Source organism: Adiantum capillus-veneris, chromosome 10 (genome assembly GCF_014529385.1).
Source record: "Adiantum capillus-veneris isolate H3 chromosome 10, ASM1452938v2, whole genome shotgun sequence".
NCBI lineage: Eukaryota > Viridiplantae > Streptophyta > Polypodiopsida > Polypodiales > Pteridaceae > Adiantum > Adiantum capillus-veneris.
The window spans coordinates 24,702,618-24,763,565 of NC_140940.1; the positions used below are offsets into that span (position 1 = coordinate 24,702,618).

The window sequence follows — 60,948 nt, forward strand, 5'->3', positions numbered from 1 at the left end:
TTTAAGCCATAAAGACTCTTTAACAACTGGCATTCCAAATCTTCCTTGCCTTTCTCAACAAACCCTTATGGCTGTTGCATGTAAATTTCCACATCTAAATCACCATGCAAGAACGTTGTCTTGACATCCATTTGGTGCAACACCTAATATGGCAACCAATGCAAGAAAGCATCTCAATGTAGTCATCTTGACCACCGGAGAGAAGACTTCATCAAAGTCAATGCCTTGTTCTTCCTTAAAGCCCTTGGCAACAAGCCTTGCTTTGTACTTTGGCTGACTATCATGAGCGGTGATCTTATACCTGTAAACCCATTTACAAGGTAGAGCCTTTTTGCCCTGTGGTAATTTAACTAGCTTCCATGTCTTGTTTTTATGCAGAGTTGTCATCTCTGACTGCATGGCCAATTGCCAATTCCCGGAGTCCTTCATTTGCACTGCTTCCTTGTAACATGAAGGCTCATTGCAATCAGTCAACATGACATAGTTCATAGATGGAACAAACCTATCAGGAGGTCGCATGACACGTCCAGATCTACGCACAATAGGTGGCTCAGGCTCAGCCACAACCTGTGGTTCCACTCTATCCTGTCCTTGCTCCTCTTGAGCCCTAACATTTTGTCTTGCACGTGCAGGTCCATCTTCTTGGAAGACAACTCTTCTAATCTCCTCAACCCTCTCTAGTTTAGAATGATATTTGGCTTCATTAAAGTGAACATCATTGCTGCGGGTAACCTTTTTGGATTCGGGATCCCAAAGTCTGTACCCCATCTCACCAGAATTACCATAGCCTAGAAAGATGCACTTTCTACTCTTTGGCTCAAGTTTGTTCATAAATTCCTTTGCAACGTGAGTATATGCCTCACAGCCAAAGAATCTGAGATGCTTGTATGAGGGCACCTTGCCTGACCATACCATCTCTGCCACTAAATCCTTCTGCAAAACCTTGCTAGGAGATCTATTTATAAGATGAACAGCTGTTGATACAGCTTCAGCCCAAAACCCATTTGGCAGCTGTGCATTAGACAACATACTTATGACCTTCTCTTGTATGGTCCTATTCATCCTCTCAGCAACACCATTTTGAGGAGGATTGTAAGGAGCAGTAAGCTCACGTTTTATACCTTTTGACTCACAAAAGTCCTGAAAGGCCTTTGAAACATACTCTCCACCATTGTCAGTGCGTAAGCATTTAAGCTTCTTGCCACTCTGATTCTCCACAAGTGTCACAAACGTTTTGAAAACACTAAACGCTTCATCCTTGTGCTTGAGAAAGTAAACCCATACTTTCCTCGAGTAATCATCTATAAATGTCATAAAGTAAGAAGCTCCCCCTAGAGATAGGTTAGGCATAGGTCCACACAAATCACTATGAACAAGTGCCAACTGTGTATCTCTTCTACTGCTTCTATGCTTATGTGGCTACTGTGTTTGCTTACCATACAGACAATGTTCACAGAATTCAAAATCATTAAATGACAAGCCAGGCAAATAACCAGAACGAGACAAGATTTCCATTCCCTTCTTGGACATATGTCCTAACCGGCTATGCCACAAAGAAACGTTCGGCTGCTCGGTTACATTGATTACATTTTTAGAGACATTTGATACATAAATCATGTAAACTCCTCCAGACTTTACTCCATGTGCTACTGTCATAGAACCCTTGGATATCTTCCACATGTTCTGTCCAAAAGTGGTGATGTAGCCAGCATCATCAAGTAAACCTGTGCTGATCAAGCTCTTTGTAATTGCGGGAACATGTCTCACATTCTTCAGCGTGAAAGAAGAGCCATTCTGAAACTTCAATTGAACATCTCCAACACCTAAGATCTCACATGTCTGCCCATTGCCTAGCCGAACATGATCTTTAGTGGTCACATAAGAGGTAAACCACTCCTTGTTTGGAGACACATGAAGTGATGCCCCTGAGTCTATAATCCAGTCACTCGGTGCAGTTCCATCAGATGTTGTAAGAAGAGCTGAGTCCATTGTATTCTTCAAAAAGTAGATGTCTCCTGACACTAGACTGTCATCCTCTGCAACAGTGTTTGTCACATGTATTTCTTGAATCTTCACTGAGGACTTGTTCTTCTCACCATGGTCTTCAGCTTTCTCTTTGCCTTTTTCTGATTTCCATTCTCTGCAGTCTCTTTTCATGTGACCCTTCTTGCCACAATGGTAGCATTCTATGTCACTCTTGCCTTTAGCACTGCGGGACTTGCTACGAGATTGATTCCTTTTTCCACCTTTGTCCTTTTCTTTGGTCCTTCCCCTGACAACTAAGGCTATTCCTTTGCCTTTGTCCATTGTCTTTCTATTGGTTTCTTCAGTAAGCAGACTTCCTTCTACACCTGCTATGTTCAAACCATCTGGAGGTGCAGAATTACTCAAAGTTGTGCGAAAAGTGTCCCAACTTTTCGGCAATGTGATCAACAGGAACATAGCTCTAACAAGTTCATCAAACTTGACACCTTGAGCTGACAACTGACTATAGATTGTGTTGAATTCATTCAGATGATTGGACATAGGTGTCCCTTCTTTCATCTTCAAGTCAACAAGCTTCTTAAGCCAGTATACCTGTGAAGCTGCACTCTGCTTCTCATAAAGATCACTCAGCTTTAACCATGCTTGATAAGCTGACATCTCGTCTGCTACATTGAAGTAAACGCTTTCTACCAAAGTCAGCATAATGGTAGAAAGTGTCAATTCATCCATTTCGCTCATCTTCGTCCATATCTTCTAGTTTTATCCCCTTGAGCTTTATAGGTTTTATCTGCTTCTTTTGTACCAACACGTGCCAAATCTGCTTCTTCCACAATGGGAAATTGGTTCCATCCAGCGTCTTGATATTGTAAAGAGCAGTGTCTTGTGATCCAGCCATAGCTACGCTTCACAGTAGTTTACTTTCCTTGGAAAAATTCGGCAGAGTTTCCCCTGTAAACTGGCCTCTGAACCAAGAAAGCTTCAGATTCTGCAGAAATTTTGGCAAAGTCTCCTTTGTAAAATGGCTCTGGTGCACTCAAAAACAGACCAAAAACGGCTCAAAAAACCACTGTCTCTCTAACACTGTAAGCTGTGGGTAAACCTGTCCTGCACCTGTACTGTCTCTCAGTGTTCTGCACTGTCCTGTAAGCATAGACTGCGACAATGCCTCAACGGCAGTAAAGCAAAGATGCAATCCCAACTGTCTAACTCACAGTCAATACATCCTAGCTGCCTATCTAAGGGTGCTCGAGGGATCGCTCCAAGACCTGTATCATCGAAAGGATCTCAACATTCGAGAATCCCCCAGCTCAATAAAACCTCACTCGACCCTCAACAAAGGCTGCAGTAAATGTGACAGTACATAGACTTCCCACAAAGTCATACATCCACAAATTTCCCACTGTATGTTGTAACCGCTGCGGCGGTTGTTTGCTGCATGACTCACAACCAGCAAACCCTCAACAGACATACATCATCTCTGACAATACATCCCATGTGGAAGTACCTGCAATTTCACGATGAAATCTGGAATATCAAGCAGCAAACACAAGCTACCTGATGAACTAGTGGATGTCGCCTACAGTCTGTGTGTAGATGCGCCCGTGTCGTATGTGACACGCCTCCAAGAACTGTGAGCCGTCCTTCGATGTGTAGACAGCCACAAATCAACACTCTGGGAGTGTCGATATCCTCAGCACCTGCAGTCGTAGGCCAAAAACCCCAAATTTGCAGAGTCGGATCTGCACCCGCTGAGACCACGTAGTCAAAAATGGCCTGCGCAGAACTTTGTCGAAGCCGAACGGTGCCCGAGATGACCTCAGAATGAAATTCTGAGAACACCAAGTCCTTCGGGCTGTCACATAGGATTTGGGGCCGTGTCTTCGCCTGTCGAATCTCACTCCAATCTGAGCAGGTGACTTTGGCTACCTGCAAATGCTGCCGCGAGCGTCGATCTGAGCTCTGATACCAGTTGAAGGAGTACGAGCGGAAGTGCGACGCGAGAGAGAGTGCGAGAAGAAGAGCACGACGATATGGTGAACTCGCTCTACTGTAATGTGTAGAGCATAGTGAGTTCTTATTAGGTTTTTACAAAAGAATATGTGTACATACATGGCGGCCCGCCCACTTACCTGGGTGACCACATTGGGCTTTATACCCCAACAAGTCATACGACAAGTGGGAGCAAAAATCTCTTCATAATCTATGCCTTTTTGCTGTGCATAACCCTTTGCAACAAGTCGAGCCTTATGGCGATCGATCTCACCATCCAGCTTGCGTTTCAACTTGTAAACCCACTTCGTACCAATGGCCTTTTTGCCAAGAGGCAAATCACATAAAGTCCATGTGCCATTTTCTATAAGTGCATCATATTCTAATTGCATGGCAGCCATCCAATTTTCTGAATTCTTTGCTTCATCAAAAGACAAAGGCTCCTCAACATCATGTAAGCTAGACATAGCCAAAGCATAACAATCTGATGCATAAGATGTATGGCGAGAGCCTGAACGAGTACGACTAGACACAGGTGCATCCAATTTACTATCACGCAAAGTGTGCACCATTTTGGCATACCTCTAGCCTGCTCATTTTTAGCCCTTTCCTCATCAAGTACATCATGTACATCTGCATCAGTAATAATAGGTTGATTTGTAACATTTTCAGAAACCCCCATAGGCTGTACATTTGCCTTATTAGAATTTACATTCGAACTTCCACCACTAAAAAGAGGCAACGAAGTGTCATAAATGTCCTGTGAGCTTACATTACTGTCTCTAGTACATGACAGCAAGGCTTTCAACACTATAACCAACAAAAATACATTTGACAGCCTTATCATCCAATTTTCTGCACTGTGTTTGTGGCACCAAAGCATATGCCAAACAGCCAAAAACACGCATGTGCTTAATAGAAGGCTTTCTATCATGCCATGCTTCATATGGAGTAATAGACTGCAAAGCTTTCAAAGGACACCTGTTAAAAGTACATAAGTGGCACACATGATGGCCTCAAGCCAAAATGAATGTGGAAAAGCTTGACTTTTGACCATACATCGTGCCATTCTTGTAAGTGACCTGTTTTTCCTCTCAACAACACCATTTTGTTGAGGCATATATGATATTGTACATTGGTGTTTTATCCCACGACTAGCCAAAAATGCATTAAACTGATGAGACATATACTTCCCCCCTCGATCGGAACGAAGGGTGCCCATAGTACATTTCGAGACATTTTCAGCCATAGCTAGAAATTGTTTGAAGCACATAAAAACTTCGGACTTCGCTTTAAGCGAAAAAACCCACGCATGCCTGGAGTAATCATCAATGAAATTCACGAAGTATAGGTAATTGCCGAAGGACGGAGTTTGCATGGGCCCACAAACATCACTATGCACAAGCTGCAACTACATGTGGCCCTAACTGAACCATCCTTTGGAAACTTAGAAAGCTGCATTTTACCCAAAATACAGCCTTCACAAACATGTTTGACAGGTGCTTCAAGAGGCGGCAAAGAAGCAACCATATCAGATTTCTGCAAACGCAGCAAACTAGCAAAATTTAGATGACCAAAATGTGCATGCCAAAGTTTTGTATATGAAATAGCCCTTGAATCTGCAATAGCATTTGCAAAATTTTGTCCACACTTGTCATACAAAGTGAGCTTATACAGCCCACGGCACAAAAGGCCAGATGCAACAATTTCATCACCAAAACTGAGATCATGAACTGTACATCTGTCATCCACAAATTTGACTACAAGTCCAAGTCTAGCAAGTGCGGATACAGACAAGAGATTCTTCTTGATCCTAGGTACATAAAGTGCATCAACAAGTGTGAAGGAACTGCCATTTGCAGCAGTAAGCACAATCTTTCCAACTCCCTGAACCGGATAAGAGGGATTGTTGGCACAAGTGACTGAATTCCCACTCGAGAGAGGTGAACAATTGTTGGCACAAGTGACTGAATTCCCACAAAGGACAGACTCGAGAGAGGTGAACAATTCACGATGTGAGGTAATGTGCTTTGTAGCACCACTGTCGAAATACCACACATGTGAATCTGCAGCAACTGACAAGCATACATCATGGACAACAGGATTGTAAGTGCACTCTACGCTAAAATCCCATTCTGCATCAACATCAGCAACACAGTCTCCTTTCACAGAAGACTCAACAATGGCTGCATTTGTAGTGGAACCAGCATTTGCAGTGGAACCACCCTCTTTCTTCTTAGCCTCTTTGGCCTTCAACTTAGGACATGACTTGATCAAGTGATCATTAGCTTTACAATAATGGCAATGCATCTTCTTTTTTCCCTTATCACCAGAATTTCCAGACGAATTGCTGCCAGCAGAAGCATTAGGAACAGAAGTTTTGCCACTCGCAGCAGAACCATAAGAAGCTATTACCACCCTTTCTTTGAGAAGCAATAAAAGCCTGTTCAACTGCACGCTGCCTAGTTCTGTTTTTTCTGGAAAGTGACTCTTGCAACAGCAATGTGCATAATGCATCAAACTTGACAACTTCAGGATTTCCTTGGGTCATCAATCTCCAAGTACTAGCAAAAGTCTGGTAGGAATCTGGTAAGGCATCAAGAATAGTCTACAAAAGGGAACTGTCTGAAATGACTTCACCTGCAGAAATAAGTTGCTCATTGATTTGCTTGACAACAGCAAGGAAAGTGTCCATATCATCTTCCTCATAATCTTCGACTCCAGCTCTTTACGCAGCAAAGCAATTTTAGCCTCGTTGCGGCTTGCATAAAGACCTGCTAGAATATCCCAAGCCTGTTTTGCAGATTTTGCTGAACGAATGTGAGGAACAATGGTGCGCTTCACATACAACGCAATCAATGCATGAGCCTGCGCATCCTTTACATCCCAACGAGCTTGTTCTGTCGTAGGCAAAACAACTCTAATAGCAGCAATCCTTGTTGCAAGACCTGCAACATCCTCAACATCGCCTACATCCTCAGAACATGGACGTACATCAATGCCCTGCACAATGTTCTAGACGCCCTTTGACACAAGAACATGTTGCATCATATAAGCCCACATGGGGTAGTTGTCCCCATCCAACCTGTCCTCAGCATCAAACATCTTGAACATATCTGTGTTGTTGTCAGCCATGGTAAATGTTGCACCTGATGTGAAAACTACCCGAAAATAGGAGAAATGGAGTGGGAACAACACGGGCTATATAGCACAAACCGTAGAAGACTATGAGGCACCTGTTATGCAGAAAACGGCACTGATAAAAATTCTACACAAAATGACAAAATAGCATGTGCTGTACTGCCTGTAGTGGAAGTGGAGGCCGAAATTAGGCTGAATCAAAAATCTGAGCAGACTATGCTCTATGAGCTCTCCTGAAATATTTGTTGACTTGCGAACGCTCGCCAAACCTCACTGTAATCGGAGAAAGTGAGCAGGCGTGTGCTGGAGCAGCTGGCGACTAAGCCCGGGAGGACGTAACCTGCTCTGATATCAATTGTTGGAATTAGGGTTGCAGAGAAACACACACAGCTTGTAGAAGACGAAGGAAGCTCAAGGCACACAAACAAAGAGTGTTTTACTTAGTGTGCTATGGAAAGATAGATAGCCCTAGAGTGATGGGCGTATATACAATGCTCAGGGGAAAAAACCTCTTAAAGAGGGAAAAAATGCCCCGGCGGTCCTAGTGTGTTCACACACATCACTATCACATGTATATGGTAACATAGACAAAACGCCTAATATTTGAGTATTTTATCTATGAGCACCTTATGATATTTGAAGCCAATAAAAGACTCATGATAAATTTTCTCCCCTCCCCAAGTACACCCAAGGATTCTCTATTCTAGGCCGACAATGGGATGCCTCTACCATAGCTCATGTCTACATACAAAGCCCATGAGCAATCATTTAAATGGATTACATGTGGAACATTGCTTCTCAACTTATTACTATTGTTGTCTTGTGTGCTCAAAAATTGCATCCCTATCATCAAGTAGAGAGCTCATATCCTCAATCAAGAAGCCCTACTATGCCATCATATTAGGCTTCAATTGTGGTGGGTGGTTGATTCTATTTATGATACGGTTCTAAATTTATGTAAAGAGGTATTCTCAATCCTCTTGGCTCACGTAGAAATTTCCATGAGAACATACGTAGGGAAGAGACACTAACCACAACTTGAGCCTCAAGAAAGCACGTTTGAAGCTCCACCCAACCACCCTTACGTAGACAACCCTATTCTATATTAAGGACCCCTAAACTTAGTGTGCATTCTTGGAATAGGGAACTCCCTAGTCCCTGTTCTCTTAGGCTCATAGCTGCTAGGACAATTGTACTAACATTACGCCCCTCTTGAAGAAGAACTTTTGTCCTCACAAATATCACAAAAGGAAATCAAGGCTTTTCGAATAAACCTATGTTAGGTGGAACTATATGCTCATAGCAAAAGGTGAACAAAATTGCAATCACACTAACAATTAGATTCTATAAAGAGACTATCCCTTTGGCCAAAATGAATTTCAATGTCACCAATTATGCTTTTTATGATAAATGTGTTTAAAATTTAATTTAGAAGTCATTTTTCTCGTTAAAAATAAGTGCTTTCCAAAAAGCAAAAAGTGTTTTGGAATGAAGTGTGTTTTTTTATGATCTCTTGAAGAGGAAAGCTTCACAATTAAGAATCTATCATTGGGGATGTGAAATTTGTGAAGGTTAAGTGCTTGCTTTCTAAAGTTAAATATTTTGCACCTTTTTTACCCAATTATAGCATGTGGGTTAAGTTTGTTGAAAGATGAGAGGAGGCCTATTAAAAGTAGCCAAAAGCTCTAAATGGAGGAGCCAATGGCACTTTTGCATGCAAAAGATTCTATCCCTTTAAGTAAGTTGTCACATGTGCAAAACATCCCTTCATAAAAAATGGCCATAACTTGAGCTTCAATTGTCATAATTGTGCAACTCAAGACTCAAGTAAAATCTGTCTTTGAGCTCTATGCATCTAAAGTATCAATTTTATCTTTTACTAATGTTTATGTTTTTAAGAACAACATCTTTGCTTGCCAACTATTCTCACTAGTTCTAGAAGAGGACGATGAAGAAGTTATGTGTCATACGTGAACCATGAATGGACCTATGTAAGTAAAACTCTTCTAAAGAGAAACATGCACATGTTTCTAAGAGAATTGTATGTTTTTTTGATGCTTCTATAAGAGATCGAAGAGATGATGATGAAAAGAACAAGTTGATGCTTCTTCAATGAGATGACTCTATGAGTCTATGTTTGTGATCTGAGAAGGTCAAAACTAATGGATGTATCAAACTAGGCCATTATGTTGGTACAATTAAAGGCCACCTTCTTGGCAAGATAATGTATCACAATTGCATTAAGCTTCATCAAATACAAAAAGCCATATGGGGGGATCAAACATTCCAATCCTCAATATTGTGTTGTTTCAATACAATGTCGTCTCTTTCTCTAAGTTTCTACTTATGGTTATGTGATTGCCTTCGTGTTTAGGTTTGATTATATAAAAAACATGATGCTATAAATCTTTTTCCCATGTATGTGAGTGATGATGGACGTCTATTTCTCTCAAGTTCCATTACATTGGTATCAAATAATGGGTTGGCTTCTTTTTCTATGGAGCTCCCCGATCTAAAAGACTCAACCATCACAAGGTGAGATTTAGAAATGTCAAAGGTTTCTCTCTTTTTGAATTATTCAAAGAGTACAGATAGTTCTTGTCATATGTTATTCAATAACTAAATCTTAATGTTTCTAATTAGAGAAGGGGAGCTCTAACTTTTAGATTTGTGAAGTAATCTAGATAACATGAGTAGCTCAAATCTTGAACAAAATTGGGTTTCTCTCAAAGAGGGAAAGGAAGAAGTCTTGTTTAGGTTCCCAAAAGTCATTATGAAGTAGGGAAAGAGATTCAAACCATGCATGTCATCCTCGATGTTGTCATCAATCTCTTCCCAAAAGACCATCCACTTCGTCTTCAAATTTTGCGGCTAAGCAATCAAAAGATGAGATTAACAACATAAACACCCAGAGAAAGCAAAGCAAATCATCCATATGTTGGGGTAAAGGCCAATTGGCCGCTCGCCCATGACTTACACACTAACTCACTAACTTTATTACTCTTCAAGTATGTACACAAAATAGGTAACACACACATACTTCTTCTTTGTGGTGCTTCCCCCAAAGCAAGCTCTCCCTCTCTTCTTCTTCCTCTTTTTGCATGCACGTGCACATTGCCCCCCTTTGATTGGTATCGGAGATCGGCTTCCCACCCTGTGCCCCTCCCCTTGCGTGCCATGACAGTCATAGCAAGGGAGCTTTGAGAAATGAGAGGTTTTGGTAGATTTGCAAAAATTGTTAGCATGAAAATTGCAAAGCTTTCAAAAATATAGCTTGCAATAGGTCTTTTAAGCATCAAGAAGCTTGGTAGCTCACATGAGAAAACAATGGACAGTGTAAATCTGAAAAATCAAGCCAATTGCAAAGGCAACATTGGAGCTTAGAGTCCTAAATTTTATTAGATTTAACACATTGTGAAAGAAGAGAATTTCAATAAAACTAGAATTGAAAAACTAGCATAGAATTTTTGCTTTGGAACAGCATGTGCACGTCTTGGAGACCTTCAAGGGTAAATTTTTGTGGAAGTCGTAGTAGCACTAGAGCATTGAAAGCCCACACACACTTTCGAGAAGAGGGAAAGAAGGGAAATGCTCTCAAATTTTGAACAAATCGACTAAGTTTTATTCGTTGTATGTGCACACCCGCATAAAGCTCTAGGCAAGAGGGAGCACAAGATTTGGAGGTTGTGGAGTAGTGCAAGTGAAGGAAGAGAAGGGTGTGAAAGTTGTGTGTGTCCAACACACACACACGCATATATATATTAAATCAATGAGTATTTTTTGTGGACGTGAGCTTTGCATCAACATTTTTGGCATTGGATTTGACTCTTCTCGGGAGCTCTAGCTTCCACTCCAACTTTATTCTACCTGGCCCTCACGAGTAGAGAGATTGAGAAAGAGTAGGAGTGCTACACTCTAACTTTGGTAGCTTCCTCAACTTCATCATTGACCTCCTCGACATCCATCTACAAACTTTGGCACACTCAACCGGATATCTTTTATTACACACACTCTGACACAACCGCTCTTTGAACTAGCATGAGAGTGTGATAGGGAGCGAGTAGGAAATTGTAATGAAAATTCTTGTAGTAGGAGCACCTTTTTTGCGCTAACTAAGTTTCTTGAGCGCATCGCTCAAAGGCAAAGTTATTTGCATTGATGATATAGCTAGTGAGCGTTGGAGTTTTGACTGAGGGCTATATTCTGATCGAGGTGTAGTTTTTTGTGTAGATATTGCAGGTGAATTCTACATTCTGACAGGGATACTCATTTTATGCAATTTATTGCATTGTTGTGAACACATAGGTGTATTTATGTTCGCTATATACTCTTAGAGTAGATTTGTATCACCATATATGTAACTTGGCTAGATATATACACTTATGATTTACTCTCTCTCTCTCTCTCTCTCTCTCTCTCTCTCTCTCTCTCTCTCTCTCTCTCTCTCTCTCTCTCTCTCTCTCTCTCTCTCTCAACCCTAATCTCTCAGCCCCTGCATCCCTTTCTTATTGGAGCGAAGGCCTTGCATAGTTGCAACATTGTGATGAATGTGGTGAAGTAAAATCTTCAGCTTTGTTTTGCAACATAAATATGAACGAGTAAAAAGGTGATTTTGAGCTTGGTTCTCACTACCCTTACCCAAAGTGTCGTGGTCTACAACTTTCCAATTTGACGTCTTTCAATTTTGCACTAATTTTTTTGTATTTTTTATAAACTGCCTACAAGTTGTGTGGACAGCTACATATTTTTATAGATCTATTTTGACTTGGAAAAACACCTTGTTTCATGTCCATTCCTAGAATTCCTAATCATTTTTTATGCTTTATAACTTTGCAGAAGGAAGTTTTTGCAAATTCTATACGGTTTGAGAGATTATGTTGCAGGGTGTTCTGGAAGTTGCAGATGCTTTTGTGAAGAGCAATACACACTCTCTGTTGTGTGCCTTGAGCTTTCTTCGTCTTCTCCAAGCTGTGCATTTTTCCCTATCGTTGATCATCTCTCCAAGATTGTACGTCTTCTTCCACTACAAAGGCTGAGTATGTTGCTACGTCAAATGCCAGTTAGGAAGCTATACGATTGGCATGATTACTGGGAGATTTAGACATTTAACAAGTTCTAGTTTTGCATTTTGTAGTCGAAATGCCATTGTTTTGGCAAGGAATCGCGTGTTTCATTCCAAGTCAAAACACATTGAGGTGAGTTATCATCTCATTGGGGATGCATTGACGGGTAAGTGCTTGGAGTTAATCAAGGTCCATGCTGATGACAACCCAATTGGTGCTCTTACAAAGAGCCTAGCTATGGAGCGGTTTGCACATTGCATCGAGTTAATGGGTATAAGGTGAACACACTTGTACAAGGATGAAGCTATCATGCTTCACGGCTGTACATTATTTATGGCCACATTGGTCTTCAAGTGGAATATTTTTTGGGTTAAGGCTAGTTGGCTACCCCGCTCATGACTAACCGTACATACTAACTCACTAATTTTATTACCCTTTAAGTATACACAACAAAGATAGCACACACATACTTCTTCTTTGTGGTGTTTCCCACAAAGCAAGAGCTCTGTTGCTTCTTCTTCCCCTTCTCGCACGCACACATGCATGAGCACACTACCCTCTTTCATCATACTCGCAAGATGGAATCCAAAGAAGAGGACTATAAGCATAAACTTGAGCATCTCATCAATGAATTTCTCACAAGGAGCTGGATGTTCTCTATCCATGAATATTAAATATAAAGGAGACAAGTCAACCAATCATACTTGCTCAATTTTTTAAGAAGAAAGAAGGGGAGATAATTGCTTCCACCAAATAAAATACGCTCATTTTTATTATGTATTTGTGTTTTCATATTGCTTACATTTTGGGCAAGCCAATCTATGGAAACTTTGCTTTCTCATAATGCACAAGGGTTCAAATTATTTTCGTAGCATATCTCAATGGCTACCTAGCATGGTAAATATTGCACAAGGGCTCAAATTATTTTAGTAGCATATCTCAATGGCTACCTAGCATGGTAAATATTGCACAAGGGCTCAAATTATTTTAGTAGCATATCTCAATGGCTACCTAGCATGGTAAATATTGCAAATGCTATTACTCTAATTGATACTCCAACTTTTCGTCAAATGATGAGAGAGACAATTGTGCTTAAAGCCTATGACTTTCTTGTTAAAGGGCACTATGGAATTTAAGTTACATTTAAAGTTATGATAGCAAAGTTTTAATTGTAATACTTGAGAACAAGTAAATATTTTATTCATTTATGTGAGTACTATGGCAAACTATTTCTCAAATTACTTTACCTTCAAAATCCTGAAGGGAAAAATCAAAACAGAGAGAAGAAGATTATGGCTCTTTGTGCTTGATTGCAAGTTTCACCTATTTAGGAGAAGGCTGACTGGTGAACTAACGTGTTTTTTTTTTTGGTGTTATTTTAGGTCCAAGCGTGAAGCAAACAACGGTGGTGCAAATTAGCCTTTTAAGGTTGGGTTCGCTTATGTGAATCATACATTCATGCAAAAATTTAATGGTTGTGTGCACATATTGACCCTTTTTTTTTCTTTTGCGATGTAGGTAGAATGGACCCCAACAAAACTCAAATTTTTTATCTCCAATGGAAGGATGAAGACCCTATTCTCTCCCAATCTCCTTTCTATCCATACCCCATCCTTCCTTCCACATGCCACCTCATGGCTACCAAGCCATGTTGAACTCTCCCTCCATCCCTCCTAAGTCTCCCTTCATGTTTAGACCCCCAAATTATGGCTCTCAAATTCCACCACCTCATCCCTCACCTCCTCTAAATGCTCATAGCCCACATTCTCCTATGGCTACACACCCTTCTCATTCCTCAACCCCTCTTAAGTGTCATTACTCCTAGCTCCAACATGGATGCCCCCCCCCAATCATGTGGCATCCACTCCATCACCCAACCCTACCCCTAATCCCATGTGAGCTTCTCAACCCAAGGCAAGCCGTGCCAAATCATCGAAGAGGAAAGAAGCCCCCAACGAGGAGGTTGTGCTACAAAACCAAGCCATAACAAAGAATCCCAAAGCCTCGAAGAAGAAGGCACCATCGACTTGGGAGATGATGACGATGGTGACAACAAGAAAAGCAAGTGGAAATATTGGTGGGTGGACCAAATCATTCGTTGGGGGGGGGGGGGGGGGGGGGGGGGGGGGCATGAATGAGGAGTTCAATATTCTTGGGAAGCACTGGGCAAATGTGATAAAGACAGTGAAAGTTGCCACAAAAGATGGCAAGCAGTGTTACAATAGTACAAGCAGGATAAAGCCCATAACTCAATTCCTGGCAATGACAAGAGGCATATAAGCAAATGGTTTGACATGGTAGATGACTACTACCATGCTAGAGCCACCGTTACTCCTGTCAGCCATGCTTTTTCCTCGACAATGGAGGATGTCACCCTACTAATTGGTGGGCAAAGGTGATAAAGACAGTGAAAGTTGCCACAAAAATGGCAAGCAGTGTTACAATAGTACAAGCAGGACAATGCCCATAACTCAACTCTTGGCAATGACAGGAGGCATATAAGCAAATGGTTTGACGTGGTAGATGACTACTACCATGTTAGAGCCACCGTTACACCTGTCAGCCATGCTTCTTCCTCAACAATGGAGGATGTCACCCTACCAATTGGGGACAAGATGGAAGAGATAGCACCCTCACATCAAGAGAAGACCCAACCCACTCTGTCCTCAAGGCATAGAGCCACTCCAAAGTAAGAAGAGTCCTTGGTCAAGATGGTCGGTACTGGGAAACTTCTCTTGGAGCATCTCAAGGAGACCTCTAGCCAGAATATTGCTTTGAGAAGGAGCGGCTCAACATACTTGCATGACAATGAGTGATTTTTTGAAGGAGTCTAGGGAGTGTGACAAGTAGCCCTAAGCTTTCCATGATTTAAAGCTTTTGAGTCTTTCAAAGTTTTGTTGTAAATTTTTAAATCTTTCCATGTTCCGGAGCTTTCAAATTTTATTGGCACACTTCCAAAGTGTATTGTAATTTCCCAACGTTTTAAAGTATGATAAAACTGCTATAACTTTAAGTAGACCATCACTGAATATGTTGTAGTTTGTCAACCATTGCAAGATTCAATGGCCATATCCAAGGAAATGGATCTCTATTGTGCATGGTTGTGTTCTTTATCCATCTATGAAGGATCCCCACTTTCCAACTTGGTTGCATGTTACCAAGTGCATGGCACAATCTGTAAGCCTTAAGAAGATTGCCAACCGAAGGAGGGGTCATGAACGATGGTGAGTGTGGGCATACCCATGTACACAAGGCTTTGTTCAATGCTATATCCTAAGTGCTTATAGTGCTAGCATGCTCAAGCGGCATCTAAGGGTCAACAAAAAAACATTTAATTATCTTTGAGGGAAGCTTGCACCATTCATGCAAAAGAGATCCACAAACTTTTGCAAGGTTGTGCCCATTGAAGATAGAGTAGCCATTGCTCTTAGCATGCTTGCTACAGGAGATGGACTCTTGGGCCTTGGTGACACTTATGGATGTGCCAAAAGTATATCTTGTGGAATTGTGCTTGATTTTTTCAAGGAAATTGAGAAATCTGGTCTTAGGATACGTACATTAGATGGCCTTCACACTCTCGGTTTGCGGCACTGGTATGCAAGTTTGAGGTTGCACGAGGAACGCCTTGCTTGATGGTGGACAATAGGTCCTTGATAGGGGTCTAGGGCCCTATCAATGAAACCTCTCTCACCTGGTGCATGTTCGGATGGAGTGTGGCACACGCGACAAATTAATTGCAAGAGAACATGGGAACACTCCCTACTTTTTAAATACAATATATTCCATGGCTTGAATAGTCTACCTCCCTTGATTCCTTAGGATGGTAATTTTCTTATCCTAAACTCCTCTTTCACATGCTTCCACTATTCCACAAAAAGTGATGATGTGCATGTGCGGGGATTTTAACCCTCTGCTCATCAAGGTGGGTAAGACCACTCCTCTCTTGTTGGTCTCCTCATCTCCCCACTACTCTCACCTATACATGCCACATTTAGCATGGACCTCTTCTCAGGTGGTAATTAGTGATGCACTTTTTGCACAAAGGAAATAGACAATATTGATAAGAAGTGCCTAGGGAAGATGACGCATGCAATGCATGTTTCAATTGTTAATTATTTTGCTACATGATAGATGCAACTACCATTCTCGAGACTTTTCATGTGTTTTGATAATAAAATGCATAGTCCTCTTCTTCCCTACATATTTTTTGCATCTCTAAATTATATGTACCTTGGTTTCCAATGGAAAAAGTTTTCCCACCGTTCTTTGCTAAAAGTCTCTTTTTTTACATTTTGCTAGATTATGTTGAGTGTAGTGTTAGGAAAAATGACGTAGCTAAGTAGATAATTGAGTAGATTACTTAATGGAGAGAGATAATATTCACAAACAAGAGATTATAGAGTAGAGAGAGAGAGAGAGAGAGAGAGAGAGTACACACGATATACGTGGTTCACCAAATGTGGGCTACATCCATGAGAAAGCAGCCACTTAATGGATTTAGTACTTCAAACAAGAAGTAGGTTACGAAGGGATTATACCCTTAATAGAGCTCCTGCCTTGCTTCACTCTCACCACCTCACACCCACCTTGCATCAATTTCACACTATGAAATGTGTAGAAATGGCCTCCTTTTATAGGTCAAAAGGGCTGCCCTCTCTCATGAGAGGCAGTCATGTGTAGCCGCCCTTGTGTAGATAAGTCCAAATCGGAACCTCCAATCCGCCCATGTGTGGCCGCCCTTGAGAAGACAAATCCGCTTTTGAATTCGGCGGCCGGCCATTATATTCGGCCAACCGGCCAACCGGCCAACCGACCGGTTGTTTTTTAACCACTTTTCGATCGCCGTCCGGCCATAATATTTCGGTGAAAAAAGGAATATTCCGGTGAAAATTTTGGTTTCCGGCGAGTGATTTTTCTTACGATGATGGCTTCTCCTCATAATGGGGGCCTTACAAATGTGCGTTTTTACCACATAAAATTACAAGGGGTAAATCAGGCTCCATACTTAACATGTAGGATTTCTAATGAAACAACCTACACTCAACTATGGAAATGAATTTTGCAACCAAATGATAACTAGCTTTCACTACTTAAGCATACCAACCACTCATTGAAACATAAAGAAAAGTATTTATGACATGAGTATGAGTTGGATATAGGCAAGAGTGATTAACAGTCTTATCAAGGAGCAATTAGAACTAAACTACTCCATAAACATAAAAGCAATTAGAACTAATCTACTCCATAAACATAAAAGGAAGGTGAGAAAGACAATGATTGAGAAAATATGAAAAGTTAGATTATTGATCCAAGAGGTTACTTGAGTATGGAAAGCTTGATGAAGATAAGCTAGAGTGATCAAGACTATAATCAAGGATCAATTAGAACTAATCTACTCCTTAAACTTCAAAGGAAAGTGAGAAAGACAATGATTGAGACAATTTGGAGAGCTAGATCAATGATCCATCATCCAAGATGCTACATGTGTTAGCTCTACGAGATACATGTCTAGCCCAACTTTTTCCATCGAACATAGTTCATTAGGTCACTATACATTGACATAGTCAACGATGTTACCTGCATAGCATTCAGGCTATATATGCCATCACTTATGTATTTTTCATGGTTCACTAGTTTCATTCTCATTGAGCATTGTTTCTTGCCTTGTGTCAAATTCTCATTCTCTCTCTCTCTCTCTCTCTCTCTCTCTCTCTCTCTCTCTCTCTCTCTCTCTCTCTCTCTCCCCCCTAGCGCTAGCCCTATAGAAGCGTCCCATCCACCTCCCACAATGCCCCTATGCAAGGGGCAGCCTTGTGGGGGGCGTCATATTTCTACCATGTCCCATCCAAAATCAATCTCCAACTCTCTCTTCAAGCCACTGTACAGGTCGTGCTCGCGTAGTAACAAACTAGAACTATTAGCCTCTGCAAAGTTCTTGAGCACAAGCTTCTTCTACAAACCTGTTCTTGTGCAGCAACAATCCATGCCTCTCCCAAGCCACGCTACAAGTCGTGTTCGTGTAGCAGCAGCCCTAAGCTTTTCGCCTCTGCAAACCCACCTCCTCGAGCCCAAGCTTCTTCTACAACTCGTACGATAGCCCCTCCAACAGCCTCTGTTGATAGTAGTTGACAACTCCCCATTTAAGAAAAGCCCTACATAGGGTCAAATGGCCAAAAACAATGAGGTCAAAATCTCTAAATGGACTTTTGATAGTAGCCCCACTAACCGCCTCTGTTGACAGTACCCCCACCCAAGAAAACCTTGCACATGGTCAAATGGCCAAACAAACTGCTGACGCACCCTCAACACCAAGAAGGACCCTTTCATGTGTGGTTACCCCAAGGGTGGACCTATTCGATAGCCTCCAAGTCCAAGTCAAGGAGTTGAAGAATGAGAACGACGAACTCAAAACATGCCTTTGCTAGAATGCGGTCGGTATCCGCTATCTTTTGAGATGAGCGATTGGAGGTGCACCTTGCATTGACCATACGCATCGATGGCTTACCCCCCACTTGGTGGGAGAATGATGATTTTCTCACCACCCTAACCAAGCTCACCGAGGCTATCCAACCCGTCAACCTCGACATTCCCACCATCAAATTCATAGATCGAGGTTCTTGCACAAACCAAGGGAGCCTTGTTTTCAAGACCAAAGAGGACCGCATGGCACTCATAAAGCAAACACATCTTCTCAAAGGCACGACCATATGGATTAGCTAGGCTCTAACGCCCGCCCAACTCAAGATAAAGAAGCAAGAGTTGTAGAAGGTACAAGATGCATGGGCCGCATGCAAGTACGCCGTCTATCGTGGTGGAGCCATCATTGAGGAGTTTCAAGCAAAGAAATCCACCCATCATCCCCCTCATCCTCCTCCCTTATCACCCCCCTCCTCCTCCTCCTCCTCCCTTATCCACCCCTACCCCATTTGTTGCCAATTTGTTGCATCACCCCCTCCCCTCCCCCCCTCCCTACACATGTGCTATTGTAGACATTGTACCCTCTTAGATAGAGGAGCCTCAAATTGTACACTATTTGGAGGGGGAAGGGGGGGGGGGGGGATGGTGATAGGAGGAGATTAGATGCCTGCTACACTAGAAGAAGGTGAAGCCTAAGAGGGCCTTGACTGTGTGCCAGCAACCAAGATTAAGGGAAAATATTTTGATGACTATGTGAGCTATGTTCAAAGTGGTGAGTCAACCAAGATTCTAGGATTACATGCTAAAGAACGAGCGATGCAGGCAACTTGTTATTATTATGCGGCTATCTTCCTTGTAAGGTTAGCATGTGAAGAGTGACCTTCTTTGCTAGACTTAATGCAATGTGATAGGACCTTCAACATGAGGCTTTGAAACAAGAGGAATAACATAGAAGCAAGGAGTGGTGATGGTAGACATAATAGTGGGAGTAAATGTGGTAGTCGCCACATGAGTAGAAGTCAGAGAAGAGATGACGATGCTCATTGTGGTTGACATGAGAGAAGGTATGGAAGATGAACATACCATGATAGAGAGGATGAACATAGAAGGGATCATAGCCATAGGGATGCAATGATCCAAGGACTCACAAAGAGCATGATGATAGTAGAGATAGATAGAACGGATATGTTGACAATGATGACAAGGATGAATGCAAAGAGTTGAGCAAGAAGGATCAGATAGTAGAAACCTTCGCTCTTCAAAAGGGAATCAACCACATGAACTTGAGCTATTTAAAGCTTTCAATGTATAATGCCAAAGGAAACAAGTAGCGATGATGGTAGATGTGAAAGTAGAAGTAAACGTGGGATACAATCGGAGAAGAGATGATGATGGAGATCGGGGTAGACATGATTGGCATGAGAGACGATATGAAAGACGAGGAGACCATCATGAGAAAGAGGGTGAATATAGAAGGGATTGCAGCCACAAGGATGCAACGATCGAAGGACTTATAGAGAGCATGATGTTTGTAGGGATATATGCAATGGATTTGTTGACAGTGATGATATGATGAACGTGAAGGTTAGAGCAGGAGAGATCGAGGTGATATAAATGCTAGCTCTTCAAAAGGGTATCAACGACATGAAGCCGATATACTCAATATTTATCAAGGTAGGGTTTTATGTGTTATGGAACAATTGCTTTGTGCACCTTGTGTCATAAATCTAATATCTAGCTTACCCAAATGATTTCTCATATTAAACCGATCATTTAATGTGGGAGAATAAACGAGAACAAGAGTTAGAATAGAGACATGTGCTTCTAGACCTATCTCAACAAGGGACCAAAAGGAGAGATGGTTGCATCTCAATAGGGGTCCAAAAGGAGACGGTCTACCAAAGAGCAATGTGCAATAAGTGCTTCTAGACTTATCTCGATAGGGGACCAAGAGATGAGATGTTACATCTCAATACGGGTCCAAAAGGAGATAGTCTATCAAAGAGCAACGTGCATCTAATGGAACTTAAAACACCTTAGGGTTAGCTTCATTAAAGACCTCCAATAAGTGTTAAAAGTCCTTTGACCTTAGGCAAGCTAGGGTTGAGCTTGAGGTGGGAACCCAACCTAAGCTTGAGGTGCTTGTCGTGCTTGTTAACTAAGGTGCTTGAGGTGCTTGTCGTGCTTGTTGACTAAGGTGCTTGAGGTGCTTGTCCTGCTTGATGTCTAAGGTGCTTGAGGTGCTTGTCATGCTTGATAAGGAAGGTGCTTGAGAAGCTTCCCATGCATGGGGGGTAAGGTGCTTGAGTCAAAAAGAGACCCTACAAACTTAATGAGGAAGGTGCTTGAGAAGCTTCCCATGCATTGGGGGGTAAGGTGCTTCAGTAAAAAAGAGACCCTACAAAGGAGGGGGAAAGTCCCAAAGTTAAGGGAGTCTTTGACTTAACCTCCCACTCACCCAAAGGGCACCCCTTTTCCCAAGGGGCATTGGGACACATGTCAGACTCTCCCTATGCTTAACCACATGGTGTGCTTGAATGCTATGGGTTGGGCTAAAGAGGGGTCCAATGAGCTTCTAGTTCTATCCAACAAATATCTAGATATTTTCAAGCTCTCTCTCTCTCTCTAAGGGGTAAGGAGGACACTTGTCCAAAGACTACCCATGTACTTGAATGCATGTTGCATGTGATTGGCTAGGGGGAGAGGGGTCCAATGAGCTTGAAGCATGTCAAAAGGTTAGAACTCGCCCCAAGCAAGCAAGGGGTGTGTTGGGGGGGGGGGGGGGGGGGGGGTGTACACCACACACACACACACTCATTTTGTGGATTCATTCTCACTTGGTGAAAGTAGAGGAACTCCACCTCCTTCTCCAAGTTTGTGAGAAGTGAGAGCCTACACCAACACTCTTGGCTATGGAATGCAAATCCAACCAAGAGCCATGCTTCAATGCTTAAGCTTTCCATCTTCTCCATCTTCATTAATATGCTATTATGTATGCTAGCAAAAAGAGTGATGATAAGTGAGGAACTATTTCTTTCTCCTATGGAATGTTTCTTCTTCCTCTTCCCTACCCTCATTCCCCGCTAGCTCTCTCCACCTTCGAAGGTGTTTGAGGTCTTGGGACTGAGGTTTGGGATAGTTAATGCTTTCTACAAAGTTTATGTTATGCTTGTGATGCATGAAGCTTTCCATCTTCATTGCATCACCAAGGTCACAAAGAACACAAAGATTGTATTGTACCAAGTCTCTCTTGATGGGAGAAACTATTAAACAAATGCCTATTGGAGGGGGGACCGGCTCCGTATGAATCCGGTCCTCAAATATTGTCATGTTCTCTAAACTCTCTCTCTTGCAAAAGTATTGTTCATACCAAGTTAACTAAGTACCATGTTTATGTTGCTACCATCAATTAAGTTCACCCGCTATGCTCACAAAGTGATCTCACAAAAGTGCTTCATCTAATTCCGCTACTCTCAAATTCATAGGCCATTTTCATTACATTGGTATCCGAGCATTTGGTTTCTCTTTTCTTGCTTAAGGAGAGAGGTCCTTAAGTAGCCTATTAATGGTTTTTGTTAATTATATTAGGGTAAGTGGACCGGGATCTATTATCGGTTTTGTTGAGCCCACTATGTGAGATATGGTGCACACCTCGGGAGCTTTGGTCTTAATAATAGAGTCTTTTTAGACTTGCCTACGGCTTTACCATTATTGAGACATAAGAAGTCCGAAAGGAGCTATCCCTCGGCAACTTCGCTATGTTAGACTCACTCCACTACTCTCTATAATTAACCAACTCAAACCGTGGGTGTAGATACTTAAGTGCCTATTTTCAAAGGCTAAGAGGAGTAGCAACTAAGGTTTTGAATTGCCAAAGCATGCACTAAGTAAACACATAAGTTGAATTTAAAAACCAAGAGAGTAGAATGAACATTGACAACTTTGATTTTGCACATGAAGGTGCTAATGATGATGCCCCCATGTTTGTAATTATCTTGTTACTAGGTCGCAACAAGCTATAGGCAACTCCGCTTTGCAAGCCGAAGTTACTCAACAACTTCGTGCTTATGGGATTTCCTTTCCTCTCCAAGAAGAGAGAGAGCTTAGGAGGCCTCTTGATGAGACTCCCAAAACAAGACTCTCTCCCATAGGAGAGGAGGAATCCAAAGAACGCGAAAGTGATGAATCCCTAAGTTCCTCCAAAGATGTGGCTCCACAAAGACGGCGGTCTAAACGATCGCCAACTCCTCCCAAGAGGAAATGGTTAACCTATAGTCCTTCTCCTTGTCACTCCAAAAGGGAAGAGAGGAAACAAAGGAAGAAAAGGGCAAGAAAGAGGTCACCCTCTTCTCCTTCTTCTTCACCTTCCTCCTCTTCCGACAAAGCAATAGCTATTCTCCTAAAGAATACAAGAGGGGAGGATATCACAAATCTTACTCTGCATGGTGAAGGTCCCAAAAGCTCAAGAAGTTCAAAGAGGGAGGAAAGGGTATCTCTTTCCTTACCTATGATGGCACCTTTGGTGCTACCAACAAAGTATTGGATTTCACCCAACAATTTGATGCGGCCTTTGGAGACGAGGGCTTCACGGAGTCCTCCAAGCTACACCATGTAGCTATGCACTTCCAAAAATCGGCTCGTCAATGGTGGGCTAGACTTTGTGGCAACGGTGAAGTCCCAAAGACATGGAAAGCTCTACTAGTTTCCATCATGAAGCAATTCCTTCTTGCAAGCGATGCAAAGGACAAAGTGCTCACCGAATGGCGGAGTTTGAGGTTCTCTCTCATGAGTCTATCCACAAATATATGGACAAGTTTTGGGATTTATATTTCAAGGCTATTGTCCTTCAAAAGATAGACTTTGCCAAGCAAAAGCAACAATTTTGTGCGGAATTACCCAAAGAGATGACTGAGTATGTCAACTCTCAACGGCTTGGTTCTATCACTGAAGTAATCCACCACACCATGGTTGCTTTGTGTATCAATTTCCAACAAGGGGCTAGATGGAATGTCAAGCCTGTGGAAAATAAAGACAAAAGTGATGCCAAGAGGAAAACCAATGCCCAAAATTCTTACCAAGGCTATTCAAACAACAACAACAATCAGTCCAAGGAGAAGGGAGTTTACAAAGGTAAATATAAACTCTTTCCTAAAGAGCTAGAAGCTTTTTGTAAGGACCGCAAATGTTTTAAGTGCGGGGAGCAAGGCCATGGTTATCATCCTTGCCCCAAGAGAATCGCCCGCAATGAGACTCCTAGAGCCTCTATGTTTGTAGCTCCAAAAGAGGATGCTCATTGCCAAGGATTTCTCATTTCCTATGCTTGGGGAAAGATGCAAGAGCACGATGCCTTTATTTTGTTTGACCCTGGTTCAACTCACAACTTCATATCCACTGAGTTCACCACCAAGCTAGGCATACAAGCCCACGAGATGGGAGACGCCGATGGATCTATCAAGGGACAAGACATCTCAGTTACTCCCTTAATTGGAAAATTTGAGGCTTCATGTCCAAAGCTATGTGGACAAAAAGGATTTCTTCATCTCCCCTCTCAACGCTGAAAATATTATCATTGGGGCACCATGGTTTAACCTCATGGCTTCCAACATGAAGTTCCTTGAAAGGAGAATCTACTTCACCTACAAGGAAAATAGCATGTACATAGATGCTAATGAGTTGGGGAACACCATATCCCTACAATAAAGGGAATCAAGAGCAATTAGAGTGTTTAACTTCCTAAATGGATTCCAAGATGTTTTCATTGATGACATCCCTAGTGAGCTACCTCTAAATGAGGGATGATGACCATGCAATTGAGCTCCTACTAAGAAGCTCACCACCTAACAAGCCTCCTTAGCGAGTTTCACAAGCTCAACAAGAGGAGATCATGAGGCAAGTGCATGAATTGGTGGAAAAAGGGATGGTGAGGTCTAGCTCCTCTCCATTTTGTTCACCATTGCTTTTAGTGCAAAAGAAAGACGACACATATCACATGTGTGTCAACTCTAGAGCACTAAATAAGATTACTATCAAAAATAGATTTTCTGTGTCGTGGGTAGAAGATCTATTTGAAAATTTACAAGTTTTGGCTTGACAAATGCTCCAGATGCATTCAAACTCATGATGGACAAAAATCTTCAGGCCATTCAAATTCTCTTGAGGAGTACAAGCGACACCTCCAGGTAATCTTTCAAGTTGTGAGAGAGAATAATCTTTTCATTAATAACAAGAAAAGTGAATTTTTCCTACAAGAGATTCAATATTTAGGTCACACTATCTCTAAAGATGGCACCCGTATGGATACGACAAAGTTATAGATAATAAAAGAATGGGCCTAATCCAAGGAATCTACAGAAGGTACGAAGCTTCGTAGGTATGTGTGCAGACTATAGATGCTTCATAAAAAAATTATCGCTAATACCAAGCCCATTACATGACTTAACAAAAAAGAACGTTAAGTATTCATAGACTGCAAAAGTGCAAGAAGCTTTTGAAGAAGCTTAAGGAGAATCTTATCTCTCAATGTGTGCTCACACTAGTAGATCTCTCAAAGCCATTTGAGGTCCAATGTGATGCTTGTGGTAATTGCTTGGAGCTATTTTGCTTCAAGAAGGGCATGCCATAGCATATGAGAGTCAAAGACTCAACTTCAATAAGTGAGTATTGGGCAAATACGAAAAAGAGCTACTAGCTATTCTATATGCCCTAAACACTTGGAAACACTATCTCTTGGGGACTCCATTCATCCTACAAATGGATCAGAAAGCCTCAAGAACTTCATGCGCAAACCAAGCTCTTCGGCAAACAAATGAGGTGGGCAAATTTTCTTTTGCAATTTAAATTTCACATTGCTCACATTGTTGGCAAGCACAATCAAGTGGTTGATGCACTTTCACAACAACCAAGGGTAAATATGGTGTCTAGCCTTTGCATTAGGGAAGAGAAAAGAACCATTCACCTTGAAGGATGGTTATCTTCAAAACGACAACAGGCTATGTGTTACTCACCCATACAATAAGAAAGTCATGTATGAATCCCATACTTCTCCTCATGTGGGGCAAAGAGGGAATCCATACTCTACTCTTCAAGGAGTAGAAATGTATTTCTGTTGGTCTACCATGAAAAGTAAACATACAAGAGTATGTTTCAAAATGCGTGGTATACCAAAAGTTGAAATTTGATCGAGGGAAGCAACTTGGATTGTTTCAGTCATCGACAGGCTTAACAAGAAAACACACTCTATGCCTGCCAAAAAGACTATTAAGGCACATCAAATGGCAACCCTCTTTAGATCTCAAATTTTCAAGCATCATGGCTTTCCAACATCCATAGTGTCGGACAAAGATCCAAGAATGACCAGTAATTTCTAGAAGGGTCTCTTTGAGAATCTAGGAAGTAGATTAAATTTCTCTTTTGGCCTATCATCCACAAACGGATGACCAAAGTGAAATAACTAATCTAACAATTCTTGATCTACTAAAAGCCTATGTCATGGAAGTAGATTAACGTTCTCAATGAGAGAAAAACCTACCTCTTATAGAGTATGCATACATTGACATTGTACATACTTCTATGGAAAAAGCACCTTTCAAAGTTAAAGACGAAAGATCCAAAAGTCCCTTACTACTTAAAGTACATGGGAAGATCTTCGCTACTAATGAATATAGGTGAGACTCACAAGAATCTTTTCCAAAGATTAAAGAGGTTATATCCATCTCAAAGCAAAGGCGAAAAGGGGTGCTGCTAATAAGCACATAAGAGCCTTAGCTTGTAAGTAAAATGATTGGGTCTTGCTAAAGTTTCTCAAAGCTCATCTAAGACATACTACGGGCAAAACTCCTATGGGCCACAAAGAGTATTATGCTAAACTAGCAAAAAGATATTGTGTTCCTTTTTAAATTCTTAAGCCAATCACCGAGATGGCTTATCAATTAAATTTGCCCCAACCATTGGCTCATGCACCATGTTTTCCATGCGAGCCTACGTAAGCCTTACAAAGGAGCACCACCAAAAGAAGCAATAGTTGCAGACCCTCCACAAATCGAAGATCAAGAAGAAGTACTTCAATCTGAGTCCATCCTATGACATGAAGACAAGGTATTAAGAAACGGTAAGATTATCTGACGATATCTTATTAAGCTAAAGAATTATCTTTTTAAAGATGCTAAATGGATGGAAAGAACCTAGCTTAAGGATAATATGAACCTTGTCAATGCTGATGCCTTAAAATAAGCATATGAAAATGCATTTTAAATGAACAATGTTTTTGTCTTATAAGACTAGTTCTCTTTTTATTGTGCACAAATTTAAGAAGTATGCATGCTTAGAATCATGTTTGTGGTGACGACGTCTCCCAAACACCAAGTAGAACTTATCACTCTACTTTGGAAGTATGATATGGACTAAAGAGCAAACATGCTTGCGCAGCTACGTCTCCCAAGCACCAAATGGATTAGTCCTCCATCTTGGAATGATGTCGTAGGGTAAAAGGGGATCCTCTACCCGCTAAGAAACATGGACTAATGACTAGGCTTTATCTTCTCTAACTCATAGTCAAGGACGACTATGATTTCAAGAGAGAGGTAATGTCATAAAATCTAATATCTAGCTTACCCAAATGATTTTCTCATATTCAACCGATCATTTAATGTGGGAGAATAAATGGGAACAAGAGTTAGAATAGAGACATGTGCTTCTAGACCTATCTCAACAGGGGACCAAAAGGAGAGATGGTTGCATCTCAATAGGGGTCCAAAAGGAAACGATTTACCAAAGAGCAATGTGCAATAAGTGCTTCTAGACTTATCTCAACAGGGGACCAAGAGGAGAGATGGTTACATCTCAATACGGGTCCAATGGAGCTTAAAAGACCTTAGGGTTAGCTTCATTAAAGACCTCCAATAAGTGTTAAAAGTCCTTTGATCTTAGGCAAGCTAGGGCCGAGCTTGAGGTAGGAACCCGACCTACGCTCGAGGTGCTTGTCGTGCTTGCTGACTAAGGTGCTTGAGGTGCTTGTCGTGCTTGTTGACTAAGGTGCTTGAGGTGCTTGTTGTGCTTGATGACTAAGGTCTTGAGGTCCTTGTCGTGCTTGATGACTAAGATGCTTGAGGTGCTTGTCATGCTTGATGAGGAAGGTGCTTGAGAAGCTTCCCATGCATGGGGGGCAAGGTGCTTGAGTCAAAAAGAGACCCTACAAACTTAATGAGGAAGGTGCTTGAGAAGCTTCCCATGCATGGGGGGGTAAGGTGCTTCAGTCAAAAAGAGACCCTACAAAGGAGGGGGAAAGTCCCAAAGTTGGGGGAATCTTTGACTTAACCTCCCACTCACCCAAAGGGCACCCCTTTTTCCAAGGGACACAAGGAACACATGTCAGACTCTCCCTATGCTTAACCACATGGTGTGCTTGAATGCTATGGGTTGGGCTAAAGAGGGGTCCAATGAGCTTCTAGTTCTATCCAACAAATATCTAGATATTTTCAAGCTCTCTCTCTCTCTCTAAGGGGTAAGGAGGACACTTGTCCAAAGACTACCCATGTACTTGAATGCATGTTGCATGTGATTGGCTAGGGGGAGAGGGGTCCAATGAGCTTGAAGCATGTCAAAAGGTTAGAACTCGCCCCAAGCAAGCAAGGGGTGTGCTAGGGGGGATATACACCACACACACACACACACACACACACACACACTCATTTTGTGGATTCATTCTCACTTGGTGAAAGTAGAGGAACTCCACCTCCTTCTCCAAGTTTGTGAGAAGTGAGAGCTTACACCAATACTCTTGGCTATGGAATGCAAATCCAACCAAGAGCCATGCTTCAATGCTTAAGCTTTCCATCTTCTCCATCTTCATTACTATGCTAATATTTATGCTAGCAAAAAGAGTGATGATAAGTGAGGAACTATTTCTTTCTCCTATGGAATGTTTCTTCTTCCTCTTCCCTACCCTCATTCCCCGCTAGCTCTCTCCACCTTCGAAGGTGTTTGAGGTCTTGGGACTGAGGCTTGGGATAGTTAATGCTTTCTACAAAGTTTAGCTTGTGATGCGTGAAGCTTTCCATATTCATTGCATCACCGAGGTCACAAGGAACACAAAGATTGTATTGTACCAAGTCTCTCTTGATGGGAGAAACTATTAAACAAATGCCTATTGGAGGGGGGACCGGCTCCGTATGAATCCGGTCCTCAAATGTTGTCATGTTCTCTAAACTCTCTCTTTTGCAAAAGTATTGTTCATGCCAAGTTAACTAAGTACCATGTTTATGTTGCTACCATCAATTAAGTTCACCCGCTATGCTCACAAAGTAATCTCACAAAAGTGCTTCATCTAATTCTACTACTCTCAATGTTCATAGGCCATTTCCATTACACCTTGTGGGCTTTCGTCATCAAAAGGAAGGGATTGAGCATGTGTCACAATTTGCCACATGCATGATTTTTAATACAAAAGATGTTTTCAAGAGAGATTAAGAGGTATGGGTTAAGGTTATGGTGTTGAGCTTCCTGAGTACTTCATCATCAACATCGTTTCATGCTATTGTTCCGCCTAAAAGCAAGACCGTAGACAAGTAGAAACACGTGCTTTCTATCTTTAATGATAGAGAGAGAATCAAAGATTTGTAGAAGGAGTTTGAACATAAGATGAAAGAAGAGGAACAACACAAAACGGTGATTGTGGTAGACATGATAGCAAAAGTGAAGCGACTATTGACACAAGGGCAAAAATTGCAGAAGAGACGATGATAGGGATCACAATATAGACACGATCTACATGATAATGGAGATCAAGGTAAACGTGATTGTCATGAGAGAAGTATGAAAGACGAGGAGACCATGACAAATAATATGAAGTTTGATATAGAGGTGATTGTAGCCACATGGATGCAGTGGAAACATGACTCACAAAGAGCACAATAATTGTAAGGATAGAAGTGGATATGCTAGCAGTGACAATGATGGTGAATGCAAAGATGGAAGCATGAGGGGTTGAGACGATAGAAACCCTAGCTCTTCAAAATGGCATCAACCATACAAAGTAAAGTTGGTTCAATGTTTACTAAAGTTCTTAATGAGCTTCTATCCAAATGTAGTCTCTCATAATATGTTGATTACAAAAATTGCCTAATATTTATATGAGAAGGACTTGAATAGGAAATTATAAGAGACAAAATCACATGGCCGTGGCACGAACTTGAATATCAAATTATTAGAGAGAATTTCAGGTTAGTTACCTTGTTCTCGAATACCATGATGATGTCGTAGGAAATGGACTACAGGGCATGGCACGACTTTCGTTTCTTATAAATTTTGGAGAGACATAGTGCCACCTCTCCACCATACTTCTATATGGCACTCATGTAGACCGTGCACTATCAAGTTTTTTGGTAATTTAAAATTTTCATAATATGGAAAGTTTAATTATTACTATTCTACTGTTGTTTGTAGTTCACCAAGGCAAGCTGTTTGAACTTGTTCAGGTGAAACCACTACAAAATTGGGTTTGTGCTCTATCTGGACGTATACATTGCACTAGAGCTTTACACAAAAAAAGAGTATTTGATTGTAACATAACGATTACAATCTGATTTTCACATAAAAAAAGTGTTGTTTAAAACCTTTACTTGGTGAGCCAAAGGTCCTTTTATGGCTCTTTGAGTCCACAAGAGGCCACATGGAATCATCAAGGCCACTACCCTCAAGCGTAATTAGAAACTTGAAGCTTGCTTTAAAATAATACCTCATGCAATCTTTTAATATTATCCCCGACAATGAGCTACATGTCGATACGTAACGAGCTACGTATCACCAAAAAAAGAAAGAGAGATGACGTCGCTCGTTTGGAAGGTCTACAGTGAGGCAAAAGCCAACGTCATCATCAACCTCATATAAAAAATCCTCGTTTTGAAGGTTTACACAAAGGCGAAAGCCAACGTCATAATGAAAAGTCCTACTCGGAGGCTACAAGGCAGCTCACCATAGAGGGATTCATTAAATTCTAAAAAAAGCCGGCAAAGCAAACCATACAATATCATATTAATTGAGCTATGGCAATTTTAGCCTCTAGTTTGCTGTTGTGCGTCTTTCTCCATTGACACGAGGTGATATAAGTTTGAATATTGATTTGTTTCTGTGGACAACGATGGCCAGTTACTTGAAGAGCCTTCAGGGAAAGGCGAAGAACGTTCACATAAAGGCCTCCCAGTTGATTAGCACTCATGGATTTTCTTCTTACAATAATTTGTTGGAGTCCAACAAACAATACTATTGACAAATGTCTAAAGCTATCTAAATAGCTTTCCAACACTCGGCTTGCAAGGTTCTTATGGAGAAACTCTTTCATCATAGGTTTTTGTTTAAAGGATCTCATTATTTTACTTGGTGAGTTTCATTGTTTGTTAATTAGGCGTTTCTCTGCTTGCCCTTATTGTCTTTAGTAACCAATGTTCCATTGATAAAGTATACGAGACATTTTATACAACTAGAGGAACTGAATGGATTTTTCTAGTTACAGAAAATGTTCTTTGCTAATGAACATAACATGACATATGCATATGGTTATCGCATTGATTACTTGCTTAGTTGGTTGTGTTTGCTATCACATAGACTTGAACATGAGCAGATGAGTAGAACCAATTGATAAGCAACAACTATAGTTCTGATATATAAATATGGTGATTGAGATTGAGCATGTACTAGTGAGGAAAACATGAAGCTAAACTAAACTTAAGGAAGCATTGACAAAATCAAAAAATACAAAAAGCATCAATAGTTTATAAAATTAAATTACACTATTGACCTGCTAATCGTGTATGGGTGTCGTCCAATTGTCAAAGTCAGAGGACAATGTTTGTGTCAAGCTACATAAAATCAATGTGAATAGTTAAACATTTTGACTTGCAATGACATGTCACATAATAAAAATGTTAATTATATAGTGTACGTCATGTAGAAGTGCCATGCAAAAGTATGGTGGAGAGTTGGCACTGTGATCTCTCCAAAAATTATAAAAAACGAAAGCCGTGCCCTGCCCCATAGCATTTATGTGTTGGACCAAGCAAGTCCATAGGATGAAAAAGTGGATAAAGATAACGTACCTTGTAGTGTTGTCGAGTTGAAGTCATAGTTGCATCTCAATCACTCTTACTTCGATCTTTGTGCAACAAACCTTTATGTTCATCTTGATACATTATTTGCTAGAAAAATTTTCCAATAGAATTTTACCATATCTTGAGAAAATAAATTGTGAACATCAAGCTTACTAACTTTTGCAAAAGCGTTTCTTGCCTTACGGGAAGAAGTCGGAAAGTGGGATTGTAGGTTCTGCATAACCCTAGAGGCCTGCGGAGCTACGTCGCGAAGAAAAATTTCGACGCGGCCATGGTGCGCTCGCCAGAGAATTTTTCTATCCACGAGAGAGACTCCTCTGATCGTAAAGAGGAAGATGTTTCTAAGCATCACAAACATCGTGTTGAAGAGAAAGAGAAACATCGATCGTCTGAAAGTAAGTCTTCTAAACACAAGCATAAACATCACAGGCACAAGCACCGCAGGAAGCATAAGAAAGGAAATTTGGAGGCCAGCGCTGATGAAGTAGCCAGTGATGTCGGCGATGGTGGCTCAGTAGATCCTGCACACGGGGATGATCCAAAATCAGAGCTGGAACTGACCTATTCAGGGGTCAAGCATACTTGTGAGGATTCTGGCAGAGTGAGAGATACACTGGTCATAGAGAGCGAGCAGGCAGAGGTGTATAGGGAGGCTGGTGCCGTGAATGAGACTCAGCAAATTCTTGAATGCAGATTGCCAGGGTATGCTAGCAGACATGAATTGGACGAAGAAGTGGAGGAGGGAGAAATTTTGGATGAGGATATTGAATTTGGTGGTATTCAAGGAGGATCTCTTCCACCAGATTCTCTTCTAATTCATGGTTTGGAGCAATCAGATGATGACGTAATGATGAAAATCAAAGGTGATTTTCCATCAGAGGGTGTTTCAGCAAAGGAATCAGGAAGTGTCAAAACAGATTCGAAACATGGTGCTCTTAGCGAATCAAGGTCTATGAGTATGGGTGCAGATAAGGAAGACAGTATCAAATCCGAATCTCCCAGAAAAGAGAGTATTGAGCCAGAGCCGATAAAGGAATTATCTTTGTCTCCTGAAAAAACTGGAAATTCACTTTCTTCTCAATTGAGCGCTGAGAGAGTACCTGAAAGATCCAGGTGTTCCAGGTCCAAATCGCGGGAATCTGAACACTATTCTAGGTACTCAAAGGATAGTTGCAGACGGTATGAGCGTGATACACGGGCCATGTCAAGGGATATAGCCAGTGATTCCAGGTATGCCAGAAGTAACCATGATAGAACTGAGCGAGGTCAACGATCCAGGTCTAGAGAAGTTCAGCATAGGTCTACATTTGCAGATGATTCCTGGAAATGGAGAGAGTCTGCCTATGATAGGCGAGATAGCCGCCCTAGGAATGAGGAGAGACGTTCAAGGTCTAGGGATCGTGGCAGACATGAGTTTGTGGATAGGAGGAGGTCTGCTTCTAGAAGTGTCAGGGATTATCCAGACAGAAGAAGGTCTAGGTCTAGAGGACCATATGGGGAGCATATTGACAGAAGAAGGCGCTCTAGATCCATAGAGAGCCACCGGGATCGAGACAAGAGGAGGAGATCTGTATCTAGAAGTGGCAGAGATAATATGAACAGGAAAAGATCAAGGTCTAGAGGAGGTTACGGGGAGCACACAGACAAAAGAAGGCGGTCTAGGTCTAAAGAGAGCTCTCGTGATCAAAGAGTTAATGAGCCTCTGTCTTACAGAAGTGGCAGACAGTCACAGGGTGGCTACAGGGTTTCAGGAGAGCTTAGACGCAAATCAGAAGACCAAAATCTGAAGGAGGTGGACACAACAATGAGGTAGTCTTAATTGTTTTTTGAATTGAGATGGTCTTTACTATTTGAAGTTAGATGGTCCTGAATGTATCAATCACCAGTAGCTGAGCCCTTTTTCATCTGCATGTAAATTCAGGGAGGAAGAGGCAGATTTTCAGGACAGTGCCTCATTGCACTCGGAAGATGAGGATGTAGATAAAGAAGTAGAAAGGATTCGATTGCGTCGCCAAGCGATTCTTGAAAAGCACAAGAAGCAAGAGCAGCTAGAGAGTATGTTCATGTTCAGGAAATTGAATGTCTGATTCGTTACTTTTACTTTATGAATAGCTTACATTAAGTTTCTTTGGCAGGCATGAGGAATTTTGATCTAAATGTGGAGCTCGATGCTAGTGACTCAACTCTGAATGCTAAGCTTTTAGTGGCTGAGAATGGATCTCTTGTTTCTGATATCTCCAAGAAGGCCTTCAACTTGGATAAAGGCTCCTTGCAAAATGGGCTACCAGACAGGCCATCAGGGCCGAGGGGTCTTGGTGAAGGTACACCCAAGGTAGGATTTTGCAGCTCACTTATTTAAGGACTGGGATGCATAATCACTTTGTTCGCAGGTAAGAGTTAGTGAAGTATGTTAATGTCCACGTCTCTTCTTTTCAGAGTGAAGAAAAGTCAAATGACGTTTTCAATGACTACATTTTTGGGGATTCACCTGCCGGAGGGCGAAAGCAGGTGAGGCATTGTAGCCAACGCAACATTTTGCAATGCAATATGAATCTTGTTGTTTAGCTGGTGTTTGCATTTTTGTTCAGGTAAAAGGGGATGGCTTGGCTTTGGAGACCAGTGGACTAACAGATAATTGGGATGATGCAGAGGGATACTACTGTAAGCATTCGCTGCTGCATGCTATAGCTAGTCACTAAATAACTCACATTTAAGGGAATATAATCTAAATCAAAATTGTGCAGTTAAGAGTGTGAAGATTGTGACTTTAGCTTTTATCTTTGATGGTAATGGTTTTACTGGCTTCTGTTGCTAAGGTCATCGCATCGGTGAGGTTTTGGATGGCCGTTATGAGATTGCTGCATCTCATGGCAGAGGAGTCTTTTCGAGTGTAGTAAGAGCAAGGGATTTGAAAGCTAGTAGGAAGGATGTGGAAGAGGTTGCCATCAAAATAATTCGAAATAATGATGTAATGTATGTATTCTTATGTAATGCCTTACTTCGCAAAGTTTTGATTGACTTCTTACAGTGCTTGTTTTAACTCAATAGGCTCAAGTCTGGGCAGCAAGAGCTGAGCATTCTTAGGAAACTCGACGGAGCAGACCCAGAGAACAGGCGGCATTGCGTCCGCTTTCTGACCAATTTTGATTATCGGAAGCATCTATGCTTAGTTTTTGAGTCTATGCACATGAATCTTCGAGAAGTTTTGAAGAAGTTTGGGAGAAACATTGGTCTTAACTTGGGGGCTGTCCGGGCCTATGCAAAACAACTTTTTATTGCTTTGAAACATCTAAGAAACTGTGGAGTTCTGCACTGCGACATCAAGCCTGACAACATGCTAGTGAGTTCTGGACTTGATTGTTTTCTTGCTGTTCAGAAATTTGAGCTTTTCTAATGTCATTTGTCTGCTGCAGGTCAACGAAGCCAAGAACGTGTTAAAACTTTGCGATTTTGGCTCTGCCATGTTTGCAGGCGAGAATGAGATCACTCCCTACCTTGTGAGTCGCTTTTACAGAGCTCCCGAGATAAGTAAGTGGTAATTTTTCTTTAACACCCTTTCTGGGATCATTGCGCTAAGTGGCTAAAGGCCTTCAATAATCTTCAGTTGATTCATACATATGGTTTGAACTTTTGTGCAGTTTTGGGATTGCCTTATGATCACCCTCTGGATATGTGGTCTGTTGGATGCTGTCTGTATGAGTTCTTTACTGGCAAGGTACTCTTTCCAGGCCCAACCAATAATGATATGTTAAGATTACACATGGAGCTGAAGGGACCATTTCCCAAGAAGATGCTGAAAAAGGTAAGAGATAGTCGCTCTGGTCTGTTTTGATTGTTTGTACAAATCATGTTGACTTTTTGTGGACCGCAATGGACAGGTGAAGAGCTAAGATCTCAGTGATGACGAGACAGCTTAGTTCATGGATTCACCTTCTAATTATGTTTGGTGAGATGTGCAGTTTTGAATCTTAAAGAGCTTGTGGGAGTGAGTCATTCTCCGTGTTTATGTGCGCATTACAAGGGGAGCGTATCTAATGTGCTCGTTACAAGGGGAAATGTCAAATAGCTTCTCATTGGCCGCACAATGTCGGAGTATACAGGAATTGTTAGTAATCTTGAATTTTGCAAAAGGGCTGTTTTCAAGGGAAGCATATTTAGTGGAAGAATATGTAGACTGCCAGCCAAGTGATTAGCGTGAAACTTTGGCCATCTTATGCAGAGCTCAACTCATGTATAAATCCCTGGGTCCGTAATCATTACAATATAAATTTTTTTTATCGGCTGCAGAATGTTGGCTTATAGGACGACAGGGGAGGGCCATGAAGCGTCAGTAGTAATGATATTTTTTTAGATCAGGATCCGATACTTCGGCTAGAGGGGGAAGTTTTAATGACCTTTAGGTTGAATGCGGTATCAGGGTCAGTGTTTTCGTAGGTTGTGGTGATATTTGTTTTGGGCAGGTCTCAGTTTTTTGCTGATGATAACTGACATTTTTTCTCTTTAACTGAAGAGTGACTTGATTATTGTATTTTCATGCTTTCAAAAGTTTAACTTGAAGCTTAGTTGAGAAAACTTGTTCTGGCTTTTGCAGGCAGGTTTTGTGTCCAAGCATTTTGATCAGGATTACAATTTTTGTGCAGTGGAGGAAGATCCAGTCACTAAAGCGGTATGTTTTCTGCTCTACATAAATAATAAATCTGCTTCGATAAGGGTTTTCTGTACTGTTACGAAGACATTAGGCCAGGTGAAAAGGTTGTGTTTTTGATGCTTGTAGTAATAATGTGGAAGTATATGCACATCAAGATTGTGGTAGATCATGTATGTGTGGGTTATTTTGCTCTTGGTTAAGAGTGGCTGCAGGCTAGTCAGTTAAACAAGTCTTCTTTTGTTGTTGTTTTTGCTATTGTGGGTTGGAAGTCCAGTTGCTCTTTCCACAGATTAGCTTCATGATGATTTTGACTTTTTTGTGTGTGACTCTACTCATGTTCATGCTGCTGTTAGTGAATGTTTTATATCCCTACTTGTATAATTTTTCTTTATGCATATGCTTTTTTGTAATTTGCAGAGCATCAAGCGTGTTCTGGTGAATGTCAAACCGAAGGATATTGCATCTCTAGTGACAGGCCAGGGGCCAGCAGATGAAAATGGAAAAATGCTGAACAATTTCAGAGATTTGCTTGACAAAATATTCATGCTTGACCCTGAAAAGCGGTTAACTGTGTCTCAAGCTCTTAGTCATCCATTCATCACTGGCAAGTAAAGAGTGAAAACATTGCTACGCAGTCGTCGTGGTACTCTTTGAAGACTCAGCAGCTGGATATATGTTGATTAGTATGCACTTGGCAAAGTACAGGTCAGGATGTGTACAAACTTTTTTTTGGTGAGCATGTTGGCACACTTTGGTGTTTTGCCAAAATCATTCACCTGACAATGTGACATTCCTTTTTGATGGTACGGCTGCTATGCCCTGCTCTTTGTGCCAAGCACAACTATTAGTTCGGTGGGGAGGATGACCATCTGCTGTTGGTCTCGAGGCCAGTTTTGCTGGGCGGTTGCTTCAAGGATCTAATTCGGTTTCTATTGTAAGACAACCTGCCAATGGCGTTTTCTTTCCTATCTGTACAATTGCTTCAGAAAACACACTGTGAATACAAATATTCATTTTGATCTATCAAGCTTGTGTGTGCTAATTGGAGTTCTGCAATATATACTCAGTTCTGCTGTAACTTCTTGATTGTCTCTTTCTGTTTGCCAGTTGTCAATTTCTATTTGTCACATGGTCTTTTGATTGCCTGTTGTGGACCGTGACAGTAGTATTTAAGCAGTGTTTTGGGTCATTGAATAACTTATTGATTTTCTGATGGGAATGCATATATTCAGGAACATGGTGTCTGATACATCTTTTTCTTCAGGGATGCTGCCAGATATCATAGTGCCAGCTTTTTCAGTGCTTTAGGAGCTAGGTAAGTACTCAAGAGCATAAGCTTTCAAGCAAGAAATTCCAATTACCTGGGAGTCTCAAAATATCTTGCTAAATGCCAAGGAGACGCAGTATGTGCAAAAGTAGTTAAGAAAAATAAATTAGTCCTGGAGGTCTGTCATCAAGATGACTGTGAGGAGGAAATCAGAGATACCCAGGTCCTCATGTCTTGAGGAAAGCAGAGCTACCCAGGTTCTATTTTCCTGCTTTGCTTTTAGAAACTAAAGATCTCAGCTTTCACTTAATTATTAAGCAGAGTGTGCATATTCTCTCTGCAGAGTAAGATGCTGGAGGGCTTGTATCAAGCTTTTCTTATGTGCATGGTGCAAAAGGTAAGCTCTCCTTCATTTTCAGGGCTTGGATACATGTTAGGCTCTTTTCTTCCTTCTAACGATTGGGCATTACCTTCTCGTGAATTCTTGGATAAAAATCACTGTTTCGTGGCGGTGTTCTGCTTATTTTTGGAAGCCCAATTCTTCTTTGATGAGCACTATGCATGGTCATCCTTTTTTGAAGAACTTGGTGACTTATCTGAAGAGTACGATAATGTAGCTTGGTTGTTTAGATGGACATCACGATTAATTATGGATTCTGTATGGAGGCTAGAGAGGTGACCAGGAAAAAAACACAAAAGATTCATCTCATAGCATGATATGATTGTCCTCCACATGTTGATTTTGTATTTTAGAGGATTTTACAATAATGAGCAGTCTGAGTTGCATTAATTTACACCTTAGGATATGTGTATTTTTAGGGAGTTGGCTGGAGAGATTGATATGAAACATTTTTCTAGCTTTTACAAAAGGCGAAAGACCGAAAGCTACAATTGATGAAAGATATCTCGTATTGATGTATGCTCTTGTGTGTGTGCGCACTCACCTTGTTCTACACCACTATTGGGCATTGACGACATTAGCGGGGGGTGTCATTATTTAGCCAATACTATGCATGATGCAGCTGGGGTAATATTGGCTTATGGGTGACTACCATGCTTACACTTTCCATTAGAGGTGGATATGGATTTATCCTAGGCTCAACTAGGTTTATGTTTTAGCCGTGTAATGGACATGCAGACTTCATCTTTTGAAGTTTTGGTCTGAGTTACAACTTGTTGATATTGTGTCAAACCTTTCTATCTTCAATGATGGATATCAACTACCTTCAAATTGTTTGAATACTCCCTATTTTATGCCTATTTTAGTGCTAGGCGTCATTGTGGTTAAGTCTTCTCTGTATCTCTAGAGTTAAACCAAAAACCCAATATGTAGAGATGTATGTTCGTGTGTGAGAGGATATACTCTGGTACTACCCCATCCACTGATGCTACTATTGGGAATGCTAGAGTGTTTTCTCGATAGTAGGTTTGAGCTCATTGTACTAATATTTTACCATGAGTTTATATCTTGCACTTCTCATTTAAGGAGAATATGAGGTTATCCTAGATTCATGTAGGTATATATAATAGACACGTAATGTGACAATTTGAGCAAGACTTGAGGGATGCAACTGTCAAAAGTTGGTGACATGGCATGCCCAACTAGAAGGAACTGGGCGAGAGGAGAAGAGCTTAAGAGTTTAAAAATTCTCAACCTAGAAGAACTGAAACGAGAAGATCTTCTCTGTATCTCTAGAGTTAAACCAGAAACCCAATATGTAGAGATGTATGTTCGTGTGCGAGAGGATATACTCTGGTACTACTACATCCACTGATGCTACTGTTGGGAATGCTAGAGTGTTTTCTCAATAGTAGGATTGAGCTCATTGTAATAATATTTTATGGGCGACTACCATGAGTTTATACCTTGCACTTTTCATTTAAGGAGAATATGAGGTTATCCTAGATTCATGTAGGTATATATAATAGACACGTAATGTGACAATTGGAGCAAGACTTGAGGGATGCAACTGTCAAAAGTTGGTGACATGGCATGCCCAACTAGAAGGAACTGGGCGAGAGGAGAAGAGCTTAAGAGTTTAAAAACTCTCAACCTAGAAGAACTGAAAGGAGAAGATGTGGCCGAGGGGCCTAAGGGGTTAGGATTTAAAAACCTAACCCCTACCAACTTGAAGAGCACCGACCGATGGCCTAAACCCTAAAAGCGATAAAGCGTATGGGCTTGCTGAAACCTCCGCAAAATCTGGGTTGTTGCTGACGTGGCACTGCTGTACAGATAATTCACAATTCTTGGACAGAGTGCTGACGTGGAATTTGCATTGCTTTTGGAGTGCTAGTGGCTATTTTGAACGAGTGCTTTTGAACTTGCGCTTTTGGGGCTTTGCTTTTGGGCATCCCTTGTAGTATTTATAAGGATCCCTGGGATCCCTCTCTAGAGGGCACTTGGACGCAGAGTCTCGGAGAGAGCTGGACCCTCGGGAAGTTGTCACAAGACGGGCACCACGTGCCAATAGAAAAGAACAGACTGAACAGACTTTTAGCACTTCAATAACAACTGAACTGAAAGAGAGAGGACACACGACATGGAGTGGCAGAATTCCACCCCAGAGAGTATTGGCCCCAAACCTTGGCGCTCCTTTCGGTATTTCTTTATATTGCATCAACATAGTACAAGCCGGTACTCGAGACTCTGACACTCTGCACCTTTGTCAGGAAGCATGTTAGAGAATGAGCCCTAACCTCATATTTAAAGGCCCTAGGCCCCAAAAGCAGTTTAAAGTAAAAAGCCTTCAAACTCAAAAGCATCTGGTCCAAAAGCAAAGCCAAAAAGCTGCCAGCGTAAATCACGGAATTTTCGTACAACAGTCAGCGCAAAACACGGAAATCCGTACAGCCTGCCACGTCATCATGTTAGCGCAATTTTCGGAAATCTCCCTACAGTTGCCACGTCATCAGCTTTTGCCTGGGTCCTGCCGGATGAGGTCCCCATAAGTTGGTAGGACTTCTTCTGTTACTTGTTCTTCTTAGGGTTTAGGCCCCTCGACCGACATCTGCAAGTTGACTCCCTTCTTTAGGGCTTTGACACGTCAGCAGTTTGTGACAGAAGTTGTACCCTTGTGAAGGAATAATAAAGAAATACCGAAAGGGGCGTCAGTCTTCGGGGCCAAAGCATCTGAGGACAGAACTTTGCCGTTCCGTGTTGAATCTCTTTTTCTCTCCTTAGCCATGTTCAGTTATTTGTAGATTTTGTTCGTGTGTTACTATTGATTTCTCGTATGGAGTGTGCAAGCCTGTAATGGTGGTATTAGAGCTCAAACGATTCTTCTTATACGGAGAATCCGATCCTTTTTGTAACACACATGGGTTGTTGCGGAGAATCCGATAGAGACCACCCTTAGACGCTTAGTATGCAGGGAGATGAAGAAAAGCTAAATCCCAACAGGGAAATAGAAAAAACCAATAGAGATTTTGACAAATTTTCAACGTGAATATCGACAGAGCGGAGTACAAACGTCAGTTGCAGGTTGACACATGCATGAATCAAGTGCTCCAAGGATTGGAAATATGTGACTCACCTTAAGAATTACATGCTTGACGAGATTCACTCTACATGGTGAGAGGCCATCGATTCTCTTCTCAAGTTAGTAATAAAGCTTTATAAAGCAGAAAACAAAGCCGAGTGCAAAAAAGTAGAAACTGTACTCGTAGAAAGAGTTTGACAGAGCTGTGGAAAAGAAGACAAATCAGTTGATGAAAAGCTTAAAGCGCTTTTGAAATCAACTTTCGAGGTGGTTAGCAGATCCAATTCGTTTCGAGGATTCGTTTTCAAGAAGTTTCGACAGTTCATTGTTCTCTAGCTCCAAGGAGGATGAAAAAAAGCGGAGGAAAAGCAAGAAAAGTAAGAAAAGCAAATCTAAGAAGAAGTCGAGAATGTATAGAAAGCAATCTAGCAATACAGAGGAGGAGATCTCGTCCTCCTTTGACAATTCAGATAGTGAGAAAACGAGAAAGAAGACCAAGGAGCTCAAGGATGGGGTCAAGCAGCCAAGTTTGACTCGTTTTCAGGCCATCATGTTTTCATCGAGCCCTTGAATTCATATAGTAGTTTGACATCGCCTTCTTGAGAAGGGCAACGTCTTATTTGAAAGGAAACGCTCAGACATGGTGGTCTACTTTGTTGTTGTTGCACTAAGAAGCACCTAAGAAGTGGATAAAATTGAAGAGATTTTCACTTGTGCATGGTTAACATAAGAATATGAAGAAAATTTAATCACAGCTTAGCATCATTTGAGAATGAAGAAAGAAGACACTTTGGATGACTTGCCATAAATTTTGGGATACCTTTTTGCTAGTGTTCTTGTTTCGGAGCATCTTTTTGAAGGACGATTTGAGTGGTTTTGTTGTGGATTGTTAAAAGAGATTTGACGATATTGTCTGCAGGAAAAGTCTAACTCCATTAGAGACTTGCCAAGGAAGGTTTTGGTATGCATATTGGTTTGGACCTATTCTACGGACTAATGAGTACCCAGCTCAACGAGGCAAGAGAAAAGAAAGAACCAAGGGAACCAACTCTTATCAGAGTTCCAAAGAAGTAAGGGAATTAGTTGATAGTTTATCTGACAGTTTCGAAAAAACAAGGAAATCAACTGATAGTTCACTAGAGAATTTGGAAGATTTAGATTGATGTGCTAGTGGATAGGGGAGGTCCGCTATCAACAGGTTACGGGACACAAGAAAAGAACAGAAAGATAAGCTACGTACACCAATAATTTGGTCAAGGGCACTTTTTTGTCTCTTGATGCAAAGTGGATGGGGGAAGAGAACCTCGCAGATTCTCTTTAATTTTGAGTTGTAGTGTGAGGCTTTTGGAAAATTAGCAAAGTCTATTTTAAAAGTTACCGATGAATGAGCATGTTGAATCTAATGCGGTGCGGACTCCATAAGGGGGGAGCCACTCCACTCCTTTGTCACATATTATTCAGATTGAATAAAGTCTTTAATTTCTCCTTGAAAATTTAGGGATATTGATAGGTGTTGTCGGTGATGCGGAAGCGTACAACGAGAGAGAGAGAGAGAGAGAGAGAGAGAGAGAGAGAGAGAGAGAGAGAGAGAGAGAGAGAGAGAGAGAGAGAGAGAGAGAGAGAGAGAGAGTTTGAATGAATTGATGATATACAATGTGCTTATATACTAGCCTTGGGGTCCATATGGCATAATTATCCTCCTAAGCAAATTGCTCTACCAAGATTTGACAAATAAGTAAAATAAATGTCTGGGATCACATTGGGCTATTCACTTCAGATGCTATAAACTTTAACATCCTCTCTCCAGCTCATAATGGATATAAGTAGGAAGAGTGAAGAAGCTACCATGGACACTCCAGCAGTGGCCCCTACTGGATACACCTCGGATTTGCCACCTCCAACTTTTTACCTTAGAAGAATGCCATCTCAAGGAAAATTGAATTGTAGACCTGTAGGGAGCTTCTCTTGCCTCTCTTTGCCGCTCACAAGCCTCTCCTTGGCTGAAGCTAGTTGTTGCAACTGCCACTTGGGGCATCGTGGCCATTGTGGCCGCCATCACGGGTACAATGCAACTCGTGAGTCTCCTCTGTCAAATCTCTCTCACCTTTATCTCTGTCCAACTAGCCTTTGCCTTTGTCCTTTTGTGACTTCCTGTGCTTTTGGCATTGGCTTCGCATTCGCAAGCCAAAAACAAAGCATCTTCTTGCATTTATAACAATGGATCTCAAACCTCGTGGGTACTGAGGCAGCTAACTGAGCACTGGTATTGCCGTCCTTGTCAAGCATGCCTTTGCCTCTGTCAAGTCGGTGTTGGTCTTGGTTCTGCGAGGTGTTGGAACAAGCCATGGGGAACTTCTAAGATGCTATTCAAAGGGGCTTGAGCTCATCGCATTTCAAAATGCAATCAAATCCTTGTCTCGCACTCCGTCCTTGGCTCAAGGAAAATTTCCTCTGCGTTTCAAAACGCTCAATGATTGCTGTCATATGGGAATAGCCCGCGCGCAGACTTCCATATTCATCAGAATTCAATGCTAAGTGGCGCAACCAGTTTTTGACCCGATGTGAGAGAAAACCTGTTGGCCACAGCAGTTTCACACTGGCCATGCAATGTCCACTTGCACCTTTCAAGGGTTTCGGGGAAAACAAGTAAAAATAAAATAAATAAAAATATGTAGTACATATTTAAAGAAGGCAACAAGAAAATTACACCTCTTAGTGACATACTCCCCTTAGCAAATTGCCCTACCCAAGATTTGTCAAATAAATAAAATAACTATCTAAAGCCAAAATAAATATTGGGATCACCTTGGGCTATTCACTTGAGACGCTATAAACTTTAACAATAGGCTGACAGTATTTTGCAGAATGACTTTATGAAAATATATACATTGAATTGGAAATTTCCTAGATTGAATATATGCTCTTTTATGTCTATATTATTAGAGTATGTATTGGAAAGATGAAATATCTACACATTTTATTTGATGAATGATTTGAACTTAGTGCAACACCGGGATCTAGGTGCATCAAGTGTTTTGGACTAGATTGAATGATAAAAACACGTGTTAACGAAGTGTGTTATTTTGTAAACTGTATGCTCTGTGAATGTAGTACTGAATTGTGGGGATGGTCATAGGCATGGTTTGCTTGAAATGTGAAAAGAAAAGATAAGAGTCTGATAGTAACAACGAGATTTAGTAGATCAAGACATCGTGAAAAGATTGGCGCGCTCTAAATGTGATTGCTAATTAGGTTATAATGATCATGATTTGTATGTGAGACCCTCGATAGAAATGTGATTTGATTAGTGTCTGATGTCTTTGTGAAAGTGCTGGATTTGTGGAGTCTGGTGCTCGAGTACATAGAGTCACTTGATTGTTTTGCAGACGTAATCGAGGACGAATCACGATTACAATTCGTTCAGGACGGGAGAATGTCATAAGTGGTTGACGTGGCATGCCTAATTGAAAGGAATTGGGCGAGAGGATAACGGAGAATGTCACAAGTGGTTGATGTGGCATACCCACCTAAAAGGAATTGGCCGAGAGGATATTAAAAACTCTTACCTAGAAGAACTAAATCCAAAAGATGTGGCTGAGGGGCCTAAAGATTTAGGATTTAAAAACCTAACCCCTACCAACTTGAAGAGCACCGGCCGAGGGGCCTAGACCTTAAAAAGTGACCGAAGTGTAAGGGCAGTTGAAACCTTCGCAAAACCGGGCTGTTGCTGATGTGGCACTATTGTATGGATAATCCCCAATTCATGGGGTAGTGTTGATGTGGCTTTTGCGAGGCTCTTGGAGGGCAAGTGGCTTTTTGAACCAATGCTTTTGGGCATCCCTTGTACAATTTATAAGGATTCTTGGGGTCAGTCTCTAGAGGACACCTGGATGCAGAGTCTTTAGAGAGAGTTGGACCCTCCGGCCCTTGTGAAGCAATAATAAAGAAATACCGAAATGGATGCTAGTCTTTGAGGACAATGCATATGCGCAAAATTTTGCCATTCTGGACTTTTTTTCGTCTCTCTCTCTAGTAAAGTTTAGTTATTTGTAGATTTTGTTCGTGTGTTGCTATTGATTTCGCGCTTGGAGTGTCCAAGCATGTAACAACAACAAATGTGATCATGGGAAGACAATCTATGGAAGTGCAATACAAGGGAGCAATATTTTGTGGAAAGGGGATGAGGGGGAGAGAAGCATCATCATTCCATGAACTCCGCAACATAGCATCTATATCGTATGCGTTTTTACCTTTGGCAAATTTTTTGTGGATTCTCTGCTTGTAGACTACGCGTGCGTAGTAGTATCTCCTTGTAGAGGCGTTGCTAACTTGACTATCTTTGAATAGTTTCAATTTATCGAAATTAGGTTTATTTATTTTATGTTAACATTAGAATTCTTAAGTTAAGCCATCAACAATCAACACTCGTGATGCCGCGTCGCATTGAATGGGTGACTAGAGCATTGAGAAGAAGTATTCGACTACCCAAAGCATACACATTTGTGTGTCATGGGATGATTGACATAGAGAATTGATGGTGTGTCACATGGTAGTGGGAAATCTTCCATAGTATGTGTCGATTTAGAAGTGATTCGGAGTTGGACACGAGGTAGTCACTTGATCGAAGATAATGAGGAAATGCGGTTGCTTTCTGAACAAGCGAGTCGCTTTTTGGTTGCGTTCGTGCTTTTTCGCGGAGTGTGTGGGCGCTTCTGTGCATGTGACTGTATCTGGGGACTCGTGCAAAGTGTGCGAGCGCTTGTTTAAGTGACAGAGTTTCCAAGTGACTTTGCGTGGATTTTTAAGTGTCAAAATGTGTCTGTCATCCACATCAAGTCGGCAACCCACTTATAAGAGAGGTCACCCCGAAAGCAAGGCGTTTGCTCTGGAAAAAGCAAGTCGGCCCCTTTTTCTTTGTTTAGTTGAAAAAAAGCAAGTGTCATTTTTTCTCCCTCTTTCAAAATAACCCCTCCCTCTCCCTCTATTCTTGTTAGACCCATAAGGTGCCCCAAAAAGAAGCCTCTACTCCTATTCTGGTCAATCCCTTTTCCTCTCCTTTTGGTGCCCCAAAATCAGCCCCAAATTTTATGGACAGCCCTCTATTTTGCGGGTGCCCTCACCTATGAAAGCAGCCTTTTCTCCCTACTAGCATTAATTCTTGAAGCGCCTTTTGGAGGAGAGACCATTATCGAGATTTTGGTGCAATGAATCATCAAGTTTATGCAAGGAGTTGGTACCCGGAGATTGCCTTCTGTACCGGAAGTGACAGGCGATGTTCTCTTGTGAAATTCATGAAGTTTGCGATAGTGTTGTGTAACAGAAGTAGAGTAGGAGAAGACTTCCGCCTTTTCTTGAGCGATTCCACTTCAAGAGCGGGTTTGCTGTGAGATGAAGTGGAAGAATCATCATCAAGAGCCTTTTGGAGGAGACGATTATCAAGATTATGGTCCAATGAATCATCAAGTTTATGCAAGGAGTTGGTACTCGGAGATTGCTTTCCGTACCAAAAGCGACAGGCGATGTTCTCTTCTGAAATTCATGAAGTTTGCTATAGTGTTGTGTAACAGAATTAGAGTAGGAGAAGACAACCGCCTTTTCTTGAGCGATTCCAAGATTGGAATGCGAGTCCACTTCAAGAGCGGGTTTGCTGTGAGATCAAGTGGAAGAATCATCATCGAGAGCTTAGATTCTCGGTTGGGAGGAAAGCTCACTAGTTCCATCGAGGTTTAGATTTAGAACGAAGCGTGGAAATAGTGCTTGTAATTTTGTAAAGATTCTTACAAATCAATTACCGTCTTCATGTTCCTAGGGCCGCGTTGATCTTCATATCATGTCTATCTCCCTTTTCTCTCAGTCTGGTCTATTTATTCTAGTATATGGATATTGTTGTGCGCTCTCGTTTATGACATATGGTCTCTCTAAAAGCCTTAGGCGTTTCGAGCGATGCATCAACTAGATTCCTGCTAGACATTTAATGTAGTTAAGCTCTCGAGATGCAGACTAACCTTGTGTGGGTATGTGCTAGGCCAGGAGGTTAAATATTTGATCAATTTTGAAGTGTTTCTGTTAGGGAGATGTTAAGGAAATCACTATTTATTACATTGTCTATCATGAGACAAACTCGATAATGAGTTAGTTTCAAGTAAATTATGAGTAACTTTCCCATAAGAGAGTTTATTTTGAGATTTAAGTAATGTCATGTAAATTCATAGTGTCCAAGTAATTCTTCACCATTTTCTATGTGGCGTAAGTTTCAACACAAACATAGCGACATTTCTCTAATCGCCGAGTGGACTCCTCTCCCTCTCATGCCTTGCCCTTGTAATTGCAACCTTTCAAAAATGGATCTCTCTCGTGTTAATTGACCCCATGATATCCTCATGATTGGCTGCTCTTTGCACATATCTACTCTCTCTCTCTCTCTCTCTCTCTCTATATATATATATATATATATTAGAGGCCAAAGGGTTGAAGGAATAGGTTAAGCTACGCTTCCCTTTTTTTTTGTCTCTCTTCTATGTCTTTGTAGTTACTCTTTTTTTTTTCTCTCTTCTATGTCTTTGTAGTTACTCTTTTTTTTTTTTCTCTCTCTTTTGTCTTTGTTTATCAAGAAATCTAGTTAAGAAAGAATGATTGAAGTTAAATTACACTTCCTTGTTTGTGATAGCTTGCCTTATTGCTCAACCTTTATATGAATTCTTAACAGGTACAAGCCAAGATATTGATTAGGGTAATTCATAATTTTGAAGTGTGAGCCACATCCCTCTTGGAAAGATAGTTCTCACCCTACAGTAAGGATAAGAGTGACAAATGATGTGTTCCTTAGACTCTAGTTGTGACTCACAAATCTGGCGTATTTGTTGCTCGAGAGGCTATCCAATGTATCCTCCAGCCTCTCTTTTATATGATGTTAAGAGGTGCATGTTTTGGCAAATGACACATCTTAGCCCATGTGATAGGCGGGAATTTATATCAAAGTTACTTGAAACATGGAATAGAAACACAGAATGGAGAGGATCTTGAACATTTGGGGGGGAGAAGAACGAGGCACAATGGGAGGTATTAAGAATCAAATTATGCTATTTTTGGCTCCATTTTTAGGATAGTCGTTCCCAGCAATGCAAGAATGTGTTTTTGCGTTTCGAGGCCCCAAAAGTGTCTTGTAACTTTGGTTAAGTATTACCGTCAATACCTTTTTTAAAGTCTTAGAGCAAGCTTTTTATACCCGAAATGCATTTTGGAATGGCGAAGAACGTGTTCAATATTTGAAATGCAATTTAAAAAGCCATTTTGAAATGGTGCGTTATCGGAATGTTTTGGGAGCATGACACCATGACAAGGGCCTAGTCCCTGTTTCTATTGTCTGTACATTGGACGGATGGTAAACTCATCCTCTATAGTGTGGAGATTATATCTATGGCATATGCATCTAGTAGGTGATATTTTCTCGCTTAGTTAGGGCTTTTTATGCGTATTTCTGTTGAGGGAGCTCCTAGAAGCTGTGTAGAATGACAATTTGTGAGTGCCTCAACTATGTTGCTTGCTCTACTTAGGTCATCTCTTGCAAGAGGGGCCTTATATGAGTCACTAGGAGATCTGCATTGATCTCTAAGCGAATGGTAAGAATGGCCCTACTCTAGAGTTTGTATGGTAATTTTCATCTATAGCCCCTTTTTTGAACTTCATTTCTCACTGCTAAAACTTCATGAAACTGTATTTGTGAGCACATGTTGTCTAAGTGTTGTATATCCTCTTGTTAATCCAACAACTACAACCCCTTTCAATAGAGGAGAAAAGCTCTCTTAAAATCAAACTATCCACTTTATCCGAAATGATGAGTGAATTGCAGCGTCTCCTCTAAAATGTAGGGTGGTGTTAAAAACCTTGTTTTTGGTGTTCTAGGGGTAAGCGACAAGCCACTATTCTATATATGTGGGTGTTAGTGTCAGGGGCAATGGAAGGGTTTAAGGATTGTAGCTCAAATCTAGTACTCTGCATAAACACAAGGTTACGTTTATCTTGGCAAAGATGTAATATTACAGAGTAGATAATGCAAATTTGATCTTCCATACACACGAGAGAGAGAGAGAGAGAGAGAGAGAGAGAGAGAGAGAGAGAGAGAGAGAGAGAGAGAGAGAGAGAGAGAGAGAGAGAGAGAGAGAGAAATGAAATGAAATGTTATATTAACGTCTTCAAAAGGCCATAGTGACCTATGAGACCAGAAAGTTACAAGGTGGTGGATCTGATACAAAGTCAGAGTAACAAAATAACCTAATCAACAATACAAAACAAAGATATATATTATGGGATTCTAGATTGGTCGATGTGAGCTAAGCCGAAAACTAAGCAAAAATGGGCGGCTAGTTGGGATAGCTGAATCACAAAAGATCTAGCATCGGTCGTTGGCGAATCTCATCAATTTCCTCCATGGTTAGTAGTCTGATCGGGCGTCGTGCATGCTTGGCTAGCGTGCTCTGAATCTTTTGACGTAGCCTCCGTCGATGCTGAGAGAGAGAGAGAGAGAGAGAGAGAGAGAGAGAGAGAGAGAGAGAGAGAGAGAGAGAGAGAGAGAGAGAGAGAGAGAGAGAGAGAGAGAGAGAGAGAGAGAGAGAGAGAGAGAGAGAGAGAGAGAGAGAGAGAGAGAGAGCATGTCATGTTGGGTCCGAGCTACCCTCAAGGGCCCCTTGGCTTGTTGCGAGAGCAAGTACTTGCTTTAGATTACTTACACAAATGTTGATACAGTGGCTGAATGTCGAATACCGAGTATTTCCTGCTGATTACTTACACAAAGATTGAAACAATGGCTAAATGTTGAATACTGAGTACTTCATGTTGATGCTTCATGCGGATGAACTGCAAAACGCTAGGGTTGAATGCTCATGCAAAAATGGTGGTACCGATTTGATGCCAAAACGCTAGGTTGCTGATGGCGATGAGGCTATGGACTGAAAACGTTGGTGCTCAATATTGAAAACCTTGGGGTGAATACTAAGTATAGAATGTGTTGACGATGGTACTGAGAAAACGCTAGCTTCTTCTTGTGGATTCTCTACTTCTGATGTTGAATGCTTCTGATGCTCGTGGACGCATAAACCGATGAAAACTTCTCTAAACCGGTGGGTACAGTGGATGTAGGTGCTGCTGCAATGTAAACACTGACCAACGAAGTTACTAGGTAAGGCACTGTCGTAGAACATCAGTCTTAACTCTTCCTTGTGAGTAAGTACTACTACCCGAATAGTCTTGTCGTGAAAACATTGCGAGTGAAGATGGAAGGTAAGGGTGCTCGGAGGTATTTTCAATGGTTCCATGTCAACAAAAGTGGATGCACGCTACATGCAAATGTGAATGTAGAAGAGAATCTTTCTCCAACTCTTCAATATCCGCATAGGAGGCACGCAGATCTTGGTACTCAAGATCTAGATTTTCGTGTAGTTATGTTGATCTTCGTTCAAAGACATAGCGATGAAGATGGGAGGTTCCCGATGCGTGATGGACTAAGGGTAGGAGTGACTATTATCTCTAGGCAATAGGTATCAGTTTGGGGTACAAAGATGAAACTTCTTTGATATAAAGAGGAAAAGAAAAACTGAGAGAGGTGTCTTAGGTTCTTGGTTCTTTTTGGGTTCTTGATTGTTTCCTTGAGTTTGCGAAGTTGAAGCACGTCCAAAGCTTTGATACCAATGTCAGGTGCAACGAAAGGGTTTAAGGATTTTAGCTCAGATCTAGTACTTTGCACAAACACAAGGTTACTTTAGTTCACTTGAGAGAGAGAGAGAGAGAGAGAGAGAGAGAGAGAGAGAGAGAGAGAGGTGACACTACATGTCGGGTCCCAATCACTCTCAAGGATTCCCTTGCTCTGTTGCCAGAGGAAGTAATTCCTTTAAACATATGATGACATAGTGGCTAAATGTTGAATACTGAGTACTGAAGGTGTTGGCAATGGTACTGAGAAAACTTTAGGGATGTTGGAGAACTATGGCCGCTTGATACCCCTGTGGGTACTCGGTTCTAATGTCTTAGAAACTCAACGCCAAGAGACTCTTTTATAGCCGTTTGCCCTACCTATTTTCTATAAATGTCATGTTAAAGTCACTTATTAATTGAGTGAGTGTCCATCTGCCTATATATTGATCTCTCTGGGCATGCTTGATTAATACATCTTTGGTATCAATATAGCCCAAGAGACAAGTGCTAAAGGCTTCAAGGAAATGTGTAAACAATATTTCGGCCTTGTTGAAAATCTACCCTCCTCAATGAACTCTTAGTGGGACTATGGTTTAGAGTAGAGAGTCTTCGATTGACACTTGTCCGGTTGCTCTAATCTACACCTCTTTTGTCCACCTCTGTAATCAAGATCCCATCCCTATCTTATTTATAAGCACAATTTTGTTCGTGCTCCGGTTGTAGCCTGGTTTACAGGCTTGGACACTCCAACTGAGAAATAAATAGCAACACACAAACATAACAAAATCAATGAACTTTACGAGGGAGAGAGAGTCGACACGGCACGGCCGAGTTCCACGCTTAGATGCACTAGCCCCAAAGACTGGCGCCCCTTTTGATATTTCTTTATTATTATACTCTCAACAATATAACTCTCGAGGGTCCTTTGCTCACAAGCTCTACGTCGAGATGCTCTGCAAACTGAGGCCTTGTGTTCCTTGTAAACATAACAAGGGTTACCTCAACGCAAAGCTTCAAAAAGCTTCAGTTTTAAAAGCGCAATAACTCAAAAGCATTTGCTCTCAAAAGCTAGCATCGGAAACTCCAAAAGCAGCCATCGTAATTTGCGAAAATCTGTATAGCCTGCCACGTGGCATCAATAACGCGAAGGGTGGAAAATCGGTACTGTCCAACCATGTCATCGTTCGTATGGATTGCCATGTCAGCGTATCAACGCATTTTATGGAAATTAGCTACAAAGTTCAACCTTCTGGTTTTTAGGGTTTTAGGCCCCTCGGGTGGTGCTCCTCAGTTGGTCGGCTCAATTTCTCTTGTCCAGCCGGCCATTTCTCTTCCAGTTGGACATGCCACGTCATCACTTTGAGATAGTCCCCCCTCTTGAAAGAATTGTAATTGCCCTTGATTACACCTGCAGAAACAGCCAAAGGACAGAAACTTTCTTCAATATATATTGACTCTATGCACTAGACTCTACCAATCCAATATTTCTACATAGACATCAGTCACTGATCAATCACATTTTTGGCGAGGGTCTCAGATACAAATTTTGATCATTGTAACAATTTGTCAATCATGTCCAGAGCGCATTGATCTTTTTTACGGATGTCTTGATCTACTAAATCTTGTTACTATCAAACTCATATCCTTTCATTTCACATTTCAACCAAGCAAACCATGCCCGTGACCATCCCCACAAGACAAAATACATCCACATAGCATGCAATTGTCAAAATCACACACTTAGGTCACATTGAATACCGTGTTTTCAATCATTCAACCTCGCCATCTCATTCCGTCCAGAACTCTTGATGCACCTAGATCACTGTGTAGCCATCTCATCCTTCCGGAACTCTTGATGCACTAATACCAGTATCCACTCATCTTATTCTGATAGACATTCTGATGTACTAGAATCTCACATTTACTTAGCCATCACATCAAGATCTTGCTGATCTCTAACAGATGTCTAGATTCAAATCATTCATCAGACAAAATGCTGCAGCCATTTCGTCGTTCTCTACATGCCTCTGACAATACACACATGAAAGAGCACATGTTTTCAATTCAATCAAGGAAATTTCCAATTCAGTGCACATCTGTTTATAAAGTCATTCTGCAAAATACTGTCAGCCTGTCAGTACCCTAAAACTCAACGAGAAATTAGTGACTTTATTCAATCTAGCGAATCTGTGACAAAGGAGTGGAGTGGCTCCCCTCTTGTGCAGTCCGCACTGTACCAGATTCAACCTGTTGATTCATTGGTAACTTTTGGCATAAACACTGCTAATGGCCCAAAAGCTTGAAGGCACAACTCTCTTTGATTCATTGGCAACTTCTGATATAGACACTGAATGGCCCTAAAGCTTTAAGGTACAGCTCTCTCTCAAGAAAATTTCTGATGTTCTCCTCCTCCATCCACTTTGCATCGAGGGCCAAGAAGTACCCTTGACCAAATTATCCGGTGGACCTAGCTTACCTTTCTGTTCTTTTCTTGTGCCTTGGGATCTGTTGGTCCGAGCTCTCTGAACACGAAGAAAAATCAGGATCATCCTTGAAACGAACACGCTTCTTAGGTTTGCTTGCCACCTCTAAAGTCGATTTTCGGACCAAATAGATGGGGAAATCCATCGATTTCCTCTTCTTCTGAGAGTGCTTCAAGCCTTTCATTATATGGTTCGTCTTCTTTTGAAGAGCTCTGTCCAGCTCTTCCTGCGAGTACAATTTCCGCTTTTCTGCACTTGTTTGTCCTTTCAACTTTCTTTATGACTTGAGAGGAGAATTAATGGCCTCTTGCCATCTCGTGTGAGTTCAGAAATGGATTGTTTGAATGACGTGACATAATCTCATCCATCGGGTTAGTCTTCAGATGCGTCACATGTTTGGGGTTATGAGAGTACTTCATCAATCTTTTCACACACGAGTTAACCTGGACTTGATGTTTGTACTCAGATTTGTCAAACTCCCCCGCCGAAAATTTGTCCATGGTTGGTTTATGGTTTATGCCTCTTTGGACAGAGCGATGAAGATGGTAGCGCGTCCGGTGTGCGATTGACCAAGGGGGGGAGTGGCTAATAAGTCCGAGGCAGCACACCAAGATTCTTTGACAACCAAAATCTTGATTGCTTTGTCAGATTCTTGAGAACATATGTTTGCTGCAGAAGGGATTGGATTCTCCGTAGAATAAGAATCTTTTTGAGCTCGGATACCATTGTTATGGGCTTGGACACTCCAAGCGAGAATTAAATAGCAACACACGCACAAAAATTGCAAAATCACCGAACTTCATGAATGAGAGAGCAACGTGGCATGGAGTGCCGCATCCAGATGCACTGGCCCTAGAGATTGGCGTCCCTTTCGACGTTTCTCTATCAGACTCTACGTCCAAATGCTCTGCAGAGTGAGGCCGTAGGATCCTTATAAACAATACAAGAGTTGCTTAAGAGGAGAGCCTTGAAAGATTCTATTTTAAAAGCACAGCAACCCGAAAGCATCTGCTCACAAAAGCTAGCATTGTAAACTCCAAAAAGAGCAAATAGGATCTCAATCTTGTGTATAGACACAATTGTGTGTCCTCTAGCTCTTAGGAAAACCTTCACAAGAGTAATGCAAACATATCTTGAGGATGTAGAAGATGTTCAACACTTATTTCATCATGATCGCTAGCCTTGCTTGAAGTGACTTCATGCATAGCCTCATGTACTATGCTCAACATTTAATCCATCATGATCTCTAACCTTACTTGCAATGAAGTTATGTATAGCCATGCTCTTGGTGGAACAGTGTAGAGGTAGAAGAAAAAAATGCTTGGGAGTAGTTGACACGAGGTGCTTGTGGAATGATGTAGAGACTAGTTGCACATTGCCCCATGTATGATTGCTGGTGGGGTAGAGCTTACCCAACAACTATGCCAACCAAGTTTCACACACCTTTGCCTTTCTACATTCGTGAGGTACAAGGAGGCAACGATTCGCTTAGAATAGTTATTATGATGACGAGGGCAAAGAGGTGTGTTAGTCTATTGCTAGTTGTGGCATTTAAGTTTGTAATAATCTCAAACTGGTTTTGTGCTCTCTTGAGCTGTCCTACCCAAGCACTCTTGTAAGAAGAGGAAATCAATGGATCCCCTGTTATTTGGGCTGGAAGTCGACTCTCGAGGTAGCAAGCAGATCCAAGAATCATGTTTGTTTAGAGGACGATCCTAATTTTTTTTTTGTCTTCAGAGAGTTTCGATAGTTCGTCGTCTAGTTCCAGTGGGGATGAGAAAAGGCGAAAGAAGTGGAGAAAAAGCAAGAAAAGCAAATTTCTGAAAAAGTCTAGAAGGCATGGGTGGCCATCAAGCAGTTTGGTCCTCTTCTGACAATGAATAGATGAGTAAGAAGACAAGGAAGGGTGAGGGTGTCAGGTTTGGCACGTTTTCAAGCTACCAAGACACCCATCGAGCCCTTGAGTTTATACAGCAGTTTGACGTCGCCTTCTCAAGAGGTCGGTTCTCAGAACGCTCCAAGGTGCGAAGGGCGGCATCTTACTTGAAAAGAAATGCACAAACATGGTGGTCTACTCTTATGTTACACGGAGAAGCACCTACAACGTGGGTAAAAATTCAAGAGAATATTCACGTCAACTTGGATATCCGACAAATATGAAGAAGATGTGATCACAGCTTGGCATCATCTGAGGATGACTAAGAAAGACAGGTGGATGACTACTTTCAGAGTTTTTGGGATACTTATATTGTCAATTCACAGATTTATGGGACATGCTAAGCAAGGATTTGGAATGCATGCCGGCTCCTTGACTTATCCTACAAACAAGACAATATCCACCTCAACAGGGCAAGAGTCTTTCAGTGCAAAGAATTAATTAGGGGACCAGATGACAACTCATCACAAGATTTTGGAGCATTTAGGGAATCAGATGGTCGTGCATCCAAGGGTTCAGACGAACTAGGGAATCACATGCAAGGTTATCATAGGATTCCGTAGAAGAAAGGGAATCAAATGATAGGGTTTTAACGATTGAGACTGACGTGACATCGGATAGGGGAGGCCAACGAGGTTTAGGGTTTAGGGTACAAGGAAAGAAAGTAAAGGGAATCAATTGGTTGATTAAAGAATCCACAGATCCAATTTGAGGTGCCAAGGACAGGGGAGGCCAATAGGGATACCAACAGGTCACAGGGCATAACAGAAAGGTAAGCTAGGTCCACCGAATAATTTGGTCAAGGGTACTTTTTGGCCCTCGATGCAAGTAGATGGAGGAGCAGAACCTCGCAAATTCTCTTCAGAGAGAGCTGCACCTTGAAGCTTTATGGCCGTTAGGAGTGTCTATGCCAAAAGTCACCGATGAATCAACAAGTTAAATCTGGTGCGGTGCGGACTGCACAAGAGGGGAGCCACTCCATTTTTTTGTCACAAAATAAAGTCACTAATTTCTCTTTGAGACTTTAAGGTAGTGACAGACTGACAGGTTCAGTGGAATGACTTTATGAACAGATGTGCATTGCATTGGAAATTTTCTTAATTATGAAACATGTGCTCTTTCATGTGTGTATTGATAGAGACATGTAGAGAAAGATGAAATGTCTGCAGCATTTTCTTTGATGAATGATTTGAACTTAGTGCATCTACACATCTGTTAGATATCAGGGAGATTTAGATGTGATGACTAACTACATGAGTACTGAATGTGAATTAAATAACACTCTAGTCTATCAAGATGTCGATCGAGATGAGATGACTGGATACTAATGTGAGTGCATTAAGAGTTCCGGAAGGATGAGATTGCTACACAGTGATCTAGGTGCATCAAGAGTTCGTGACGGGATGAGATTGCTAGATGAATGATTGAAACACGATGTTCAGTGTGAACTAAGTGTGTGATTTTGTAAACTGCATGCTTTGTGAATGTATTGTCTTGTGAGGATGGTCATGGGCATGGTTTGCTTGAAATGTGAAGAAAGGATATGAATTTGATAGTAACAAGATTTAGTAGATCAAGACATCCGTGAAAAGATTAGCCGTCTGGATGTGATTACTAAATGGTTAGAATGATCATGATTTGTATCTAAGACCCTCGACAAAAAAGTGATTCCTCAGTGATTGATGTCTATGTAGAAGTACTGGATTAGTGGAGTCTAGTGCATATGAGTACATAAGAGTCGGTGTCTACTAAAGAAAGTTTCCGTCCTCTTGCTGTTTTTGTAGGCGTAATTGTGGGCGATCACAATTCTTTCAAGGGGGGGGAGGAAAATGTCACAAAGTGATGATGTGGCATTTCCAACTTGAAGAAAAATGGCATAGTGGACAAGAGGAACTGAACCCAGTAGAGGCCTATCAACTTAAAAAACTTATGAGCACCGGCTGTGGGGCCTAAAACCTTAAAAATCCAAAGCTTGAACTCTGAGGATGATTTTTGTAAAGTATGTTGACATACTGACGTGGCATATTGTACGGATGTTGACGTGGCAGTGGCTATATGGAAATTCCGCGAATTGTGCTGGCTGTGCCACGTGGCATGCTGTACAGATTTTCGCAATTTTCGTTGGCAGCTTTTGGAGTTTACTAGCGCTAGCTTTTGGAGTAGATGCTTTTGGGGTTTAGTGCTTTTGGGGCTTTGCTTATAGGCAACCCTTATATAGTTAATAAAGGACCTTAGGGCCTCACTCTGGACTCTGGAGAGCAATTGTATGCAGAGTCTGAGAGCAAAGGACCCTTGGGAGTTGTACCTTGAAGACTTAAGAATAAGGAAATACCGGAAGGGGCGCTAGTCTTTGGGGCCAGTGCGTCTGGGCGTGGACCTCTGCCATGTTGTGTCATCCCCCCCCCCCCCCCCCCCCCCCCCTCTCATAAAGTTCAGTATTTTCTCTCTGTGTGCTGCTATTGATTTCTCGCTTGGAGTGTCCAAGCATGTACAGTTGGGGCGTCGTGCTGGTACCCTCGCGCCTAGGTACTCTGTATTGCCTTAGGTGCTTCTCTTTATGTCTTAGCATATATGTCTCACCACTCTGTCCACCCCCTAATTTTAGGGCATGCGAGTTCTTTTCAAGAAAGCTGTGTTTTTTTTGAATATTTATTGTTTTGCTATGGTTGTGTTTTCTTTTCTCGCTCTTGTGGCTGTGTTTTCTTGCATCTTGTTTGTGTGTGTCACTCTGTGTGTGTTTGTTGTCTTTAACACCTCACTTGTTTTTTTGGGCTTTAGCGATATTTCCTTATCCAATGTTTAAATGAAGTCTACAATTTTAGCTCTCGCCCCTTATCCTACTTCATGTTGCTGTTCATGCTAGTTGAGGACTGTCGAGGTGTGATTCTTCTCTATAGGTGATGCAATTTGTTGTAGATTTTGGATGTTTGCTGTAGTGGTTGTGGTCTGGTGCCGGCTGGATGAAGGAAGGTGATATTTGAGATTCTTTGGCAATGGGTGCTAGGGCCAGTGTGTGTAGATACCCCTTGCCAGTGCCAGTGCTAGCCTGTTGTTGGGCGCATTCCCTCTTTGCGGCCCTTGTTTGGTGGGCTAGCTGCTGCAGTTTTGCCTGCCCTTGCTTTCGGGTCTGGTGCAAATGGTTGCTCGTTACCTCTTGCTTTGCACAGTTACTCAACCCACATTGTTGACGTTTCAATGACAGCCCGTGCTGCAGGTGCCTCTCCATGCCTGGCTGGCACCCTGTCCCCCTGTTGCCCTCGGTGCTGCTCCCTGCTCCAGATTTGTTGCCTCCTCCTACCTGCACTCTTGCCCTCACCACCCTTAGTGGTAGGCCCCTCGGCTTGCGTGTTTGTGTTTGTGTTTGTGTTTCTTCTTTTAGGTGTTTCCTCTTGTTTTTGTATGGGTGGGCGGGTGTGGTGAGCATTGGATGCGTGCTTGGTGTGTGGGTGGGATTCTTTTGTTGTGTGCTTGTTTTACTCTGTGTTTGTATGTTCGTAGTTTTGTGTGGGATCTCCCCCCCCAACACAAACCCTCTCCCCGTGTTCTTCTACAATGATCCCATTCTTGCCTTCCTGGTTGAGATGCGCTCAATTTTGCAGTCTACAGTAGCCACCTCCAGCAAGTGGACTGATTTCTTCAGCATCCAAGAATTCTTTCCTGGATTCGGTGCCTTCCCTTTGAAGATTGGTTGCTGGGTTCTTGGTATCTCTCTTTAGCATCTTCGCCCTCATCCTTGTCCTCGGTTGCGTTCGTCCCTTGTTCTACATGTGAAGGCCATGTTTAATGGGAAGCCCCTCATGGTCAGCTATGTGTGGCACCCAGATGTCGACGACAGAGGAGGCTAGCAGGCAGCTTACGAGCGCTGCAGTGCGAAGACCACGGATGCGGCCATTGGTTGTTGTGTATAGCAAGAAGGAGAATTATCGTTTTTTTAATACCAGGTTCATTTGGTACACGAGCAGCAGAGCAAGCCATTCCTTCACCTGGTTGAGTTACATCCCTACTTGAGGCACCGCATCCTATCTTTCAATGGTGTGTGACATCTTTCAATGTGGATTCTATATGAAGCTCCTTGCATGGTTGAACCGCTCTAGGAATAACTATTGTATCTCCATCGAGTGTAAGCGAAGGCAGGGCTTCGACAAACATATTGCGTGTCCGTCTGGTGGTTTTTGGTGGGGTTTTACCACCACCCATAATTTGTAAGTTCAGACTTATTCTGTCCTTATGAAGGTATATATAAGGGTCCTTCCAACTGAGTGACAAGTAAAGATACATACAAGTAAAGATACAAGCTATTTTAAATAATTATATACGTTAAATGTACCTCTGTCTAAATGGATGTGTACCACCATGACCACCTTGGTGGACAAATGGTACTATAGGAACAATCCAAAACCAAGTCCTGTAGCGATTCAAATGCTTGTGGGGCCGCTTTGTGTAATGCATAACACACTGAATTACAAGAGCCACGTTCCAAAAAGTATCTGCAATATTGCAAGGCTGGAACTTCCTTGTAGATCATTTTGAATCTGTGAACTCTTTTCTGACAATAAAGTTAATTTGGCAAGATCGAACAATGAAAGCAGAGTGATTAGTGAAATGAAGGTCACATGCCTTAAGTTGTGAAGATTTTGCATGTCATGCCTTAGCATTCTTTATTCTGTTGTATTATTCTGGAATTAAGAAACTACACCAACGACTTCTATAAGTCTTTTGGACTTCGTCCCTTGTGATGGTCATGTTGTTATGTTAATGTTTAAATCGCTTCTCTCACTTTGCTTCCCTTTGTTCAATTTATTGTAGATAATCTTTTATCTAACTGAATCTTCTTTCATTTATGACATGTCTCTCCTTATTGTGTGTTTTAGTCCATGTAATTTGAAGGTACATGTATGAATTTTGTCCGTATATTATTTTTTTGCCCAAAATCGGTAGGTCAGGAGAAAAAGCACACATTTACATGTTGTGAACATGTTGTTATGTGGGGACGATCCAAGTTCAAAGATTACTTTAGTAAGAATTTTTTTGACAATGCCACACATTATGATTTGCTCGAACGCTTGTCGTTTGTCAGTTGAGTCTATTGTCAGATTTGGAGGAGGGCTTGCCATTTGAAGAGGACACGGAAGTTGTAATGCCTGATTACTGGTTGGTTGGGAGTTACTATTTTCAACATACCAGGCATTATTTGCAGAAGGGGACTTGCCAGCTTCACGTAAATTTCATTTCAAGGGCTTAAAAGGAGTTCGGACTGTTCTTGACGTTTGTCCCCTAATATAGCAATATCATACTAGGTAGGGTTTGTTCCCTTTGTGATAGTGATTCTATGTCTGTATGGTGTTGACTACAGGTGGTATTACCGGTCAGAGAATTTCTTTTAACCTTTTCTGACATCGTGTAGTTTCTGTCTCCACAATTTCCATCTGATCGAGGGCTTGTGGCATACTTGGCACATGTTAGCCTTTATCTTGGCAGAGTTTTCCATCACCCTCGCAGTGATGGAAACTGGTTTTTTAGAGCACATGAACGAACTCTATTCAACGCTTGTCCAGGTTATGCATCATGTAGTGACGGTTTTATTCTTCCTGTTTGGACAAGAAAGTCGCATTTTTCAGCATTGAATTACTTTGGTTATGTTTTCTCTTGTTCAAAGTGGGAAACAATAGATTCGCATTTTATTTTTAGTTTACATTAAGATCCAGAATTTTCTCGTCTTTTGCCTGTGTGTAGGATTTAAACTTTACTT

The 60,948-nt window shown here is 41.5% G+C and overlaps 1 protein-coding gene across 4 annotated transcripts; it reads left to right on the forward strand.

Moving 5' to 3' along the window:
• Positions 1–31,869: 31,869 nt before the first annotated feature.
• Positions 31,870–60,186, forward strand: LOC147448560 (uncharacterized). Of its 4 annotated transcripts, XM_086521122.1 has the most exons (14): positions 31,870–33,505; positions 33,618–33,751; positions 33,832–34,028; positions 34,133–34,204; positions 34,285–34,357; positions 34,513–34,669; positions 34,745–35,036; positions 35,110–35,224; positions 35,335–35,498; positions 36,288–36,362; positions 36,762–37,278; positions 37,609–37,868; positions 37,955–38,008; positions 58,799–60,186. In XM_086521122.1, the coding sequence occupies exons 1-11, from the start codon at positions 31,968–31,970 to the stop codon at positions 36,954–36,956; spliced, it is 3,012 nt and encodes a 1,003-aa protein (XP_086377248.1). In that variant the 5' UTR covers positions 31,870–31,967; the 3' UTR covers positions 36,957–37,278; positions 37,609–37,868; positions 37,955–38,008; positions 58,799–60,186. The 4 variants fall into 4 exon arrangements, with proteins under 4 accessions (XP_086377248.1, XP_086377249.1, XP_086377250.1 ...); XM_086521123.1 differs by lacking the exons at positions 37,609–37,868; positions 37,955–38,008; positions 58,799–60,186 and adding an exon at positions 35,575–35,642 and having other exon boundaries at positions 36,762–36,824; XM_086521124.1 differs by lacking the exons at positions 36,288–36,362; positions 36,762–37,278; positions 37,609–37,868; positions 37,955–38,008; positions 58,799–60,186 and adding an exon at positions 35,656–35,679.
• The last annotated feature ends 762 nt before the right edge of the window (positions 60,187–60,948 follow it).

Coding starts and splice junctions, on each gene's coding strand:
- LOC147448560 (XM_086521122.1), top strand. CDS start 31,968: ATGGTGCGCTCGCCAGAGAATTTTTCTATCCACGAGAGAGACTCCTCT. Junction 34,029..34,132: donor TTGGTGAAGGTACACCCAAG/GTAGGATTTTGC, acceptor TCTTCTTTTCAG/AGTGAAGAAAAGTCAAATGA. Junction 34,670..34,744: donor ATTCGAAATAATGATGTAAT/GTATGTATTCTT, acceptor TTAACTCAATAG/GCTCAAGTCTGGGCAGCAAG.